The following is a 72,089-nucleotide window of genomic DNA, read 5'->3' as shown; positions in this document are numbered from 1 at the left end:
GATACTATGAACGAAAAATATTGCCTGCTGTATCAGTAAGCAAAGGATGCTGCAGTTATCAAGCCGTCACATTACAGCCACCCAATGGCAAGCCCTGAGGGAACTCAGGATGGAAACATAATGCCCACCATCAAATCATCAGACCCTGCAGCCACCCCTGATGGTGCACCCTGAGGAAACTCAAGATGAGAAAACACAGGATACTGGCCCCAGATAGCTGAGGTGCCTATCAAAGGAATGATTTCAATGAGCCCAGACTCTTGCATCTTCCCAGACATAGAAAAGTGCTAAATTCCTAACTTGAGCTACCTGGTTTTCTTTAATTAACAGTAATCTTTTGATGTTCCGACTACCTGGTCTTTGTTACCAAAACTCCTATATATCCTGGCTCCCCCCTTGCCTCTTCAGAGGAATCTCTCAGAGGTATCTGAGATGCTGTGTCCTGGGCTTAAGTCCTCAGTTTTGCCCGCCGAATACAACATAACTCTCAGCTTCCAGGTTGTGCATTTTTTTCAGTTGAGAATACCATGATTATCTTCATTTTACAGATAAGAAAACTGAAGATGATACTAGAAAATAAACCTAGACAGGCTGGTTTCAAAGCCTACACTCTTGATCCACCATACAAATAGATAGTTAATAAACTTTTTCTGGAATGGATAAAGAAATGAATGAGATTGCATCTCAGTGAAAACATCTTCTTACCTTAAAGACCAAGTTGAAAGAGGATGAGAATCTTTGGACTTTGTATTAGTCAGGGTTCTCCAGAGAAATTGACTTAAAAGGAGGTATGTATAGGGAGAGAGAGATTCAGTTTAAAGAATTGCTCACATGATTTTGGCGGCTGGTAGGTACAAAATTTATAGGCTAGGCCGGCAGGCTGGAGACCCAGGTAAGAGCTGATATTGCAGTTTTGAGTCTGGAGCCAGTCTGGAGGCAAGATTTCTTCTACTCAGGGAACTCTGGCTTTTCTCTTAAGGCCTTCAACAGATTGGATGAGACTCACCCACATTAGAGAGGATAATCTGTTTTACTCAAAGTCCACTGATTTCAATGTTAATCACATCTAAAAAAGACCTTCACAGCAACAGCTAGACTGGTGTTTGACTAAAGAATTGGGTATTATAGTCTAGCCAACTTGACGCCTAAAAATAATCATCACAGGCTCGAAGATGTGCAAATCTGGGGCAAATACAAACTGGTATATTCTACAGCAATCACTACCTCTTCTGCATTCAGTAGTAAAAACTGTCCCATTTGAGACATATTATTCAGTGACTTACTTTATTATTTATCTTTGGTTTCCGTTTGTCTTATCTTCCCAACTAGACTGAAACCTCCTTTGGGCAGTCAGGAACAAGACAGTGCAGGCAGCATGTCTTCTAATTGTTTGTATCTCACAATGCCTTATCCAGACATAAGCACACAGCAGGCGCCCACAATGTGTTAAATAAAGAACTAGTTTAGGAATGATGATAAGAGTAAATAAACTGAGACACTTCTTGGGCTAGATAAATAATGTTACCTCAATGCACTAAGTGAGCAATTAGCAGTTTGACTAACTACCAGAGGACCCTTGTTTTAGACATACAAGTAAACATCTTCATCTTCTGCCCTCCCGAAAATCAGTTTCTACCACCCTAGGACTGCTGAAGGCTGCGAACATTACCAAAGAGACGGTTCTACCTAGAGGATAGAGAGCAGAAGCTTATAGGATGGAACTGAGACCTCCAAAGTGGTTTGGGGACTGTTATGTATCAACAGAAAGGAAGAGTTATGGAGATTATTGTACAGAGAAAACAGCACCTCTAACCACAGGGTTCTCTAGGCAGAAGCAGCTTCCCCGGAATGAGAATATTTTTAGACACGCATCGTTGTTGATAGAACATTTGAGTTAGAGGAATGGCGAGTACCAGCAGAATCCTCCTTTTGGCCCAAGTCCAAGATTGTAAAGGCTTTCTTGACCCTTCATTCACATTTAGTAACCCCCTTCCACTGTGCTTTCTGTCCATTTACATTTGATATGCACCATACATAACAAGTGAATTTAATTTTTAAAATGTTTTAATTTAATTTTTTATTTTATATTCGAGAGATAGATATAATTCGGTTTTTATTGAATTATAAAAATTATACAATTGACATCTAACATTAGGTGTACAACATAACAATGATTTGATATCTGTGTACATTGGAAATGATCATCACAATAGGTCTAGTTAACATCTGTCACCATGAAACAGGCTGGGACCTGGGACCTGGGACCCTTTACTGCAGTGCTTGCACCTGGACAAACATCTCCTCACCTCCTCCAGCCACAGAATACAAAGAAACTATAAGGGACTAAAAATAATCACATGCATGTGCAGTTGGGGCAAGTTATAAACAAGATACAAAAAGGCCAAAACACAACTGCCACTTCTGAGGTGCTGGGAGCGAAAGCAGGGTAGAGCCCAAGGACCCTGATCGGTAACAACTACACATAGTTCCAAAGAATTTCTTTTTCTTGTAATGAGAACTTTTAAGGTCTACCCTCTTAGCAAATTTCAAATAACAATACCATATTAATAACTAGTTGCCATGCTTTACATTACATCCCGTATCTTACTTATTTTACAACTGGAAGTTTGTATCTTTTGACCACCTTCATATGCACCCATCTTCATGCTGTATTGTAATTATTTGTTACTTGTCTGAGTCCCTCACTAAGCTGTAACTTTCTAGAAAACAGAGACTGCCTTGTTCATCTTCATATCTCCTAACACCCTGAACAGTGGCTGACACATACTTGGTATTTAATATTTGCCTTTTGATTCGAAAACACTAACAGAAACGTGGGTGGGGGGATTCTGAATTATTTCTGAAGCTAACATAAGAGTAACAACAAAGCTAAACAAATATGTCATGACATAACTTTACACCAATCTCACTTTTAGTATCAACTCAAAAATCTAAATATAATGAATACAATAGCAAACAAAATCAGGCACCTTATAAAAGAATAATATACCATGACTAAGCTGATTTCAGGAATGCAAAGATATTCTACTATTAGGAAATGTAATATATAATTTACCATGTCTGGGAATGAAAATAGAAAATAGTCATATGGTTATTTCCATGGATACTGAAAAGATATTTCATATTTGATAAAAATGTAATGTCTATTCTTAATAAAATCCTTTACTAGGTAGATACCTTCTTTACTTTAATTCAATTAAATATTTATTGAACACTTGTTATATGCCAGGCACAGTTTTAGGCATTTGGAATATGGCAGTGAATATAATAGGCAAAAATCTCTGCCCTCTTGAGGCTTACATTTTAGTGGTGGAGACAGACAATAAATAATAAGCATAATGATTAATTACCTAGGATGTTAGGAGGTGATAAGTGGTATGGAAAATTAGGAGAGCTGGGAATGTAAGCAACAGCAATTTTAAATAGAGTAGTCAGGGTAGGCTCAATGAGGTGTTGACATTTGCACAAACCCTTGAGGGAAGTGAGTGAGCCATGCAGATATTTGAGCTGAGGGGGTGTTCGGAGCAGAGAGAACATGCCAGTTGAGTTGAAGAAACAGCAAGGAGGTAAGTACGGCTGGAATGTATTTTAGTATAAGAGTGAGGTAAGGTGTGTTGATTGAAGGTGTGACAGACACACCCTCACAGAACCACCTCAAAAGGCAGAAAGGATAGTATTTCCTACCATGTATCTTTTTATCAACGGGAGGAAAGTATGTCCTGAAGCTCTACAGCAGACTTCATAACACTGTCAAATCCCCCTTAAATTAATGTATAAATTTAACATGATCTCATTTTGAAAAAAGCAACTTTTTTTGAATGTGCAAGCTGATTCTCAAATTCATCCAGAAGAAAAAACAAGCAAGAATAAACATGAAAATTCCAAAACAGAAGCATAAATAAGGGAAACACACCTTATCAGCTAGTAAGATAACTGGATCATCATCTGCAAGAAAATTAAGTTAGATCCCTACCTCACACATTATACTAAAATAAACTCCAGATTGATCAAAGAGGGAGGAGACTAAGTGGTTAGAGACAGTAACAGATAGGAGACTAAATTTTCACTGTAAACCCCTTGTGTCTTTTAAATTTTGTAGTGCATGCATTGCATATTAACAAAATGTATTAAAAATATACTCAGGTCTTACAAAAGATTAATTAATCGTATTTAAAATATACTCAGGTTCTTATGTAAGCAATAGATTAGAGTAGAAAGAACACAGACTTGAGAATCTGGTAGTATTTTCAGGTCCTGATTTTACACTACTAACCTGTAACCTTGGGCAAGTCGTTTCATCTTCACTTTATCTCTAAAGTGTTAGCATTAGATTAGATAGATTCCAGTCTCTTTCAATACTAAATTCTGCTACACTTAAGTTTAAGCTTATAAGCTGACCTAAGAGTACTTTGATCTTCTATAACTAGTTTTGCCAGCTGCTCTAATATACACCAGATGGTTCAGTGTGGAATTTAGCATTAAACATTATTCAGAGCCTACTCCATTATTCACGCCATTACAATTGAATGAAAACAGCATGCAAAGCGCACATTAGGGCTCAGCCAGGAGATTCTGGGCTGTTAGGCATGGAGGTAGCTGGTCTTCCCACGCACCAGACAAATAGATGAGAAGAGGATCACCTCATGGGACTGGATGCCTGGGGTGATGAGGCTGATGACTCATAACCAGAGGGCACCAAAAGTCCACAGCCAATCAGCCGTCCACGATCCAAAGGCCATTGTCTGGTGTGGGGCTTAGTTGGATCTTTGATCTTTTCTATGCTCTAACTTTTGGCCATCCTACTAAATACCTCCATCAAAAAAAGAAAAAGGATGAAACATAAATCAGTCTACTCGTAAACAACTTTACTAAGCTAAATGAGCCAGTGGGTAAATCATTTTAGGTTTTTCAAGGAATTTAATAACTAAAGGTATCTTAGCCAGGATCTAGTCTGAACCACAAATTTTACAGATGAGAAAAGTGAGCCTTAGAGGAGTCAAAATGACTTGGTTAACAGACACAGCCAGTCCCTGGCAAATTCAAGGTAAAAATTCCAGCATCCCCGCTCTTGGTCTGTAGCTGTTTCCACCTGTTATCTTTCATCCTTAAATTACCATCCACACTATGCTATCATTTACTGCCTTCCAAAAGTGTGTTTTATTTCTAATAATGGTTTGGTTTCATCTGCTCTTTCTGGACACATATTCTTTGGAACTCTGATTTTAAGAGTAGATAGAGCTTCTGAGAAAGAAACTGAGGGAGCGAACTAAACAGACCATCGAAACTCTAGTTTAGATCTGTCCTTGGGAAACTCTTACCCAATCTTCCCTGCCATCACCCATCTCCAGTCACTTCCCCAGGAACACTTGTGTCTAACACTTTTTTTTAAACCTTCAATCCCTTCTTTTCCACTTTTCCTCAGCCAACATGATTCTTAGAGCTCACAAGCTTCTCTCAGACACAGGCCCAACCTAATTCTACCCAGGAAACAGCTGTCAGCAAATCTCCTTGGGGGTTTGTATTTCCCTTTAACTTAAGTAGGTCATTGCTCTAAAGGAAGTATAAAGATGGAATGAATGAAAATAAGCTGCTGAATTCAGCTTGTGTGAGATCTGTGAAAAATGCAGGGAGAGGGGCAAAGCAGCAGGACTGGGCCAGCAAGGGAAGTCCCCTTACAAGCTTCCGCATGACTCAGAACTTACAACGTTACCAGCCAGACAGGCAGAGTCAACATTCAAGGGACCTTAGTCACAAAGACTGTGACTGTACACATTTCCTCTCAGAGAGAAGAGCTCAACAGAGTACAAGAGATAAGCTACCCGGGAGTATGGCATTTTGCAAGTTGAAAAGAGGTGCTTGGGGCTAAAAAGATGCAGATGTGTGACCTGAAATACAGAGGTCTGATTAACATGGTTGATTTCCTACCAACAAAAATCATATGATCTATTTCTAGCCCCAACCAAGCTGCCCCATCTCCCTTTGAAGAGCCCATTCAGAGAAGCAAAAGGCTACTGGTCCACAAAATAAGCATCCCCAGTTAGATGCAGGGTCTTGGGTAAGATACCCTGTGAGATTAAGCTGGGAGAACCAGAGTAAAGTGATAAGGATGACATCAGTGGGGAAAAGGAGAGGAGAGTCACAAAAAGGTAACATAGCCATTGTAGGGAAGGGAGAATGGCTGGCAAGGAGCAGCCCGGGTTTATTCTTATATATGAGTGCCAGGAGACGTTTTGGTAGAGCTGGCTCTCACCTCTCTCAAAACCACCTCGAAGTTGGTTTCCTACCACATGCAGCAAAGTTTATTCCACCACTACTAACACACATACCAGCCCATCACTAGATAAGGTCTACCTTACAGCAGCTACTATGCCTATCACACTGTAGGCATCTTAACTTCCGGGAGGCAGAAACACGTATAGGTCTATTATTGTTGTCCTTAAAACTTTGACTCTTAAGCTACATAGTGGTGCAGACTAGAAATCTGTTGCTACTCAAGGTGAGGTGCTCCCTAAGACTCTGCTCTTTTGGACTAAACACACTTTTCCATTTGTTCACTCGTGCATTAAATATTTACGGAGCATCTTCTAAGAAGCATCAGGCAGTATGCAAAGGGCAACAAGGGTGACAAAACTGCCCCCTTGAACTTTATACTCTAGTCTGGAGAAGCACTTACCAAGAGAAATAACAATGTGAGTCACATACGGAATTCTAAATTTTTAGTTGCCATGTTTAGAAAAGGTAAAAAGAAACAAGTGACATTGAGAATCATAAGATATTTGATTTGATTCAATAGATCCAAACATTATCACTTCAATATTTAATCAATATTTTTAAATTATTAATGATACATTTTACATTCTTTTTGTACTGTCTTTGAAATCCAGTGTATATTTTATTCTTATAGCCTATCTCTATTCAGACACTAAATTTTCATCAGAAAAATTGTATCTGTATTTAGATTTCATAAATTTTGATAAAGTAGGTCCCCATGCTTAAGCTGTTCCAAATATGCTAAAAGTTTTCTTATAACTTTATTATTCGTTCTTAAATTTAAATTAATCAAAGTTAAACAAAATTTAAAATTCAATTAGTTAAGCTAGCTACTTCCAAGCGCTCCATAGCTACATACAGCTAGTGGCCACCATATAGGATAATGCAGTTTTAAAGGAAAGACAAACAATAATCAAATGAACTCATAAACAACTATAAGTGATAAGGAGGATAGATACACAGTGTTATGAGATTGTACAATACCCGACTTCATCTAGGGGAAGGAAAGGCTTGAGGAAGTTCTGTTTAAGAATCTGAAGATTAATACCGGAAGAGAGCACAGATGGGAAGAAAGGCTTTCCTGGCAAAGGCAGAAGCATGTACCAAGGCCCTGAGGCAGAAGAGAAAATACTGAGGTCTGTATTAGTCAGCATCATGTGGGGAAAGAGATGGCCCCTTTGAACTAGGTAATTCAAGGAGTGTTTTTTATAGACTATTTAATAAGATGAGGCCAGGGTATAGGGAAAACAGTACAGAATGGTGCAGTACCCTAGGCTAGCAACTGCAGGGAACTGTTAATCATTACCACCAGCCCCCCAGCTTAAAGGCACAGGGGAATAAAGCAGTTATTGGAAGCTAGAACAGGTAGATGTGTAATATGGCCATGTGACAGGAGCTGTGGCCTTTGGTAGAGGGGGTGCAGCCAGCCCACAGAGACCCAACAGGTGGTAGGAAGAGATATAAACAGCCCCACTTCACATCCCTTCTCCCCTCCAACCTCCTGGGTGTATCTCCCATTGGTCAAGCCCAAGCAGGGTCAAAAGGTAAGAGATCTCATTGAGGTAGAACATGCAGGTCAGTCTCAAGGCACAGAGCAGCACAAAGGAAGGTGGAGAATAAATCTGGAGGGATAAACCGAAGATATTCAGCTCAGGAGTGTGTGTATTAGTTTATTATTGGTGCTGTAACAAATTATCACAAGTCTAGTGACTTAAAATGAATCAAATTTCTTATTTTACCCTTCTGAAGTCCTAAAACTGAGATGTCAATAGGGTTGTATTCCTTCTGGAAGGAAACTCTAGAGGAGGCTCTGTCTCCTGCCTCTTCCAGTTACCAGAGACCCCTCCTCATATCATTCTGACCTTTGTTTCCACCATCAGATGTTGTTCTCTGCCTTCAATTCTCCTGCTTTGCTCTTATAAAGACCCTTGTGATTATACTGGGACTACCTGGATGATACAGGATAATCTCCCCGTCTCAAGACCCCTAACTTAACCACATCTACAAAGTTCTTTTTGCCACGTAAAGTCACTTTCAGATGTTTTGGTGACAGGATGTGGACATCTCTGGAGGGCCATCATTGTGTCTACCATGGTGTGTCAAGAAAGTAAAAGAAGGCACTGCAGTGCCATGCAAAAGGCAAGAGGGGAGTATGGAGAGTCGTGGTGATGAGGAACTAGGGAGGAGTCGTATTAGCAAAATTTTGTAGCGCAGGGTAGGGATTTTGGTCTGTATCTTAAGACCAATGGAAAGTCATTGAATTTGCGTTTTGAAAAAATGCGCTCTAAGTGGAAAATCAAAAAATAGATTGAAAGAAGGCAGAAACACACTGAAAGTGAGTTGAGAAGATCTCTAGTAATTAGATGATTGAAGATAATGGCTTGGACTAAGGAGGTGACAGTAAATGTGGAGAGAAGAGGAAGGATTTGAGAGATATTGAGGAAGTAAAACTCGTAGGACTTGGTGATAGATCAGCTAAGTAATGGGGAGTGAGGGTGAGAGCTGTGTTAAAGATTTCTGACTTACTGAGTTGGAGAGATTCAATTCACCACAACAGAAAACACTGTGTTCTGAACAAGTTTACTTGGGGGACAGGGGATGCGGTTTTGAACATTTTGGTTTGAAGTGACTTGAAGAGAACCAAATGGAAAAGTCAGTGGGCAGCTGGACATAGAAGGATGGAATGCAAAGTTTCCTCAGGGTTTCAGAGGAAATTTCAAATCCTTGGGTTTTAGGTGGTCATTAAAGCCTTGAGTATGAATGAAATCACCTAGAATAGAGGGAAGAGTGCCTAGGACCTACCCTTGAGAGGTTTGAACATTTAATGGCCAGAGAAAGGAGAGAGTGACAAGATAAAAGAAGGACCAGGAGACTGAAGGATCACAAAAGCCAAGGAAATACATTTAGAGAGGATGTGGTCACCAAGGGTGATGGCTCCTGAGAGTTCAGTAAGTGGGTTTCTACCAAAATTAATGCCAATTCACCTACACTCTCAGTACATCAGATTCTGGCAGAGAAGTTTACACCCTTGAGGCCAGGGGGTGCTTACCATGCCTCCTCATCATGTTCAAGGAAACCAAGGTCATGGTGATTGGTTTATGGGTGGGCACAAAACCACTGAGAGCCAATGAGATCTACTGGCTGGGACCTCTAGGAAAGAGAGAATCACTCGTTCCGCTGTCGTAAAACCTAAGGAGATACAGGGCCTGAGCTGTTGCTAATATCTTGTTACTATGTGAAGCCTAAGACTAAAGGCAACACATGGCAAAAGAGAAAGATGGTGAGAAACAAAACAGTTATGACATCTCTTTGGCTCTTACTTCACTTGTGCCTGAAACTTGATCTAGCCCTACACTTTCAACTTAGATGAGCCAATAAATTCCTTTCTTGCATAAGCCGAGTACAAAATGCCGCTAACAATGGAAAAGATACTACATTTTATGGGAGGATAAATAAAATGGAAATTATGTCTAAGATCTTTAGAAGAAAAATGCCTTAGATATCAAGATTGTCAGGGTATTGACTGAAATTCTCATTATACTTGTAATAAAGCCATGAAGACAGATGAGAGAGAGAATCTTGAAAGCAGAAAAATAAAATATATAGATATACTGGAAGAGTTTCTACACTCATGAACTCTAATTTAAGGTAAAACACTCAAAAATAAATAAGAATATATACAAAGAGAAAAATTATAATCCCAGACTCTTAAAGTAACCTGTTTTGTTTGTTTGTTTTTTTGGGTTTTTTTTTTTTTTTGGCCACACCATGTGCCATGCAGGATCTTAGTTCCCCAACCAGGGATGGAACCTGTGCTCCCTGAAGTGGGAGCGCAGAGTCCTAACCACTGGACTGCCGGGGAATTCCAGTAACTTCTTTATTACGACCAGAAATCTAGTTCTAAAGTTTTCTTGTTCTCCTTTGCCTTGAGCTTGTATCTTTCATGAGTCTTGAAATGGCGATTTTACAGATGTATGAATTATAATATTCATGATTTCCATAGCATTGTAATTGTACTTAGTAATTATAATTTTCATTGACATAAAAGTTACAGACTCCTGGAACTTGCTCAGTAGAACTTAGGACTGTTGCTAGGCACCTCACAAAAGTGATCATCCCCTCTGTGGGAATTGAGGAATTTGACCTCAAATAACTTTTACATTTGGAAATTTAAATTTACTGGTCTTGTCTTCTTTGAACACTTCTATCGAAAATTCACCAAAATGTGGGGCTGTCATAACTCAAGAGGATGGATCCAGTAGAAGGAAATAGACAAACATGTGCTGAGTACCCACCATACACAAGACAATGAGCTAGGTGCACTCAGAGGCTTAAAGCTTGGTCTTTGTCCTCACAGAGCTTAAAATCTTATGACAAGGGCTTCCCTGGTGGCGCAGTGGTTGAGAGTCCGCCTGCCGATGCAGGGGACACGGATTCGTGTCCCGGTCCGGGAAGATCCCATGTGCCGCGGAGCGGCTGGGCCCGTGAGCCATGGCCACTGAGCCTGCGCGTCCGGAGCCTGTGCTCCGCAAAGGGAGAGGCCACAACAGTGAGAGGCCCGTGTACCGCAACAACAACAACAAAAAATCTTATGACAGAGATAGGACATACTCATGAAGAATCAAATATCAATATAAAGCAATATGTGATAAGTGATAAAAACAGTTGTGCAAACAATAAGATGCGATGCTGGAAGAGCAAGAAATCAGTGTGGATTAGAATACCTTGAGGGTAGGTTCAAGTGAATGGACAGAAAAGAAGTGAAGGGCTCTGTAGGCAGAAAGATCTGTGCAAACAAGCCACCATCGGGGAAAGACTTGCAGGTAACTGTATTATGGAACTGTCTGGCTGAAGCAGTGATTCTTCTTATGGAGTTTTAGCTGTGGTGGAAGCGGGAGGGGAAGGGTAGAGTTAAAAAGGTAGGGACGGCAATGAATGACAAATTTCGGCTTCCTCTTGTAGGAAATGAAGTGTTGACAACTATGTTAAAGATTAAATCAATGGAAACGGGCCACCTCTCTTTCTCATTATCAAATCTGTCGTAGCTACTGACACAAGTGCCTGGACTTGGTTTGTGTGTGAAATAATAAGCTTTTGTTGATCAATGCAGGGAGAAATTGGAGAGGATAGGGTCAGGGGACAGCTAGGCATTGTACTAATAAATCTAGGTTTGCGTTTCAGATATCTTATATAGTTGCCACGGGGAGGATGGGTTTACCAAGGATGAAACTAGAAGGAGCCCAAGTAGAAGGCCACTGCAAAACCCCAGGCGAAAGTTCATGAGGGCCTGGACTAAGGTAGTGACAGGAGAAATGGGGGAAAGGAGATGAATTCAAGGGATATTTAGAGGCAACCTCATTAGGTCTTGGTGATTATTATTAACTATCAGGGGTAATGGGAAGGAAGGATTCTGGAATGACTTCCAGAGGTTTCTGACCTGAGGAACAAGACTGTGAGTAGAACTGTTAACCAAGAAACAGGAAGAGACGCAGCTTTGGTAGAGGAAGATGGATGGGTTCAGTGTTGAACATCGTGTAAACCAGGACTGGCTGAAAGTCATGGAAGCCCATGTCAAACTACCCTAGGCAACGGCATAGGTTCATAAAACCAGATGATGAAAAGGTAGGGGTGGCAAAGACCTCACAACTAAATTCTAAAATCATCAGGATTTACTCTCTATCCTGCCCTGTTTCTCTTCCCTCTGTATTGCTCTTCCCCTCATTTGGCTTCTGGCTGTAGTTTGAGCTCATTCTCTCAAGGCCCTCCAAGTGGCAACGGACATGTCTGCCAGCAGTTCTGGAATCTAAGAAGCAAGAGAGCTACTGTTTCCACAACCATTTTGAAAAATTCCAGGAAAGAGACCCCACAGGAATTTTTTTTTTAATTAAAAATTTTAAAAAAATGAATGAGATAGTCTAAGTCCCTGCTCTTGAGGAATTATAGTCATAAAGGCACAGAAACTTGAGGCCATCTCCAGGACTTCCAGAGGGCTGACCAAGGTCTTGGAACATAATATGAGCTCAACAGATGTTTGTTAAATCAAAGGATGATAAATGGCCCTTTTCATGAGTAACAGCATTTGGCATTTATGAAGTACTTTGGTTGCATACATTTTTGTCTATTATAGTCCACCTAGACTAGAGCAAGCTAGTCTGCGGTTTCTGCCCTCCACCGCCAACTCATACACCAAGATGTAACGCGTAGGCTGAATTTTTTGGATAGACGGGCCAATTTCTGCAGCCATACTCCACTCCCAGCACCTGGAACTGCTCCTTCCAGCTACAGGAGTTAATGGCTAGAATACGCATTCCACCTCTCATCAAAAATCCCTTCCTACCCAGCATCACCACCACCACTGCAACCTTCACTATTGAGATTCTGCCATCGATTCGTCCTCCACCTTATTACCCACCACGCACTCAGTTAGGAGAGAAGGCTCAGAGCCCCAGCAGACCACTTTCAAAGACCATAAAACAAATGTTAAACTGTCACAGTAAAGGCTGGTTTCTCTTCCTAATTCTATTCAGTTCCTCTGAAGGCAAAGACTGGATGGGCACACTCAACGGTTATGATAATAAACAACGAAGGCTAAAGTAAGCTTCCAAACCTACACCATGTGTCTTCAGTATTGCAGCAGTAATACTGCTGTATACAGCAGTAATACTTTTGCCTTTTGTCTGAACCTCAAAATATTTAGTTTTATTATATATTAATTCTATTTTATTTAGTTTTGTCTAGGCTGTCAGTAACACTTACTAAGGGCTGCTTTACTATGCATGGCACTCTGCTAAACACCAAGGGGAATATAAAAGCAGCCAGGTTTGCCCAGGACACAATCAAGAGTCACCAGGTCAGTAAGTACTTGCTAAACCTAGATCAGACCCCTCCATCTCAATCCCTGGATCCCAGTGCCCCTGGACCTCTTCCTTCTGATCCTATGGGGCCCCACACAGGTTCATAAATGACCATGATCATTCTTCCTCCTACCTTATGGTGGCTCCAAATCTTTCATCATTTCATAAGGGTTCCTGCTTTCCCTGCTGCTACTGTCACACCTCCTGTCATCACCAGGTTGGGGTGGGCTTGATTGTAGCTACAAATTTATCATGTTCCAACTGAACAGCGGAATGCCACACACACACACACACACACACACGCACCTGTAATATACTGTATTTCTAGGCCTCAAGATAACTCTATCCCAGCCTCCATTTCTTAGACACCTCTAAAGATATAATTCTCTGCTCCACTTGCCTTTTTTTGTTTTTGTTTTTGTTTTTTGCGGTACGCGGGCCTCTCACTGTTGTGGCCTCTCCCGTTGTGGAGCACAGGCTCCGGATGCGCAGGCTCAGCGGCCATGGCTCACGGGCCCAGCCACTCCACGGCATGTGGGATCTTCCCGGACCGGGGCACGAACCCGTGTCCCCTGCATCGGCAGGTGGACTCTCAACCACTGCGCCACCAGGGAAGCCCGCCACTTGCTTTTTTATGACAACCCTCCCACCAGTGACTCTGGCACAAGTCAATAGAAACTAACTTAACAATATAACACTGTTACTGTCTCTAGAGGCTGGTCCAAAAGACCTTGTGGAATCCTTCACCCATACCTTCCCTGAGCTCCTGCCCTTCCTGCCCCAGCTGTGGTCCTTGCACCAAGTTCCTGTGCACCCTCTCCCCACTCAGGTCTGTTGTTTCCCTTTCTGGTGTTCACTCTAAGTTGGCTCCTGGTTCCCCTAGTTGTTCAGAAGTCCTGAGCCTGGAGTTGGGGTAGAGAGGGCTGAGCCCCTCAGAGGGACCCACCCCTGTGTGAATTCACAGAGGGCAAACAACTTAAGCCTCTGCCCCTGAGGCTGCCTCTACACACAAACAGTTTATGGTCAATTGTTTGGAACTCAAAGCCATTTTCCTAAGGAAACAACCTTAAAGTAGTAGGCAGATGCCCAGAAGAATTCACACAAGTCCATTTGACTCACAGACCTCATCTGGAGTTCTAAGTGTACTCTAGAACACACCTAACAGTACACCTCGGTTTCTATGGCTTCTGCGGTTAAACGAGTTCTGAGTTCCAGCCACGAACATACCTCTGCCTCTGCCATCAGCAGGAACAACCCGGCTTTCACCTTCTGCAGCCTGCCAACCCTAAGGTAGGGAAATGCCAGAAGTCTAGAGAGCTTTAGTTTCAAGAAAGTGGAGTAGGAAGGGTGTGACTCTGGGAGGTGAAACCAGGCTGTATAGGGAGGAGAGTTCAGAGGGGCTGGGGTACAAGAGCCAAGCTGCCTCCGGGTTTCGGGGTCCTCCAGAGATCAGGCTGCTCCCCTGAACTTCAACTCAGCAGACAGGCCTGGTCTACAGCATTGCTGCTGCTGAGGGCAACGGAGTTGGGGGTTCTAGTAGAAGGGGGGTGGGGTCTAAAGAAAATGTGTCATGGGTTTCAATTTGGGGTCCAATATGGAGTTACAAAAAAAAAACAACTTTAAAAAACGAAAGTAGATCAGTATTGTGATCAGTGCTACGTTTGTTAATGAGGTCAAATCAAATTTAATACTCTATATCATGGCTTCTGAAATACTCAGCCCACAGAAACATTGTGTGTGTCAGTCCCACTGGACATAGCCGTTTGGTAGATTTGAGAGAAAACTTGACCTTAGTCTATGTCCAATCTCCCTCTCTTTTTTGCACTTTAATTAACCCTTGGCTTGTGTTGAGTCAAGGTAAATTTACCTACAAATAAAATATGTGTGGAGAAAACAAGTAGGAACCTCTATTTTTTTTCCCTTGGATCTGTTCAAAAAGGTCAAGAGAATAGTGTTTTCCTAGGTGGTCAAGTAGGGAAACAGGGAGAAAAGTTTTCTGTATTTTTAGTAACTATTGTTAGGAGGCTCAAAAAAGTAATTTTAAAATGACAACAGTAATATGAAAGTACGAATTCATTTTAAGTTTCAAATACAAGTACAAATGGATTTAAATAAGGGTTGTTTTATCTAAGTTCACTCTCTTACTCTACATTTTAGATATTAGATGCCAAATTACTTTCACATGACCACATACCACAAATGAAAAGAAAGAAAGATTTAGAAAGTTTACATCATTCGGGAAAGAAACGAATGGGCTATTTTAAATACCAGAATCATAGTAGTTCTGGTAATGAATTAACAGATTAGTTTTGTGATAACTACTTAAATTCAATCAATTCCACAATATTTTCTGAGATGATTATGTGCTAAACAATGCAGTATGTGATATGGGATATACACACAAAAGTATACTGCATGGTCCCATCACTTGTAGAATTTGTAAGTCTTTGGGTAAATTCAATTTATATGTTCAGCAAAGTAAAGAATTCTGTTTAACTTGTAACCAACCTCGAAACCAAGTGCCTCTTGCCTCCTGAAATGAATGAAAGGGTGGGAACTGAGGTGAGCTCCAGGAAACAGTTATAATCTGAATACACTGAAAGGTCAGTTTGGATGTTGGAAATTGACTAGAGCCCAAGAAGGGTTCAGCTTAGCCTACTGTAAAGAAACTGCCCTACTGTAAAGAGACTGTAAAGAAATTGTCCTTGATTGAAGCTGGGGGTTGTTTTGGAACAGTCAGGAAGCAATGGAAGAATCCAAAGAGGAGAACATGTTTAGAGATGATGGTTCCATCAGTGGTGTGGATGTTGACAGGAGGAAAATACATCAATTATGAGGTCACTGCAGTCTTCTAAGGTGGAGGAGGAAGGCTCAGCACTAGCTGGTGGCATGAAAATGAAAAGAGGGAGAGATATAAAGGCATTTCAACAGAAATACAGTTATAACGTGCTCATTAGACTAAGTAGGAGATAATTCATTTCCCTTTTAAAATTTTGATCTTGGTTCTTCTCTTTTCTCTTGAGCCATTTCCTCTCCATCTTTCTTTTATTGATATATGTCTTTTATTATTCTTATAAAAGTGTACATGTTTTATTTTGGAAAATTTGAAAAATATAGAAACAAATATAAAGAAAGCATTAAAAAGCACCTGTACTCTCACCACTCGGAGATGATTTCAGATAACATTTTGGTGTGTTTTTTTTCCAACATTGATGGATGCGTTTAGGAGTGATGAGTAAACAGGACGGGCAAGACGGAGCACAAAGATGAAGGGGCTTGACTTTTTTTTCTGACCATTGCCATCCAGTTTGCTTCATCAGTTCTCCATTCTCTTCCCTTAGCCATGATCCAGAAGGAGCCCATAGCTTTCCTTTCACCTTCAGAGAGTGAAACTGTTTTGTGTGCAGGAAGGAAAAAGTCCCATTCGATCTAGATCAAGTCAATGCTTCTCTCTTCCCTGAGCCCAGGCCTTTCTGTACTTTGGGGACTTGGAGCACAAAAGGTGGCAATGAATGATCTGGTATTTCATTCTCCTTGTCCCATCCCACTCACCACATGGAAAAATCCACATACCCTTACCCCAACGGTGAAAGGAAGGCCTGTGTCCCACTGCTACCCCTTCTCTTAGCCTACTATTGCAGACTGCTCCAGCCAACTTCTCACCTTTGGATACCTCCACGGCAGTATCAGGCACAAGGGTCTATGCTGAAAAGCACATTCTGTCCCCCAAAATTCACCTCAAATAATCCTTTCTGAGAAATCTCATAGACTGTGCCTGGTAGGAACAGCGACGACTACACTTTTTCCTTTTTGCTTTTGTTTTTTAATTTAAATACTGTGGGACTGTGTCTAACTCCTTTCTTGAGAATGTAAGGATACTTATCAATTACTCAGCTTTGGGCTTTGGCCAAAAGTTCCAGACAATAGAAAAAGTCCCATTTCACATCCTAAAATATAAATACATATACACATACATAGAATAATAATAATTGGGACCATATCACATTATTTTACATCCTACTTGATTTCCATTAACATTATACAGTGAGCATTTCCCATGTCAAGGAGTATTTTCCAAAAATGGGATTTATATTGACTCATAAGTTTTCATCATATGACTACCCATTCCTCATTATTTATTCAACCATCATGCAATTAGACACTTACAATTAGGCTAATATAAATATCACTGCAATAAACAACCCTGGATATATATCTTTGTGCACATCTTTGATTATATCCTTAGGATCATTCCTAGAGGAATATTTCAAGGGTTATGAACATTTTTAAGGCTCTTGATACATAAGCAGAAGAGCCCTTAAGAAAACTAGAATGATACAAACACCCACATTGTATCCAAGCATTTTTACCATATTTTTCACCTTGAAATTTGATTGGTGAAGTTGCATACTCTCCTGTTTTGATTTATATTTCTGTGATTGTTTTTTAGGCAGACTCTTTTTTTATTATTATTTTTGGCTGCGTTGGGTCTTCGTTGCTGCTCACGGGCCTTCTCTAGCTGCGGCGAGCGGGGGCTACTCTTTGTGTGGTGCACGGGGTTCTCATGTTGCGGAGCATGGGCTCTAGGCACACCGGCTTCAGTAGTTGTGGCTCGCAGGCTGTAGAGTGCAGGCTCAGTAGTTGCGGAGCACAGGCTTAGTTGCTCTGCAACATGTGGGATCTTCTCCGACCAGGGCTCAAACGCATGTCCCTTGCACTGGCAGGTGGATTCTTAACCACTGTGCCAACCAGGGAAGCCAGAGGTAGATTCTTACTTGTTGACTGTATTTCTTCTTCTGCAAATGGTTTGTTCATGGCCTCTGCTCATTTTTTTCTTGGAATGATAATATTTTCTTATTGATATATAAACTCTCTCCGTGCAATAAGAATAGTTACGTTTTCTGATGTATTGTATCTGTTGCAAATGTTTCCTAGTTTATTTGACTTGATTTTGTTTATAATATTTTGTCTTGCAGAAACTTTATCATCTATCATTGTTTCTTTTGCATAACCTAGCTTAAACAGAAAGGGATTTGTTAGAAGGACCGTAGTTCACAGAAATTTAAAAAGAGATCCTACAGAAATCAGGGCAACTCTGTGGATCTTGGGAAATGAAACTAATATCAACATCACCAAACCTCCAAATCCCGACTTCTGCTTCTCCTCTAATCTCCTGTGCTCTCCATTTGACTTCATATACTCCTACCATCAGCTCTCTCTAGATACCCTTCTAGCTTCTGCACCCAGAGAGGTCAAGAGTCTTTATCTTCACGTAGAAAACTCCTGGGGAAGGACTCTGACTGGCCCAGCCTTATGACATGCTCACCTCCAGACCAATCACTGTGCCAAGACAATAAATGGCTCTGATTTGCCAGATAAAGACATGTGTTCAAAGGCAGAAGAGAGCAGCTAACCAAAAGGAAAGAGTAGGATAAGGTACTGGGCAGACAAAGCAAAACAAAGCAGAAACAAACCAAATACAAACATCCATTAGAAGTTTTCAAACCTTGATACTTTCTTCTACTAGTTTGATATCTTTGTTTTCATCCCCAAATCAATTTTTCTTCTGGATTTCAGTTTTACATTTGGCTCTATTTTCACCAAATCCTTTCATTTCTCCCTTCTGACAATCACTTCATCATTTCTACCGGCTTTTCCATAGCCAGTATGTCTAGTTAGGACCTTGTGTCTTTGTGTTCGATCTACTAAGCTTGATTTCCTGGCTCCCCTCATCTCCAACACACACATGCTCCCCTTCTTCAGTTCACCGTGCACACCATCACAAAACCAGTATTTCCCAAACGCCACATTCAACCCTTTAATGATGTCATTTTCCTCTTCACAAGCACTTACTGTAGCCTCCCCGCCCTGCCCATTTACTAGGGAGAAGATAACAGCTAATGTGACAATGAAATGTTTTATTTCACACAGCCCTCCCAACTCTGCTTGGTAGACATAATCTCCATTGGATAGAGGGCAAATTGAGGTTCAGAGAAGTTAAATCACTAAGTAACATGTTGTTCATATGTGGTGGAGCTGGGACTTAATCTCTATTCTGCCTGAATCCTTACACAAGTAACCAACCTCCCCACAGCAGATGGGCCTCAGAGTAGAGTCTAAATGCCTTTGCCTTTTTCATATTACCAAGTTTTGCTTCCTCTCATTGCCAAAGATCTATCCCTCACTTTAATCAAACTTGTCTACTCACCTCCCAATCCTACCACCACTACTCCCAAGCCTGCAAGCTTCTCTTTTGACTTCATGTGGAGTATTTCTCACCAATACGCTGCCACACCCTCCTTTTCACCTCTTGAGAATTCACCTCCCCTGAATCTCTGGCTAATTCCACTTCTTCCATAAAGTCTCTTTTGATTAGCTCACAAAAATATTTCCTTTCAAAATGCCTAAAATATGCTTCTCTGATATCCATTTAATTTTTAGATTGTCTTCTCTGCCCATGTACGTTTTAACTTTTGACCACCCTGCCAACTAGATTATGAGCCTCTTGAGGTCAAGTCCATGATTTATGTTTCTTTGTATTTCCCCATGCTTAGTCTAAGGCCTTGTATGAAGAAATTAGTCGGGACTTCCCTGGAGGTCCAGTGGTTAGGACTCTGCGCTTCCACTGCAGGAGGTGCAGGTTCCATCCCTGGCTGGGGAACTAAGATCCCACAAGCTGTGCAGCAGCCAATAAAAATTTTTTTAAATAAGTTTTTAAAAAAGAAGAAATTAGTCAATACTTGTTGATCCATGTCTGTCTCCTCCAACCTGCTGTGTTAGGACATTTAAATAATGATTCTTAAAGAGTTTCCCCCTCTTGTCAAAATACCCATTTGACTTTAAAACTTTCAAATCTTTGGACTTTCCTGTTAGGATCAGTGATTTTCAGGAGTGAAGATAATAGCAATTGTAAAATTCTGAGATAAATAGATAAATATATTGGGTAATTTTCACTAGCATACATGTAGTTTACCTCCTAATAAACATGCAGAGGGAACTTATTATTACATTCCAGCATATGGAAGGTGTTATTGATATAATAATAGCTTATAGCATCTAGAGAGACAGGAAATCAATTTTAGAGGACATTACATTAAACTTTTTATCCATTACTCATCACTTTCTAGTAGATTTGACAATAGTATTTGATATAATAAATAGAAGTTACAGAGAGCAAAATGTTTTTGGAGACTATGCAGAAATCATCTAAAGATTGTTTTATTTTGGGGGTTTAGAGCATCTGTTTCAACTGACACTGCTTTGAAAACTGTATGAAACTTTGAGATGATAAATGTTTATAATTTGCATCTACATTGTTACTAACACAATAGCCTGTTAAATCCCTTGCCATGAATATGAACAGACTGTAGGCCATCCACATTATTTATCAAGGGGGAAACAGACATTAGTCACAAATTTTAATTGCTCCTTTGGCACCAACAGGCTGAAAATGAAACATAAAAATGTAGCCTTGGGGAGGTTTTGCTGTGCAATGACTTTAGTGCAAACTTGACCATGGGGACCAATGACTCTATCACAATTACACAGGGACCTGACTAAAATAAGTTCATGGTTTCAACCCAGGTCCTAGTGGACAGCTGGCATATTTCAAAATTCATTCTGTCCACTGTAAACTCAACAACTCCTACACATGACCTACAATAAAGAGGTCAGGGATTCGATTGATAGAGAAAGCATATATTTTGTGCTCATCCTTAAGAGGAATATTTCCTGGTCACGGTTCAAATATTCTGCTAAAAACTGGAAGAAGAAATGCTTCCATATTCTCCTTACCTACAGAAATTAACCCTCTAGTACTGCAAAATGAGCATCAAATTCCCTTCTAAAAGTTAAAGTATTGTAAAATATAATTTTAAGAAAAAACATTTTTTTAATTAATCTTATGAAAAAAATTTACGGAAAAAATTGAAAGTATTAGTAGGGCTTGTTTGCTTTTTGTTTTTTTTCCCCCAGCTAGGAGTCATTCACATCCCCTCTAGGACCAGTGTCCGGAGGGAGGATGTTTAGCAGAGAGATTTACAATTAAGCACTAAAGGAAGAGGAACCAGCCAATAGGCTGCCTGGAAAACTAGGCTGTTCCTCCTCCTTAAAGCTAAGACTTCGAAGGTTGCAAAGCTGAAGAGGAGAACTGGCAGTAAGGATCATGAGAAACATCAAAACATAGAACAGGCCTTTGGACTCAAGCCACAACGGAGGCCACCAAGGTCGGTCAAGATCTCGGAGTCAGCTGGCACCATCTTCAAAAATATGTCCTGAATCCTACAGTTCCTCATGACTCCACTCCTATTCATGCCTCCTACAGTAAAGATTCTCCACACCTTTGAAAATATCACTTCTTTGCTGAAAATTCACCAATGGCTTCGCATTTCACATAGAGTAAAACTAAAGCCTATTATATAAAACAGCCTACAAAGCCCTGCATGATCTGCTCCCAACTTAGACCTCTGCTCTAGATGTGACACTCTTCCTAGAAGGCACTGCTCCCAGATTTCCAATTGGCTAACTGCTTAACCTCTAAGTCTTTGCTCAGACATCACCTTCTCAACTGACCTACCCTGACCACCTTATTTAAAACTGCACTGTGCCCCAGTGGGTTAGAACTTAGTGGTAGAGATGCTGAATTCTGAACTGATGAACCTTGGAAGTTAGAAAAACCACCATTTCAGAATGATTAAATTTTGAAAACAGGTAGATAATCAGAAGCAGAGACTGCAGGAGAGTAAAGAATCCTAAGTTATGTTGATGTCATCCAAAATAAGGGCAGAAATTTAAGAAAAAAGAATGTAATTACTTATGTGTTTATTAATCAAATTTCTTTCTTTCTTGTTTTTTTTTTGTGTGTGTGGTACGCGGGCCTCTCACTGTTGTGGCCTCTCCCGTTGCGGAGCACAGGCTCTGGACGCGCAGGCTCAGCGGCCATGGCTCACGGGCCCAGCCGCTCCGTGGCACGTGGGATCATCCCGGACCAGGGCACAAACCCGTGTCCCCTGCATCGGCAGGTGGACTCTCAACCACTGTGCCACCAGGGAAGCCCTAATCAAATTTCTTTACAGTTTATTATTTATTAAACATAAACTTAAGATGTATTCAAATCATCTTGTTTATTTGCAATTTATTATCAGATTTCCTTTTTAATCTTATAAAGAGATTTTCCTTGGCTTCTCTATCAGCTTTTATTTACTGATTCCAGATTCATTTCATTATTTTTCTCTTTCCCTGTTTTCTACAACTTGTATTTCATTTTCTTCTTTAGTTTTTCTAGTTTTACTTTTTTAATCAATTATTACTGTTTTACATATTTTGTGTGGTATATGCCATAGCTTATCTTTCTGTTTCAGTGGGCTTAACTCTTTATTTAGCCAATTAGATTTTTTTCTACCTTTCTCAACTTTTTGGTGCCTATATGTTGCTTTTCTTTTTCTTTCTTTTTTTCAGTTCTCTTTTTTTATGTTGCTTTTCTTGACTGTACTTTTTTGTGATAACTACTCCTTTACACTGAGCTTTTTAGAATCAGTTCCATATAATTTGGGGGTCAATTCTGGTGATCTTTCTCCTTTTATTTTGAAACTTGAAAATTTTCACTGAAATTGCCTTCCAGTGGGGAAGATGGCAGAAGAGTAAGACGTGGAGATCACCTTCCTCCCCACAGATACACCAGAAATACATCGACACGTGGAACAACTCCTACAGAACACCTACTGAACGCTGGAAGAAGACCTCAGACCTCCCAAAAGGCAAGAAAGTCCCCACGTACCTGGGTAGGACAAAAGAAAAAAGAATAAACACAGACAAAAGGATAGGGACGGGACCTGCACCAGTGGGAGGGAGCCATGAAGGAGGAAAGGTTTCCACACACTAGAAGCCCCTTCGCGAGCGAAGACTAGGGGTGGCGGAGGGGGAAAGCTTCAGAGCCGCAGAGGAGAGCACAGCAACAGGGGTGCGAGGGGCAAAGCGGAGAGATTCCCGCACAGAGGATCGGTGCCAACCGGCATTCACCAGCCTGAGAGGCTTGTCTGCTCACCCGCCGGGGTGGGCGGGGCTGGGAGCTGAGACTCGGGTTTCGGTCGGACCGCAGGAAGAGGACTGGGGTTGGTGGCATGAACACAGTCTGCAGGGGGTTAGTGCACCACGGCTAGCCGGGAGGGAGTCCGGGGAAAAGTCTGGACCTGCCAAAGAGGCAAGAGACTTTTTCTTCCCTCTTTGTTTCCTGGTGCGCGAGGAGAGGGGATTAAGAGCGCTGCTTAAAGGAGCTCCAGAGACGGGCGCGAGCCGCGGCTAAAAGCGCGGACCCCGCAGACGGGCATGAGACGCTAAGGTTGCTGCTGCCGCCACCAAGAAGTCTGTGTGCGAGCACACGTCACTATCCACATCCCCTTCCGGGGCGCCTGTGCAGCCCGCCGCTGCCGGGGTCCCGTGATCCAGGGACAACTTCCCCGGGACACGGCGTGCCTCAGTCTGGTGCAACGTCACGCCGGCCACTGTCGCCGCAGGCTCGCCCCGCGCTCTGTACCCCTCCCTCCCCTCAGCCTGAGTGAGCCAGAGCCCCCGAATCAGCTGCTTCTTTAACCCCGTGCTGTCTGAGCAAAGAACAGACGCCCTCAGGCGAATTACATGCAGAGGCGGGGCCAAATGCAAGGCTGAACCCCAGGAACTGTGTGAACAAAGAAGAGAAAGGGAAATCTCTCCCAGCAGCCTCAGAAGCAGCGGATTAAAGCGCCACAATCAACTTGATGTACCTGCATCTGTGGAATACCTGAACAGACAACGAATCATCCCAAATTGAGGAGGTGGACTTTGAGAGCAAGATTTATTATTTTTTCCCCTTTTCCTCTTTTTGTGAGTGTGTATGTGATGCTTCTGTGTGAGATTTTGTCTGTATAGCTTTGCTTCCACCATTTGTCCTAGGGTTCTATCCATCTGGCTTTTTTTTTTTTTTCCTTTAAAATTTTTTTTTCTTAATAATTATTTTTTATTTTAATAACTTCATTTTATTTTATCTTCTTTCTTTCTTTATTTCCTTCCTTCCCTCCTTCCTTCCTCCCTCCCTCCCTTCTTCCTTTCTTTCTTTCATTCTTTCTTTCTTTCCTTCTACTTTTTCTCCCTTTTATTCTGAGCCGTGTGGATGAAAGGCTCTTGGTGCTGCAGCCAGGAGTCAGTGCTGTGCCTCTGAGGTGGGAGAGCCAACTTCAGGACACTGGTCCACAAGAGACCTCCCAGCTCCACATAATATCAAATGGCAAAAATCTCCCAGAGATCTCCATCTCAACACCAGCAGCCAGCTTCACTCAACGACCAGGAAGCTACAGTGCTGGACACCCTATGCCAAACAACTAGTAAGACAGGAACACAACCCCACCCATTACCAGAGAGGCTGCCTAAAATCATAATAAGTCCACAGACACCCCAAAACACACCACCAGACGTGGACCTGCCCACCAGAAAGACAAGATCCAGCCTCATCCACCAGAACACAGGCACTAGTCCCCTCCACCAGGAAACCTACACAACCCACTGAATCAACTTTAGCCACTGGGAACAGACACCAAAAACAACGGGAACTATGAACCTGCAGCCTGCAAAAAGGAGACCCCAAATACAGTAAGATAAGCAAAATGAGAAGACAGAAAAACACACAGCAGATAAAGGAACAAGATAAAAACCCACCAGACCTAACAAACAAAGAGGAAATAGGCAGTCTACCTGAAAAAATATTCAGAATAATGATAGTAAAGATGATCCAAAATCTTGGAAATAGAATAGACAAAATGCAAGAAACATTTAACAAGGACCTAGAAGAACTAAAGATGAAACAAGCAATGACGAACAACACAATAAATGAAATTAAAAATACTCTAGATGGGATCAATAGCAGAATAACTGAGGCAGAAGAACGGATAAGTGACCTGGAAGATAAAATAGTGGAAATAACTACTGCAGAGCAGAATAAAGAAAAAAGAATGAAAAGAACTGAGAACAATCTCAGAGACCTCTGGGACAACATTAAACGCACCAACGTTCGAATTATAGGGGTTCCAGAAGAAGAAGAGAAAAAGAAAGGGACTGAGAAAATATTTGAAGAGATTATAGATGAAAACTTCCCTAATAAGGAAAAGGAAAGAGTTAATCAAGTCCAGGAAGCACAGAGAGTCCCATACAGGATAAATCCAAGGAGAAATATGCCGAGACACATATTAATCAAACTGTCAAAAATTAAACATAATGAAAATATTAAAGAAACACAAAGAAAATATATTAAAAGCAGCAAGGGAAAACAAACAAATAACACACAAGGGAATCCCCATAAGGTTAACAGCTGATCTTTCAGCAGAAACTCTGAAAGCCAGAAGGAACTGGCAGGACATATTTAAAGTGATGAAGGAAAAAAACCTGCAACCAAGATTACTCTACCCAGCAAGGATCTCATTCAGATTTGATGGAGAAATTAAAACCTTTACAGACAAGCAAAAGCTGAGAGAGTTCAGCACCACCAAACCAGCTTTATAACAAATGCTAAAGGAACTTCTCTAGGCAAGCAACACAAGAGAAGGAAAAGACCTACAATAACGAACACAAAACAATTAAGAAAATGGGAATAGGAACATACATATCGATAATTACCTTAAATGTAAATGGACTAAATGCTCCCAGCAAAAGACACAGATAGGCTGAATGGATACAAAAACGAGACCCATATGTATGCTGTCTACAAGAGACCCATTTCAGACCTAGAGACACATACAGACTGAAAGTAAGGGGTTGGAAAAAGACATTTCATGCAAATGGAAACCAAAAGAAAGCTGGAGTAGCAATTCTCATATCAAACAAAATAGACGTTAAAATAAACACTATTAGAAGAGACAAAGAAGGACACTACATAATGATCAAGGGATCGATCCAAGAAAAAGATATAACAATTGTAAATATTTATGCACCCAACATAGGAGCACCTCAATACATAAGGCAAATACTAACAGCCATAAAAGGGGAAATCGACAGTAACACATTCATAGTTGAGGACTTTAACACTCCACTTTCACCAATGGACAGATCATCCAAAATGAAAATAAATAAGGAAACACAAGCTTTAAATGATACATTAAACAAGATGGACTTAATTGATATTTATAGGACACTCCATCCAAAAACAACAGAATACACATTTTTCTCAAGTGCTCATGGAACATTCTCCAGGATAGATCATATCCTGGGTCACAAATCAAGCCCTGGTAAATTTAAGAAAATTGAAATTTTTTCAACTATCTTTCCTGACAACAACGCTATGAGACTAGATATCAATTACAGAAAAAGATCTGTAAAAAATACAAACACATGGAGGCTAAACAATACACTACTTAATAACGAAGTGATCACTGAAGAAATCAAAGAGGAACTCAAAAAATACCTAGAAACAAATGACAATGGAGACACGACGACCCAAAACCTATGGGATGCAGCAAAAGCAGTTCTAAGAGGGAAGTTTATAGCAATACAATCCTACCTTAAGAAACAGGAAACATCTCGAATAAACAACCTAACCTTGCACCTAAAGTAATTAGAAGAACAAAAAACCGCCAAAGTTAGCAGAAGGACGGAAATCATAAAAATCAGATCAGAAATGAAGGAAACGATAGCAAAGATCAATAACACTAAAAGCTGGTTCTTTGAGAAGATAAACAAAATTGATAAACCATTAGCCAGACTCATCAAGAAAAAAAGGGAGAAGACTCAAATCAATAGAATTAGAAATGAAAAAGGAGAAGTAACAACTGACACTGCAGAAATACAAAAGATCATGAGAGATTACTGCAAGCAACTCTATGCCACTAAAATGGACAACCTGGAAGAAATGGACAAATTCTTAGAAATGCACAACCTGCCAAGACTGAATCAGGAAGAAATAGAAAATATGAACAGACCAATCACAAGCACTGAAATTGAAACTGTGATTAAAAATCTTCCAACAAACAAAAGCCCAGTACCAGATGGCTTCACAGGCGAATTCTATCAAACATTTAGAGAAGAATTAATACCTATCCTTCTCAAACTCTTCCAAAATATAGCAGAGGAAGGAACACTCCCAAACTCATTCTACAAGGCCACCATCACTCTGATACCAAAACCAGACAAGGATGTCACAAAGAAAGAAAACTATAGGCCAATATCACTGCTGAACATAGATGCAAAAATCCTCATCAAAATACTAGCAAACAGAATCCAACAGCACATTAAAAGGATCATACACCATGATCAAGTGGGGTTTATTCCAGGAATGCAAGGATTCTTCAATATACACAAATCAATCAACATAATACACCATATTAACAAACTGAAGGAGAAAAACAATATGATCATCTCAATAGATGCAGTGAAAGCTTTTGACAAAATTCAACACCCATTTATGATAACAACCCTGCAGAAAGTAGGCATAGAGGGAACTTTCCTCAACATAATAAAGGCCATATATGACAAACCCACAGCCAACATCGTCCTCAATGGTGAAAAACTGAAAGCATTTCCACTAAGATCAGGAACAAGACAAGGTTGCCCACTCTCACCACTCTTATTCAACATAGTTTTGGAAGTTTTAGCCACAGAAATCAGAGAAGAAAAGGAAATAAAAGGAATCCAAATCAGAAAAGAAGAAGTAAAGCTGTCACTGTTTGCAGATGACATGATACTATACATAGAGAATCCTAAAGATGCTACCAGAAAACTACTAGAGCTAATCAATGAATTTGGTAAAGTAGCAGGATACAAAATTAATGCACAGAAATCTCTGGCATTCCTATACACTAATGATGAAAAATCTGAAAGTGAAATCAAGAAAACACTCCCATTTACCATTGCAACAAAAAGAATAAAATATCTAGGAATAAACCTACCTAAGGAGACAAAAGACCTGTATGCAGAAAATTATAAGACATGGATGAAAGAAATTAAAGATGATACAAATAGATGGAGAGATATACCATGTTCTTGGATTGGAAAAATCAACATTGTGAAAATGACTCTACTACTAAAAGCAATCTACAGATTCAATGCAATCCCTATCAAACTACCACTGGCATTTTTCACAGGACTATAACAAAAAATTTCACAATTTGTATGGAAACACAAAAGACCCCGAATAGCCAAAGCAATCTTGAGAACGAAAAACGGAGCTGGAGGAATCAGGCTCCCTGACTTCAGACTATACTATAAAGCTACAGTAATCAAGACAGTATGGTACTGGCACAAACACAGAAAGATAGATCAATGGAACAGGATAGAAAGCCCAGAGATAAACCCAACGCACATATGGTCACCTTATGTTTGATAAAGGAAGCAGGAGTGTACAGTGGAGAAAAGACAGCCTCTTCAATAAGTGGTGCTGGGAAAACTGGACAGGTACATATAGAAGTATGAGATTAGATCACTCCCTAACACCATACACAAAAATAAGCTCAAAATGGATTAAAGACCTAAACGTAAGGCCAGAAACTTTCAAACTCTTAGGAAAACATAGGCAGAACACTCTATGGCATAAATCACAGCAAGATCCTTTTTGACCCACCTCCTAGAGAAATGGAAACAAAAATAAACAAATGGGACCTAATGAATCTTCAAAGCTTTTGCACAGCAAAGGAAACCATAAATAAGACCAAAAGACAACCCTCAGAATGGAAGAAAATATTTGCAAGTGAAGCAACTGACAAAGGATTAATCTCCAAAATTTACAAGCAGCTCATGCAACTCAATAACAAAAAAACAAACAACCCAATCCAAAAATGGGCAGAAGACCTAAATAGACATTTCTCCAAAGAAGATATACAGACTGCCAACAAACACATGAAAGAATGCTCAACATCATTAATCATTAGAAAAATGCAAATCAAAACTACAGTGAGGTATCACCTCACACCAGACAGAATGGCCATCATCAAAAAATCTAGAAACAATAAATGCTGGAGAGGGTGTGGAGAAAAGGGAACACTCTTGCACTGCTGGTGGGAATGTGAACTGGTACAGCCACTATGGAGAACAGTATGGAGGTTCCTTAAAAAACTACAAATAGAACTACCATATGACCCAGCAATCCCACTACTGGGCATATACCCTGAGAAAACCATAATTCAAAAAGAGTCATGTACCAAAACGTTCATTGCAGCTCTATTTACAATAGCCCGGAGATGGAAACAATCTAAATGTCTATCATCAGATGAATGGATAAAGAAGATGTGGCACATATATACAATGGAATATTACTCAGCCATAAAAAGAAACGAAATTGAGTTATTTGTAGTGAGGTGGAGGGACCTAGAGTCTGTCATACAGAGTGAAGTAAGTCAGAAAGAGAAAGACAAATACCATATGCTAACACATATATATGGAATTTAAGAAAAAAAAATGTCATGAAGAACCTAGGGGTAAGAGAGGAATAAAGACAGAGACCTACTAGAGAATGGACTTGAGGATATGGGGAGAGGGAAGGGTAAGCTGTGACAAAGCGAGAGAGATGCATGGACATATATACACTACCAAACGTAAGGTAGATAGCTAGTGGGAAGCAGCTCCATAGCACAGGGAGATTAGCTCAGTGCTTTGTGACCGCCTGGAGGGGTGGGATAGGGAGGGTGGGAGGGAGGGAGACGCAAGAGGGAAGAGATATGTGAACATATGTATATGTATAACTGATTCACTTTGTTATAAAGCAGAAACTAACACACCATTGTAAAGCAATTATACTCCAATAAAGATGTAAAAAAAAAAAAAAGAAATTGCCTTCCACTGTTTGTTTATATTTGATAATTCAAATATGTAAGTAAATATTATTTCCTTTCCAATCTGTGTATCTTTTATCTCTTCTTCTTGCTTTATTCCTCTAGTTAAAACTCCTAGTACTATTGTCAAATAAGAGTGGTAAGAGTGAACATCTTTGCCTTGTTCTTGATTTTAGGGGAAAAGTATTCAGTCTTTTACTATTAATTATGATAGTAAAGGCTTTTTGTAGATTTTATCAAGGTGAGGAAGTTCCCTTTTATTCTTCATTTTCTGAGAGTTTTTATCATGAATGGGTATGGGATTTTGTGACATGTTTTGTGCCACATGTTTCTGAGAGTTTTTATCATGAATGGGTATGGGATTTTGTGACATGTTTCTCTGCATCAATTGATAGGATAATATTATTTTTCTTTAGACTGTTGATATGGTAGATTATATTGATTGGCTTTTTAAGATATAATTAGCATACAATATAATTTACACATTTAAAGTATATAATTCCATGGTTTGTAATACATTTACAAAGTTTCAAACCATCACCATTAATCCCAGAACATTTTAATTACTCCAAAAATAATTCCATACTCTTCAACACTCACTCCCTTTCTCCTCACTCCCTAGTCCCTGGCAGCCACTAATCTGCTTTGTGATTTTTTGTATTTGCCTATTCTGAATATTTATATAAATAGAATTATACAATATGTGTCCTTTTGTGACTTACTTCTTTAAATTAACATAACGTTTTCAAGGTTCATCTGTGTTGTAGCATATCTCAGTACTTCATTCTTTTTATGGCTGAATAATATTCCATTATATGGATATACCACATTTTGTTTATCCATCCATCAGTTGAGAATATTTGGGTTGTCTCCACTATTTGGCCATTGTAAATAATGCTGCAATGAAGATTCCTGTCCAAGGTTTTGTGTGAACATATGTTTACCACTGATGGACTATTAAATACTAGAACAGCCTTAAATATATAAAAGAAATGCCACTTGGTGGTGGTGTATGATTCTTATTATGTGTTGCTAGATTTGATTTGATTATATTTTGTTGAGATTTTTGTGTCTATGTTCATGAGAGATTTTGTCTGTAGGTTTGTTTTCTTTGTATTGTCTTTGTCTGGTTTTAGCATCTTTACTGACCTCATAAAATGATTGCAAAGTATTCCCTCCTCTTCTATTTTCTGGAGGACACTGTATAACACTGGTCTTAAACTCCTCTTTAAATATTTAGTAGAATTCACCAGTGAATCCATCAGGTCCTGGAGATTTCCTTTTCAGGAGCTTTTCCTTATCTTTTCACGAGTTCAATTTTCTTAATCATTATGGGACTATTCAGATTGTCTTGGTTGAATTTTGATAGTTTGTGGGTTTTGAGGAATTGGCCCACTTCTTCCAAGTTGTCAAATTTATGAATGTAAAATTGTTTGTAGTATTCTCCTTTTATCCTTTTAATTGTTGCAGGATCTGTAGTGCTATACTCTCTGTTTCATTGCTGATATTGGTGATTTGTGTCTTCTCTCATATTTGTCACTCTTGTTAAAGATTTATCAATGTTATTGATTTGTTTTAGAAGAATCAGTTTCTTGCATTGATTTTCTCTACTGTTTTCCTATTTTCAATGTAACTGATTTCTGCTATTTATTAGTTCCTTCCTTCTGCTTTTTTTGGGTTTATTTTGCACTTCTTCTTTTTTTTCTTTAAGATAGGAACTTAGATTATTGATTTGAGACCTTTCCTCTTTTCTCTCTCTTTTTTTTTTTTAACATTTTTATAATGTTTTTATTTATTTATTTATTTTTATTTATTTGGTCATGCCGGGTCTTAGTTGCAGCAGTTGGGCTCCTTAGTTGCAGCTCGTGGGCTCCTTAGATGCAGCTTTTCAGCTCCTTAGTTGAGGCTTTTGGGCTCCTTTTAGTTGCAGCAGTCAGGCTCCTTAGTTGTGGCTTATGGGTTCCTTAGTTGTGACTCACAGGCTCCTTAGTTGCAGCTCGGCAGCTTCTTAGTTGAGGCTTGGAGGCTCCTTAGTTGCGGCTCGCTGGCTCCTCAGTTGTGGCATGCGAACTCTTAGTTGTGGCATGCATGTGGGATCTAGTTCCAAGGCCAGGGATCGAAACTGGGCCCCCTGCATTGGGAGCGCAGAGTCTTAACCACTGCACCACCTCTTTTCTAATATAAACATTTAGTGCCATAAATTACTCTGTCAGCTTTGCTTTAGCTGTGTCCCACAAATTTTGGTATGTTGTATTTTCATTTTCATTCAGTTCAATGTATTTTTTTATTTCCCTTGAGACTTCCTCATTGACCTCATGAATTTTTTTCTTTCCTTTTTTTTGGCCATGCCCCACAGCATGTGAGATCTTAGTTCCCTGATCAGGGATCAAACCAACACCCCCCACATTAGAAGCGCAGAGTCTTAACCACTGGACCACCAGGGAAGTCCCAACCCATGAATTATTTAGAAGTGTATAATTTCCAGGTATTTAGATACTTTCTTGTTTTATTTCTGCTATTGATTTCTAGTTTGATTCTATTATTGTCAGAGAGCATACTGTATATGATTTCAATTCTTCTAGATCTACTTACAGCCTAGGTGTACGTATGTGAATGCTGCATGGGCACTGGAAAACAATATGTATTGTGCTGTTGTATGCAGCAATCTATAAATATCAATTAGATCCTGTTGGCTGACGCTGTTACTCTGTCCCTCTATGTTTTTGCTGATTTTCTAACAGCTAACAGCTCCATCAATTGCTGGAAAGGGATGTTGAAGGCCCCAACTACAATTGCGAATTTGTCTATTTCTCCTTTCAGCTTTATCAGGTTTTTTGGTTTTGTTTATTCATTTGTTTTCCATGTACTTTGAAGCTGTGCTGTTTAGTACACACACATTTAGGATTGCTATGTCACCTTGGTGGATTGACAATAAATACTATCAGGCTCTACGCTACAAATTGGGAGAGTCCCAGGCAGTCTGTGATCAGAGCAAATAAGTAGTACAAACTACATATCATAAATGTGTAAAACATTTATATGTTTTTGTGTATTTTTTTTCCTAAGTTAGAATTAGTTTTAGGGTCACAGCAAAACTGAGCAAAAAGTACAAAGAGTTCCATACATGCCCTGGCTTCAAATGACATAGCCTCCCCACCATCCACAACCTGTACCAGAATGTACATTTGTTACAATCCACAGCCTACATTGATACACATTAACACCCAAAGCCAACAGTTCATGATAGTCTTCTTTCTTGGTACTGGGTATTTTATGAGTTTTGCCGAAAGTATTATGACATGTATCCATCATTATAATTGCATACAGAATAGTTTCACTGCCTTGAAAATCCTCAGTGCACCACCTATTTATCCCCCCTTCCCCCTTAACCACTGATCATTTTACTTTTTCTTTACAAACCAGAGGTTTGTTTTTGGTTTTTTTTTTGCAGTACGCGGGCCTCTCACTGTTGTGGCCTCTCCCATTGCGGAGCACAGGCTCCGGACGCACAGCCTCAACGGCCATGGCTCACGGGCCCAGCTGCTCCGCGGCATGTGGGATCTTCCCGGACCGGGGCACGAACCCGTGTCCCGTGCATCGGCAGGTGGACCCTCAACCACTGCGCCACCAGGGAAGCCCCAAACCAGAGGTTTTTAACCCAGCATTTTTTTTTAATTTTTATTTTATATTGGAGTACAGTTGATTAACAATGGTGTGTTAGTTACAGGTGTATACCAAAGTGATTCAGTTATACCCATACAAGTAGCCATTCTTTTTCAGATTCTTTTCCCATTTAGGTTATTACAGAATATTGAGCCAAATTCCCTGTTAACCCAGCATTTTATATTAGTTAAGATATGTTAACTGCTGTAACAAATGTACACAAAAATATATAGTACTTCAAACTCAATAAAAATATGTTTTTCTTTCACATAAAGTCTGATAAAACACCTATATCTAATTGGAGGGCACCTTTCTTCCATGTGGTGATGCACCTTTCATCTTGTGGCTCTGCCGTTTTTAACATGTGGTCATCATACTCATCTACATCACAGATGGGAAAAGAATGTGGAAGATAATGTGTGAGGGATTTTTCAGGTCTAGATCTGTAATTGGTATACACTTGGTAAAACTCAGTCTATGGCTGCTCGCAACTGCAATAGTGGCCAGGAAATATAGTCTGGCTGTGTGCTCAGGAAGAAGAGGAAGTGAGTTAGTGAACATCTAGCCAGTCTGAGTCAGAGGTTTATGGAACCCAAAAAGATCCGTGGATAGACTTCTAAAGGGAGCTGTTTAAGCATTCAGAAGATATATACAAAATGTTGCCTTCGTGTGCATTTTCCTGGGGAGAGGGAGGGAAGGACTAGCCCTGATTGTACTGATTAGGAAAATATGTTGAAAGAAGTCAACTTTTTAAGCTGGGGCCTTAAAACAGGTAGAGATGGGGAGGGTAGGGATAAAAGGTGAGAGCAACCTGGGCAGAAAAATAGCACAAGAAAAGGCCCAAATATGGGAGACTACAATGCATGTTTGAAAAATGGTCAAAAGCTCAGACCAGCTGAAGTATTAAGTTTATTTGGAAGAATATTGAATTAGTCAGTAAGTACATACTGGCCTCTCTTAACCTGCCAGGGACTATGTAGGTACTGTCTTCATTGGAATGAAAATAGAAGAGAGACAATTAAACAAGGTATGTAGCTTGTGGCTAGGGACATGCAGGATGCAATTGGCTCCTACTACAAGGCCACATAACCTTACCTAGAAGGTTAGGGAGGACATCCTAGAGGAAGTGATACATAAACTGAGCTCTGAAAGACAAGTAGGAGTTAGCTTAGCTAAGCTAAGAGTGGGCAAAGGAGAGCCATATTCCAAGCCTAGAGGCAGAATAGGAGTATGTAGAATACATGAATGGCTCCTAGAATGTCTCTATGGCTGAGGCCAAGAATGCAAGAGGAAGAATGGCATGAAATGAGGTTAAAGAGGTAAACGGCCCAGATGTAGAAGACCTTCTAAGTGATGTTAAGAAACTGGGATGTTACCCTAAGGACAACAACAAAGGTTTCAAGCAGGGAAGTGGGTGGAGTAAATTTGAATTAAAATCATTCCAGCTGCAGCATGGAAAATGAATTGGAGGAAAGCAAGGCTGGATGTAAGAATATTGTTTGGGGGACTACTGTAATAGATCATGGTCTAAATGATAGTGGCCTAGACCATGGTAATAGTGGTAAAAATGGACAAAGACAGATGGATTTGACAGTTGAGAGGTATGAGTCACAGGATTTGGCCTTGACTGGCTATGGAGGTTGAAGGAAAAGTCAAGAATGGCCACCAGGCTCAAGGCCAGAGGAACTGAATAGATAGTGGTGCTATCTAATACTAAGCTAAAAAGCATTTTAACTGAGATTTCGGTTTGGGAAGTTGAGGTTGAATTTTAATTGCCAAGTGGAGACATCCGTAGAACAGTGGATTTCTGGGTCTGGCACTCATTGGAGAGATCAGGAATGACAATATAGGTCTGGAACTTGTCAACAAGGTAGCAGAAATCTTAGGAAAGGATAGGATGTTTAGGTGGAGAGTACAGAGTAAGCAGAAAGCAGACCCAAGACAAATCCTAGATAAATAACCCAAGAGTGATAGGAACACTAAGCGGGCGAAGGAGACTGAGGCAGGACTATGGAATAGGAAAGAAAGCAGAAGGAAGGCAAAGGAAGACAGTGCTCTGAGGAGCAGTCATTAGTGTCAGTCCTGCCATGGAAAGGCTAAGCGGAATAAGTATAAAAAGTGCTCATTGGATACAAGGACGAGATGAAGATAATTTCAGTGACGCGGCAAGAGCCCGCAGGCGCTCTGCAGTGTGCAGCAAAGGAGAGCAGGCAGCTGTTGGAGAAGTTGATTTGGCGTAGAGAAGAGTGGCCCCAAGAGGTGGATGTAGCATCAAGGAAGAGTTCCTATTTGTTAATATAGGAGAGATTTGAGTGTGTTTATGTAACAGTTTCGAGCACTTGGAAGAATGTCCCAGAGTGTGGAAGGCCTGGAATTCCAGGTAGGAAACTTTATTCCTAGACAACTGGGAGCCATTGCAAGCAGGAGGATGACATGTTCATTGAGGAAGACTTATGGAGCTGGGTATTGCTGTTCCCAAGGGACATTCTACCATAAAGAAACCCATCCTGCCTTAAAACAAAGCAGATGTTTCTTTTGGGGTTCTAGGTGAGGGTGTCAGCCAAATCTTTCACCATGCTTTTGTGGCTGTCTTTACAGCATTGCTTCAAAGTTAGTATCTAATTTTCTCGGTTTTCTTACTAGGACAAACATCTTTGTTAATGTCCGTTTAGGTTGCAAGTGGTCCAACCTTAATATCATTACAGTTCCAGTTTTAAACTAGCCTTAAGGCTAGTTTAGCAGTCAGCCTGCTAGTTGTTAAAATGTAGCCACTTCCGTAGTTTCCTTTTTGTCCTAAGATCTTCAAAGCAACTGTTCTACAGCAGTGTTATCAACCTATGTCATAACAGCATAGGAATGAAAGAGAAAACTAATTCAGGTGCAAATTAATATGCTGTGTGGTTGGGGGAGGGTGAAGGGGATTACTGTGTTTAATGGATTTAAATGAAAGAATCCCAGTCATATATTTAGAGCAAAAGAAAATCTTAAATTTGCTTCATAAGCAAGATTTAATACAAGATAATAAATTTAGACCCAAACGGGAAGGTCTTCAAGCTTCAATAACTCCTAGGTTGTTCATAAATCACAGTATTGATCAAATCTAAATTAATGCATGAATGTATACATTTGTGTATGGGAACTTATGAAACCTCATTTACTATATGAGAATGAAGCAGAAAGCAATTTTTATATTATGAACACATAAATTAAACCACTTGGCATTTTAAAAAATCTTAGCCAAATGGACCTTATCTACAGGAATCTATTCTTTACATCTCTCCCTCTCAAAAGGAAAATGTATGGGGAACTATCACTCCTGCTACAGCTTTTGCTTTGAGTCCTTGGGAAGAGAACATAAGACCGGGGTGAGCATTAAATGACAACTCATGAAAAGAGGTAGAGAAAGGAACATCTGAGTTTCATTTGTAATTCTGCTATGCATTTCCTCCTGACAAAAATATCCTGGGAGTGCCGCTTTGTGTTTTAGTTTACTTTCTCCCTTGAAATGAGATTTGCTTTGCTAGAGAAATCTACCCTTCAAATAATGATTATTGTTTAAACAGAAATATCAGACGGCAAGCATATTTGCATATTATATAAGTAAATGTCTAGTTATACAAGCTATTCACTGGTAAATATAAAAAAAAATCAGTACCTTTATTAAGCTGCCATGAAACATTATGTCCTTGGGGTATATCACGAAAGGGATGTAGATATAGTAAATCAGTGAAAATTGTACCTAATTGGGAAGGTAGGGGAAAAAAAGATCACTTTTCAGTAAATAGCAAGATTACTCCTGTAAACCCCAAAACTCACACCCTGGATCAGTGTTCTCAACTCTGGGTGAGCTTCAGAACAGCCTGTGTAGTTCTCTAAAAACATGTCCAGGTTCCCACTCTAGATCCAGTTAATCCCAACATCCAGGGTTTGCTTCTTCCTGCTCTGCATTTACCATTTTTAAAAGCTCTTCTTGACTTTGTTGTACAGCCAGGGTTGAAATCACTGCTCCAGAGGCTACTGCTACAAATGAGTTGTTAGAGAAGCAACATACAGGGTTATAGAAGGACTAGGGAAACAGTGGAGTAACAGGAAAGGTTAATGTTAGCTAAAATTCTCTATGCCTTTGGAGGGGTGGATAAACTGAAGTAGAATTGTGCACATGGCCATAAGGGCACAAAACTGAGAAATAGAAGGCATAGTTTCAGCCTTCTCTTGGACTCTCTCAGGGTGTCTTTGTAACACCCTAGACAATTTAGAAAAGTCGGTGCTCATTCAAGCTCACACATAAGAAACGATTTTGAGGGAGAAAGATATAATAAATCCAAAATAGAAAGGATCTCAATTTATAATTCAAAAATCAAGGTCTAGAGCTACTAGTACTCAGTACTTGAAACATGGCTAGTGTGAGGCGAACATACATTGAGATATCCTAGTGTAAAATACACACCATTTTCAAAGACTTAGCGCGAAAAAACTATAAAATATATCAATAATTTTATATCGATTGCATGTTGAAATGATAATGTTTAATATACAGAGCTCAGTATATTTATTAAAACTGTTTCCTCTTACTTTTTATAATGGGGACACTAGAAACCTTAAAATTACATTATGTTGTTCACATTCTACCTCTGTAAGACAACGCAGGTGATTAAGACTAACCTGGGGAGACCACCTGGTACTAAAGGGGCGGAGGTAAAGGGGAGCGGGGTGGGGCGGGCGGACGGTCAGAGCCTAAGGTGAAGTAAGGTAATAAGATTTGTTTTTAACACGCCATTTAAAAATAAACCCCTATAAAAGGTAGCCACTGTGTGGGATCACCCGGACAATACTGTGGGAAGAACGTCTTGGAGGAGGAAAAGATTATTTAATTTCCTTGAAAAGCCCCGAAGAACTCAAGTCCAGCATTTAAGGTTCCTGATGTAACCAACCGGCCTCGTATTGGAAGCCGGGCCAGCTGGGCGTGGGAGGGCCCTGCCCGGCGGGAGGAGCATTCCGGAGTGGTGCAGGGAAGGCCCAGGAGCCACGCGGCTCAGGAAACCACCCCCGCGGCTGGATAGGAGAACACTTCACTGGCCCCTCCTTTGATGACTCTCCCTAGGCCCTTACCCTGCAAGTGGGAAATCACTTCTTCAACAACGCCCTCTGGGCCCATGCCTACGCCACGCTCCAAGGCCGCTCTCACTGTGGGCTAAAAGACCCCACCCAGGTGGGCCAGAGGGATGCGGGGAACCGAGAAAACCCAGATGCCTGCTTCGACTGCACGCGCCTGCGCGAAAACCCCTACTGGCTCCTAGTTTCAGCCTCTGCTGCCTTGCCTTCGTCCCGCCTCCCTTTCCCCGCCTCCACCTGGTACGTCACAAAGAGTGACGTGTAAAGCGAACAACCACAGTCCCTCTCCTCGACAGCCAGTAGGGAAAGGGGAGGGAGGAGTGGGGGGAGGGCAGAGGACGGAAGGAGAAGGCTTGGCGGGGCTGGCTCATCTCGGTCACCCAATCAGAGCTCTGGGGAGGGGCGGGGCGGGGCACGAGAAGAGGGTGGGGGTGGGGCTAGGGCTAGGAGTTAGAAAGCTGCGGGGAGGAGAGGGCGGGCTCCCAGCAATTAAAAGCGGCCAATCAGGGCGTGCCGGCTTCATTCGGAGAGCGGCGTGGGGCGTCGCTGCCGCCGCCGCGCGCGCCGGGGGCTGGCTGAGGCCATGAAACAAAAGAAACCCTGAGAGGGGAGCCGCTGCCACCTCCACCAGCCCGCCCCGCTGCCGTCCCCACCCACCCACCTAGTTACCTACCTCTGCCACCTTCCCCTGCTCCTCCACCCCGCCCTCTCCGGTCTCCGGGCGGCCCTGGCGCTGCTCGGCCCGGGTCGCCAGCCCCGCCGCCTCCCCAGAGGAAAGGTGTTTGCGCGCTGAGCAGGGCCGGAGCCCTGTCCGCCATGGGGCTCGCCGCCTGCCGCGCCTGACCCGGCCGCCGCCGCCGCCGCCGCCGCCGCCGCCGCCATTGACAGCGCGCCGCCGCGATGCCGAGCGGCAGCTCCGCGGCCCTGGCCCTGGCGGCGGCCCCGGCCCCCCTGCCGCAGCCGCCCCCGCCGCCCCCGCCGCCGCCGCTGCCACCGCCCGCGGGTGGCCCGGAGCTCGAGGGGGACGGGCTCCTGCTGAGGGAGCGCCTGGCCGCGCTAGGCCTCGACGACCCCAGCCCGGCAGAGTCCGGCGCCCCGGCGCTCCGGGCTGCGGCGGCGCAGGGCCAGGCCCGGCGGGCGGCGGGGCTGTCTCCGGAGGAGCGGACTCCTTCTGGCCGGCCCGGGGTCTCGGAGGCGGCCGAGCTGGAGCTGGAGGAGGACGAGGAGGAGGGGGAGGAAGCGGAGCTGGACGGAGACCTGCTGGAGGAGGAGGAGCTGGAGGAGGCAGAGGAAGAGGACCGGCCGTCTCTGCTGCTGCTGTCGCCGCCAGCGGCCGCCGCCTCTCAGACCCAGCCGATCCCGGGCGGGTCCCTGGGGTCGGTCCTGCTGCCCGCCGCCGGCTTCGATGCCCGGGAGGCGGCCGCGGCGGCGGGGGTGCTATACGGAGGGGACGATGCCCAGGGCATGATGGCGGCGATGCTGTCCCACGCCTACGGCCCAGGCGGCTGCGGGGCGGCGGCGGCCGCCCTGAACGGGGAGCAGGCGGCCTTGCTCCGGAGGAAGAGCGTCAACACCACCGAGTGCGTCCCGGTGCCCAGCTCCGAGCATGTCGCCGAGATTGTCGGTCGCCAGGGTGAGTGCGGGTGTGGGGGGTGTCCAGCTGGGCTTGGCCCCCGGGCGTGGGTGGGGAGACGAAAGAAAGGAGCTTGGGGCAGAAAAGGCGAACCCGGAGAGTCCTCCAGGTCCACCGGGAAGGGGTCTGGGAGGAGCTGAGGGTCGACGAGATGAGAAGATGGGTCACCTTGCGAATACCCCACGGTGTTCCTCTCATCTTGCGTGATAAAAGGAGCTAAGTTTCTCGGGCCACCCTATCCGGCGGTGTTCACTTTACTCGGGCTGTATTCCTGGAACACCCAGCTGGCGTGGCACCAAAAACCTCAGAGAGGTGGTAAAAGGTCGGGTCGGTTGTGGATTCGGTGTTGTGCATGGAAAGCTTTGAGATTGCAAGTTTGCGCAGCCGACCGTCTTTGTAAAAGCGCTCAGCTTGCCTTAGGACGGCTTGTTGGGAAGAAGAAATGGAGGCTTGTAGAAAGAGCTCGTTCGAGAGGGACGGGGATGTTCAAGTGGTCGTTCTTACCGCCCGCCCCTTCGCTGTTCAAAAACTTAGGTTTTTTGCTAACTCTCTGTTGATCTTACTGTATTCGTTTCGATACATTTTAACTCTCGAAAAGGCACATTGGGTACCTTTTAGAGCACTTTAGGGTGCACGATGAAGAAAAATTGGACAGTAAAGTAATTGAGTTAAGGAACTTCATGCGTTTATACAGTTTTCAGTAAATTCTCTTCACTTGCCAGCACACCAGTACTGCAGACAGACTCCTCCCACATTGCTCAGACAAAGGACCTAGGTCTCAGATTCCAGGAGTAGATTTGTGGAGGTGGGGGAAGGGATGCCCAGAGTACCTCTGTATCCGACATTTTTAGGGAAGGTCTTATGCTCTTTAGCGTAGCTCTTTTCCCCTTTATTGAAGGAGTAAATACTACCTGCCGCTGCCTTATTACAGTATGATTTAACCTGGTTGATGCATGTCTTTCTCCTGTTAGGTTGAGAGCATTGTCGGGGTCAAATAAAGAGAAGTGATGGCGCTGCTGCTTAAATGATCTCATCTTTCCCAAGTGGTCTAGAGTACATAAATAAGAGGTCTGTCGAAATGGTGGTTTCAAGTATCAGAGTTGGCTCATCTCTTACCTCTAGGATTTTAATAAGAAAAATCCATCTGAAGTCTGGTTAGAGGAAATAGCGTATTTCAGACTGCCTGGTGACTGGTACTTAAAGGCAGTGTTCAAAGCTGATGCCCTTCAATTAAGAGTTTTATTTCCGTAGTTTGGTAGATAAATTTTGCATGCCTTTTTTTGTTTTTTGCTTTGTTTGTGTTGTTTCGTTTTTGCAATACTGAAGATACTAATGCAGGAAAGAACTGTTTCACCTCACATAGAATAAAATTATAACATCTCAAATTATAGACTCAGAATGAGTTGGTTATTCGGATAACAACATCGGGGAATTGCTATGTATCAGGTTTGTATTTTGCCAGGCCTTGAGTTTATGGCAGTTGGGAATGTGAGGTTAATTCAGACTAACTCGCTGCCCTTAAGAAGCTAACAGTCTAATAAACAGTGGAATGGCGCTAATCTAATCTGTAGTTAATGGCATTAACTATAGTGTGTGACAAAGTGATACGTATAAGAACATCAACCCTGGAGGGCCTTGGAGAACGGATAGGACTTTAACAAATGGAGATGGAAGAAAGAATGAGGGACAGTGTGAGGAAAGGTGTGGAGAAATAATCTCTAGGTATGGTTGGAAAGTTGCTGCTGGGGGGGAGGGGAAGTTTTTTTTTTGATACTTAGGGTCTGATACTTAGGAGAGTGGTGAAAAGGGGCTGGGAAGGTGTCTGTTCAGGCCCTACTACAGTGACACTTCCTCAGCACAAGTTGCTTCAGTGTGCTTATAGTGACAGTTTAGGATAATGAAGGAAAAGAACACTTACAGGACAGTTTTACTAGGGGACAAGATACTGATACCTTTTGTATATTTAGTTTAATACAAATTTTTGTCTTCTGTATTATACCCTTTAAAGCATGATTAAATGTTCCTTAATTATGCAGACTGTTACCTTTATGCAGATCCATTATTTAAAAGTAAACTGAATTCATCCCAAGTTTGTATTTTGTACCAAGTTATAGCAATGAAATGGTCTTTAGTTTTTCTTTTTTAGGGCCGAGCTTACTGGTTAATAAGGAAATGTGAATCTATTTATGTCTTAGAGCATGGAGACAAATTGCTGACTATTCCTTTTACGCTTAATATTTTCCCAGAGTTGACAGCACTGTTAAAAGTATGTCATCATCCTCTATCTTATCTTAAGAACAAAAAGTCTTATCCTTTTCCTGTTCTGAACCATTCAACTAGTGGATCATTGACTCCCTTTGCCACGAACACCTCTCAGCAGCACCATGATAAAACCTGTAAAGTTATTGTCGCACTCCTGCAGGCAACTTCTAATGTTTGCGTCCTTTTACAGTGTGATAATTTCCCCTTTCCTTAAGTGAATAAACAGGGCAAATCATTTAGTTTACTTTTTGCTTTGAATGAACAAAATTTTCCTCCTTAAGAATTATTCCTTCCTGCCATTTTATTCATTACCTGAAGTCATAATTTTCTGTTTGACATCTCTTAATTGGTTTTGGAAATAATTATGTCACAGATGGAGACATCTGTGACCAGCTCTGAAGCAAAGAGTAGGACAAATTGAATTCTGAGTCATATAGACTAGCAACTCATGTAGATGGCCTCTGGCTCCATTGTCTTTCAGAAAAACAAACCACTGCTTTTGATTGTGATGAAAGTTTGCAGAGCGTTGACCTCATGTTTATACTCCCCAGCAGCATATGGTCATTTGTGAATGTTCAATTGGCCCCCTTTTTTAAGTGTGCATCTCATTTTGAAACCAACAACACTGTACAACAAAGCCAGGAACTGAAAAGAGGCTAAAGACTTGTAATCCAAGGTTTTATATTACTGTTTAAGATTAATGTACTTCTTCAACTATTTTCATTAGTTATTTACTTGATGGTCTATGTGTGTTCTCTAGCCTCCTAGTCAAGAAGGGCTATTTCTGGCTTTTTTTAATTGTATACTGTCAAAAAACATTTAAACTAATACTCTCAGTATCTGGATATTTATGAATAATACATATGCTGATATACTGTACATTATAAAACATGTAAACAATTTTAAAAGGATGAGGTAAAGATGGAAATTGGAGTGTTTTGATTTTTTTTTTTTCTGCACTCCAGTGAATTTTCTTGCACCCTACTTTGGCTATCACTGAGCTAGACCTTCTTAGAAATTTTTTTCTTCTTTATTGAGCTGCTCTCTCTCCACTGATCCCCAGTGATTGTGTATATTGTCACTTTTTAAACAGTTAATATGTTACATTGCTTGAAGTTGTCTTAAATACACCCTTGTGAAAAAATTTTCCCAGTTTCCTAGGGTGGAACCACTCTTCCAAGTTCTAAAAAGAGAAAGCTTGGTCTTGTACATAAATTCCCTGTTTAAGAAAAAATATACATTTCATGAGGAGAAATAGTTTCAGAATAATGCTAAAGCCCGGTGTCTCTTTTGTGGAAGAGGGGGGATTGTTGGCATTCTCTCTGCCAGTTCCTATATTACATGCCATTTAACTCTGCTAGGTGTTTATCCCCATTTTAGACATAGAAACTGAGGTGCTGATAGGTATCTTGCTCAGATAGTGGAACTTGGGGTTAGACCAGTTTGTTTGCTAGTAAAGATAAAGTTCTCATTCTACATTGCTGCCTCAGTATTGAAGCATCTTGCTCAGAAAGGCTAGTAATATTTTGGGTTAATTTCTGCCCTAATCATGGGTTGGGGTACTGTATTTCTAATATGCACAACTTAAAATATCACTGTCCAAATTAATTTACTTAATAAAATTTTGGTGTCTACTACACAGAAGGCACAGGTCATTCTAACATTCTAGTTCTAATGTGTCTAACTAGAAATTCACTCTCATTTATAATTCAGAAAGTTAATTTGTGTGTATATATATGCTAGCTTTAAAAATTAAATGTTGTCATTATTCTAGGCTTTAAAATCTAAATAATAGTTTGTATTAGCTCTGGGACCATTGGGGAAGGTTCGATTATTATAATTGTTTTGCAAATGGGTGGGGAATCTACTGCCTTTTCTTCCTGCCTTACTCAGCTAATGAACTATTTGATTCACTAGGGAGGAAATGGAATATAAAGTGGTAATTCAAGGGTGTATTTTCTGCCCCCTGTTAGAAATGCCAGTGGCCAAAATGATCCAGGGAATCAAGTATTTGAGAACTATTAATCTGTTAGAGATTTCCATTGAGGAAAATTTCCAACAATGTCTGTGGGTTGGAATTCTAGATAGTTCTTACATTTTAAGTTTTCAAGGAAAGGTGGAATTTAGTTATAAGACAGTGCTTAATATTTTATGGATTTGGTTTTGAATGAATTTAATATTTGTACAGATTGAAGAATTTATTGCTTTTGTCTTAAACTGAATACAAAAATGTTTTAGAATGTATGTTTTAATATAAAAATATTTGTTGCAAATTGTCCCAATTTGCCTTTAACAGTCTCTGCTCAGCTGTGATATATTGGAAAGAGCCAGCAATCAGAAATTAAAATTCCTAAATTCTGATTACTCTGTGCCAGTAACTCACTTTGTGGTCTTGGACAAATCACTTAAACTTCCTAGGCTTCAGATTCTTCTTCAGCTGGGTATAATCATATCTACGACACCTCTGGGGACTATGAATTGTACACAAATAAATTGACATATATGAAACTGTAAGTGATAAGCACATACTACTTGTGTTAAGTTAAATCTGAAATTAATTCGAACCACTCTGTTAATCTCGTTCACCTTTCCTCAGCTTGAGCAGACAGTTTTCACACATTACTATATTCGTCTAAGGTGATAGAACTAGAATGAACTGATGTCTAAATGCCTGTTAGGCAAATGGCACCTCTATCCAGATAGGCTTAAATGATGCTGTGATAACAAAGAACCCCAGCATCTCAGTATTGAAACAACAGTGGTTTATTTCTTATTCACAGGGACTGTGCTCATTTTAGTCATTCAGAGTCTTAGACCAGTGAAGCAGCCACCATCTCAAGTGTTAGCTGGTCTTCCCCTGTGCCAGAAGGATGAGAGACAGTGGCACAGCACACCCTGGTCTTTAAATGTTAAACCCAGAAGTACTAATGATCACATCCACTCATATTTCATTAATCAGAGCAAGTCATCTGGACACACCTAACTTCAAGTGGGCGAGTAATTACATTACAATCATGTGCCTACAGGAGAGAGCCAAAATATTCATGATGTTTACCACAGTATTATTTTAAAATCTATGGGATTGTGACAATTTTTTAAATGTAATTTATGCCCTATAGGATTTGTAATTTAAACTCAAAATGAAAAAATTATAGATAAAAGTGGTCATAACGGGAATAAAGACACAGACCTACTAGAGAATGAACTTGAGGATATGGGGAGGGGGAAGGGTAAGCTGTGACAAAGTGAGAGAGTGGCATGGACATATATACACTACCAAACGTAAAATAGATAGCTAGTGGGAAGCAGCCGCATAGCACAGGGAGATCAGCTCGGTGCTTTGTGACCACCTAGAGGGGTGGGAGGGAGAGAGATGCAAGAGGGAAGAGATATGGGAACATATGTATATGTATAACTGATTCACTGTTACAAAGCAGAAACTAACACACCATTGTAAAGCAATTATACTCCAATAAAGATGTTAAAAAAAAAAAGTGGCCATAAGATACTAAATAGGAAAGTGTATTCGCAGTTTAAAAACTCCTTTAGGGACTTTTCCTGGCAGTCCAGTGGTTAAGACTGCAGGGGGCAAGATTCGATCCCTGGTCGATCAGGGAGCTAAGATCCCACATGCTGCGCAGCGCAGGCAAAAAGAAAAAAAAAACTCCTTTAGGAAACTCCAAACAGATTATGGATAATCTGTTTTAAAATCCCATTGATCTTCAGGTGATTCTAAAGTGATATATTTATTAAACTGCATCTTAATCCTTCTCAAATGACTTATATACCATAATGCATGTTTACTTTTAACTTTTTCCCCGTACTACCATTAGGTACCATATAGACATTTATAAGGATTACATCTGATATTTAAGCTTTTAAAATAATATTCTAATACTAGTGATACCAAGCCAAACTATGCTAAATTGAATATGCACAGCATAATGTTATTTGAATACTTTGAGGCTTTATTCCATGACTGATTTTGAGAATTTTAAGTTACGCTGCATAATTATAGCACCTCTTTCATGCCAGTGTTCGAGATTTAAGAACAATTCGTGTGGGCATGGTTTGTTGCCTGTGTCCAGTAAGCAAAAACTGCAGTTCATTGTGTGCAGGGGAGCCTGATTTGACCACAAGTAAAGTGGTATCCTGAAATAATGAGACTAGGCCTTAAAATAATAACATTTTTTCATGAGCTGCAGATGTAGTTGAAGGTAAGCATAAAGTAGTTTCATCTTAAACGTAGTTAGAGGAGAGTGGGGAGGTAATAGTTCCAAACTACTAGAAGGTTACCAGTGTAAAATGTTTGCCCTTTGGGCTGACCTTTTTATTACTGTCCCCCTTTCTATACCACTCTCCCCTCCCCTTTGGCTTATCTTCTACCTTTCCAGCAGTACCTGCAGGAAAGGACATTGAACTTGGAGTTAGGAGACTTGTTAGAGAGCTGGCTTTACCATGGACAAATCGCTTAACCTCACTGAGTCTCGGTTTCCTCTGCTGGGGGGAAGCTAGTCCATCCAGCTGTTCTTCCCAGCCCTCCCCCACCCGCTCTCCGTTGTGAGGATCAGGTATGAGAAGATGTCATTAGTACAGATTCACTGTACAGTGGAAAGTATAAAGGTAATAAATTATATATGAGGCAGGGTAAAGTTTATAATTTTTTTTACTGCTAGATTTGTACGCTGAGCAAATGCTAGTTGAAACCAAAAATTGTCATTTTAGTAAGTTTTTCATAGGACATATATACCACTAGTTAGTGATATATATTATATTTTTTAAAGTTTACAGTGTCTTAAAATTTTATTTAAAATCAGCACTTTTGAAATGTATTTTCTGGTAAAGACCTAAGCTAGTCTATAGTCTGGAAGAGAATCATTTACGAATGAATCTGATTCCATTATATGATTCCCATACAGAGGTAATTCTCAGCTTTCTATTAACATCCTCCAAAGGGCATGAATGTAATTTTAAAATCCCCAGTTAGGAAAAGTGTTCTGCCTTTCATCTCTAATTTACACCCTCTTCTGGGTGTCACAGCTTTTGTGAAAGGCCAAATATGAGCCCTTCTTTTGTTAAGTATGTCGATCCTCTTGTCTAAACTACGTGAAAAAGGAGGGGGTTTTTAAATTTAGTTTAACCTCTGTTTTTAAAAATACCTTTATGTATGCAGGGAATTCTCCACTTCTAAGAATCAAGTAGGAAAATAAGTCAGGTTGAGAGAATGGTGTATTTAGGGAATTGGGAATTTTAGGAATCATTAGTTTATAACTTTGGGCAATTCTCAGCTTCAGTTTTCTTCACATATGAGATTGAACTAGATTATCTCTTGTAGCTCTTATATTCTTATTTTTTTCCAAAAAGAGTTCCTAAAATCATGTAAAAGTAAACCAGGTTTCAAATTACCGATTAGATTGACTTCAACATATCTCCTCCCAGTTTTGTAAAGTTTATAATACCTTAACATGCTTTTCACAATCTAAATATAAAGTTTTATCTTCAGGATTTAAATTTTTTTAATGTTTTTAAACTTTCAATAGAAAATTGATTCATCTGATTTAAAAAAAATAATAACAAACATTTAAATGTGTCAGGTAGTATATCATCTCATTTGATCCATTCTTATTTCCACCATACAGATAAGGAAACAGATCTATGGGGATACAAATAACTTACTCAGGGTCTCAAGCTAATAGAATTAGAGACTTGAACACTCCAACTCAGTAAGTGGTAGAACAAGCAGACAAAGCAGCGAGGATATAAAAGGCTTGAACACCACCAGTAGCCAACAGTATAAGAAAAGAAAATGACAGATCAATATCTGTACTTGAACACATGTAGACACCAAATCCTTTTGGTGCTTGAAGTTTGGTACAAGTCAGTGAGGGCAGAACTGAATCTCAGTCATCTTAATGTCAGTTAAAGTACCTGAAACATAGCAGATACTTGCTGTTTATTTTATTGAACTGAATAGTTGGATTAGAAACTTGCCATTTTATTATTTATCATTTTAGTTTTCATGTTGTGGCGTTTTCTTCCCTCTTACCTTTACTTGAGGAGCCAGTCAACCTAAAGTTGTTTGGATCTGTTTGTTTTAGATGCTACTTGATTTAGGGCATTAGATGTCCATATGAATACTGGTAATCAAAACTAAGATCACATAAATGAAGCCGTTTGAAGTGTTGACATAGTGATGTCTAAAGTGAAACAGTATTCTTAAGAGAAAATTTTGACTAGAGCTACAAGAAGGGCCCGTGAACCCAGGAAAGGAAAGCTGTTTCTATATTGTGCGTTTAGGAATCCATTGCATTGCTAATCTAAACAATTTATTTAAATGTTGGATTAAGTTGTGTGCATAAGAAACACTCTCTTACTGGGATTTAGCTGATGTTCATCAGTCTGTGAAGCTCTTAATACTGAAAAATTGAGTCCTTGTAAAATTATAGGTGTTTTGAATAGTCTTGTCTAGACTCTTCCAAGAGGAAAGGGATCTTATTTATATATAAAATCATTAAAGAATATGATCCCCTCATTAATTCTAATATATCATGAAATGTACATATAAAATAACATGTTTCTCTAATGCTTTTAGAGAAAAATAGTATGGAGTAGTGAGAGGTGTATGGAATTATTAAGGCAACTTGTGTTTGAGATCTGACTTTCCAGCTGGGAGATGTCTCTAAGCTCTTTCAGTTTAGTTCTTTCCTATCCCTATCCTTCCTAAAGCTATTAAGCCAATCATTACTCTGTTATGATTAAATGAAAATATAGGAGAGTTTGGAAAACTGAAAAGTGCTACGAATTTTACTATTTCAAAGCCAAGCCTATTGGCTCAGTTTACTCATGAAATACTTGAAATGGTGGGGGGGAGGGGGGTTAGGTAGCCTAAAAAAGCTGTCCTTTACTGAACACAGGCATTGTAATAAGTATTTTTAATACATTATTTCATTTAGTCCTTGCAACAACCAAATGAGAGAAGTAACTTTAATTATAGTTCCTCACCCATGAAGGGAGAGATAGAGGTTTGGTGGCCTGTTAGAGCTCCCAAAGATGGTTTGTGATGGTCTGTTCAAAGTCTTATGTTCCCAGGTATAATTCAACCTACTTTTCTTGAGGAAAGGAAGAATAGATGTACGCATGTGGGATATGGTAGTATCTGATTTCCCAAGTGCTTTTTAGACTTCAGAAGTGATTTTGTATTTCCTAGGAGAAAAGGGACTAGGTCAAAAGATAAAAGCATTGGAAAGGAGCTAGAGGTTGAATGACCTAACATTAAAACCGCAAGCAAACTCTGGTGGTAGATTAGAACCCAGTCCTGCAGATAATCAGGTTTTTTTCCTTACATTATTTCCTTTAAACTAGACCTCGGAATAGTATTAGTAAGTGGTAGCTGTGATAAAGTCATATCTATATTTGTATTATTCTTGAGTTCGTAGAGCCTTTCACACACACAGTCTTCATCTTTTCCAAATGACTGTGTTTATTACTCAGAAGAGTTTGTTACTCAGAATATTTGGGGGGGGGCGGGGAGGGGAAGTACTAGGAGGGTTTTCCAGGTTATTTAGGGAAATATCTGGGTAGAGATAAGGAAGAATAAGGCATGTTTAGGAGATGATAAAATCTGGGAGAAGGTAAGTCATGGCCACTTAATTAGGAGATGGATGGGGTGGGAGCTGGGGGTAATTTAAATATCAAGCCCAGAGTTCTAATTTTCTTGAAGGTAAAAAGAACTACTCAAGGAGTTTCACTCCCTCTCTTCATTGTTATTAAAGTGTGTTTCTGTATGTGTGTGTATACTGATTTCCCTTTTAAAATAAAACCTCTTGGAGAGAATTTCTGAAGAAAGATATACCCCAAGGATGACCCAAAGTGAAAATACTCGCAGTTTTGGTGTGTGTTTATAAGGGTTTTAGCTTTCTTAATCACCTTATATTTGTAGCTGATTGATGAAATGAATGGGAAATACAGTGAATTTAATTTCTGGAAAACAAAATCCTCTGTCGAAAATCTGCAACACTTCACATAACCTTTGGGACTTCTTTAAAAAAAAAACAAAAGTTCTTTGCACCTACAAGATAGACTTTAAACTCCCTTGCCTCATGTTAAAGACTGAATCATCCCCCATCTGACCTGCTCTCCTGCCATTCTACCCTCCAGTCACTTAAAGCTCCCACAACACTGAGCCAGGTGTGGCCATCTTGTGCTCTTGATTCCTGCTTTGGCACTTGCAGTTCCCTCTACTTTGCTTCCCACCTGGCAGAACTACTTTCTTCAAGCTTAAGTTCAAATGCCTTTGAAGTCTTCTTTCATTTTCTGTAAGCAACAAAGCCCTCTCCTTTTCTGTGCTCCCACTGCTTTGTATGCCTGTTTTCATTAAAGCAGTTATCTTATATCAGTATTATCTTATATATCAGTATTATATCCATATTGTTCTCATTACTGAGCTCCTTTCCTTTCTATACTGTGAGCTCCTTGAGAGCAGAAATTATGGTAGTTCCTGTATATCACCTGGAATTAGCACCAGCACCTTTATAGGGAACTTAATATTTGAATGGGTAAGTTTAAGCATCAGGCTTGTGAATGTTTTGGGCCAAAGAAGGAGTGGTTTAGCTAGGAACACCTAGCTAAATCCCTTAGGACAAGTGGAGGCCAGGTTTTACTTGTGCATCTCTTACCAAATCACTTATGTCTCAACATAAACACCCTGTCTTTGTCAGCACCCTGGCTTATCTATTTCTTTTCTACCTATTTTGATTTTTATCAATAGTTTATCCCTTCACACTACTCCAGTGCCTGTGATCCCCAGACTTTTCTTGTATTTATATCTAGCTACTTATATCTGGCGACTGCCCTGGACATTGGGTCTCTCTTCTTGGGTTAGGGTTTAAATTTTTTCTGAACCAAATACTTTCCTTTGTTCAAAAGCCAGGGACCTGGAAGAATGGAGGAAATAATTGGAGAAAGGGAAAAATGGTAATGCAGTAGGCAGAATAAACCCTCTTTCCCTGAAGATGCCTACACCCTACATCCCTGGAAACTCTGAATATGTATATGGAGTATGTGGACCTTGAGATGGAGAGGTTGTCTGAGATCATCTGGGTGGGCCCAGTGTAAACACAGGAGTCCTTAAAAGCAGAAGAACTTTCCCATCTGGGTCAGATACAAGAAGAGGAGAGATCTTAAATATGAGAAGGATTCAACCTCCATTGCTGGTTCTGAAGATGGAGAGACAGGGCCACAAGCCATGTCGGTGGCCTCTAGAAGCTGGGAATGGCCTTCAGCAGACAGTCGGCAAGAAAGCAGGGAGCTCAGTCCTATGATGGTAAGCAACTAAATTCTGCCAATAACCTGAATGAGCAAGGAAATAGATTCTTCCCTGGAGCTTCCAGAAACACAGCCCTGCAAACACGTTGATTTTAGCCCTGTTGAGACCCATGTCAGACTTCTGACCTACAGAATTGTAAACTAAAAAATTTGTGACATTGAAGCCACTATGTGGGGTAACACTAAAAAACTAAAGCAGGTAATAAGCAAAATTAAAGGACAGGGCTTCCCGGTGGCGCAGTGGTTGGGAGTCCGCCTGCCGATGCAGGGGACACGGGTTTGTGCCCCGGTCGGGAAAGATCCCACATGCCGCGGAGCAGCTGGGCCCGTGAGCCATGGCCGCTGAGCCTGCGCGTCCGGGTGCTCCGCAACGGGAGAGGCCACAACAGTGAGAGGCCCGCATACCACAAAAAAAAAAAAAAAAAATTAAAGGACAGAACAAGATTTCTGGATTGAGGCCTCCATTTTCCTTCTAGCTCTCAGCTCCTACAGGCCACCTGTAGTTCCTTGCCACGAGGTCTCCATGGGCAGATCAAGCACAGATAGTCTGCTTGCTTCCGGGCTAGCCAGAGCACAGCTGACTACTTCTGAAGCCAGCTGGAGAAAACTCTTTTAAAGGACTCGTGATTAGGTCAGGGCCACCCATGTAATCTGGATAATCTTCCTATTTTAAGGTGAATTAATTTGGACTGGAATCATATCTACATTACAGACTGTAATTCTACATCTGGTTCTTCTAAGTATGTCATTCCACGTGTTTCATGGAATTAAAAAGTGGCCTTAAAGATCTAGTCTAGTGCTTTTAAGCTTTTCTGACTGTGACCCGTCCCCCCACACCCCCCCCACCCCTTGCAAAGGAACATTTTATGTTGCAGCCCATTGTACACATATTTACTGAAACATTTGGAACCTATTCAATTGATATGGCAAACCATGGTTTCATCAACACTGAAGATATCATTTCAATTCCATTTCTTCAACTCCTCTCCCAGCAACAGAGGACCTCTCCCTCTTAACTGCTCAGGCAGCTGGTGGAAGAGGCTCTCTTTACCCTGGAGAAGCAAGACCCAATCTTTGCTACTCTACCAGGGAGTGAGAGGACCAGAATTCTGGCTGCAGCTGAAGAGTTTTAAGGTGAAGCACAGTCCCAGCCACAGTGATAGAGAAAGGGGAAATGGGTTCCTACAGGAGGGAGGTAAGTTGGAGACTTTCTCTTGGGAGAATTTACTTCCAAATCAAAATAAAATTGCAGCTATGCAAGTCATTAGTGCTATTCTAGTTCTTAATCTCTACACAGTCTGGTATAGAGCTTGCCATATGTCGGATTTTATTTGTAGCTGTAAGAAAACAATTATTAGTCCTTACTTCTTGGACTTATTCAGCTTCGAGGTTATGAAATCGTTTACTCTGCTGTTCATAAATTTTTTTTAAATCTCAGAACTAGCCAAAAGTCTGATTGATATGCTTAGTGTAATAAAACGTATCATTTCTTCATAACTAATTTAAATTTTTTTCTAATTTAATATTTCTTTGGAAAAAAAACTAATGCATTTGTATGGTTCAAATTTTGTAAGAAATAAAAGTGTACAAGGAAAATTGTCACCCTCCTACCCTGTCTGCCTAAGTCAACCAGTTTTATGACAGCAGAGTATTCCCTTATATAGCTATACCAGCCTCACACTAATACAAACAGTAATATAATGCAAAGGTCATTTGCTCCTGTGCAAGTATTCCTACAGACTCAATTCTATGAGTGGGATTGTAGGGGCAAAAGGATACTTGACTTGTAATATTGATGGATATTGCAAACTGCCCTTGAGGAGTTTATACTCTCAGCAGCTAAATATGAGGGGTTTTTTTTCCCATTCTTACTAGCACTGTTTATTTGTTTTTGATATTTGACAGTCTTATAGATGGAAAATGATACCTCAGTTCACATGAAAATGGGAATTTTCATGTTTGGAGCCATTTATATATTTCCTTTTCTGTGAGCTATTTCTTTCACCTATTTTTTCTGTTGGGTTTTGGTGTTTTGATATATAAGGGTAGGTATATGGGTACCTGTGTAAGAGAGAAATTAGCCATTTGTGATGTGAGTTGTAAATAATTTTTTTACGTTGTATTTGGTGAGTTTTGCCATGCAGCAATTTTTTTTAAAGTGCAGTCTAATTTTTCAGTACCTTTATGGCTTATGAGTTTTGTGACACTCTGAGATTATAAACTTTTCAATGGTTTTTAAAAATATCATTGCACTTTCAAATAGAAACTCAATCTAAAATACTCCAAAAAGCTTTTTTACCATCTCTACCTGCGAAATAGTAAAACAAATTGGTTTTTTCTCCTTAGTCTGTGCCATCTGTTTAGAGCTCTGCCTATTCAAATTGTCCCAAACTTTATAACGTGTATATATATTCTAGAAACCATGTGGTGGTTGTTGGGAGCTCAGAATATGCATGTTCTCATAGAAACAATAATGTGATTGATGAGGTTTCCTATGGGTTTCCTGATCTGAGTTAAGGCTACTGTGTTAAAACTGTCTTATAAAATTTAGGAGCGAAAAGAAATACTTCTGTTTCTCTTGGCAGTGGCGTATAAGGGATTGGCTTTGCTATCTTTCTGTTCCCTCTTTCCCCTGATGTGCAAAACCTAAGCACATGACCCTTTTGGGCAGGGTAGGCCTATCTTACGGCCCTATCTGAGAGATGGTCCACACTCCAACCATCTGTCTTCTCTGTCTTCCTAATGAGCCATGTATTAAACATCTATTTATTTGTACCATCCATAGGCCCAATAGTGTCTGTGTACCTTTAGGCATATTTTCTTAGTTAATATACCTACTAGGTATTAAAGTATTCTACTAAGGTGCACCTGACAGTTGCTTATAGTCTCAGAAGCATTTAGAGAAGTTTCTTAATGCAGCTTTCTAATGTTCACTACAGTAAGGGTTGAGAGGGGCCAACCCTAGACTCTCAAGCTAACTCTCCCTTTGTCCTTAATAGAAGTGTCCCAGTGTTTTTCTGCAAGATGATCAGGACCCTCTTTGTTAGAAATGTGTGATTCTAGCAGACTGCCTTCTTGTTGAGTTGTAGCTCAGAGAAGAAACTCATGTGTCCAGGTAATGATATTAACTCCCGTGCGTGTGTAGTATGAAGAATTAGGCGTTCATTCCACCCTTTCAGACTTTCTTAGGCATCTCTCCATCAGTCACGTATTGGCCAATGGAAAATGATTGCAGTTCTCAACCTCAAGCAGCACCTACTGTGCTGACTGAGGGAGTTTCCTAGAGATTTAGCCTGTATAAATGATAAGTAGACGTAGAAGTTTTATTGTTCTGATCTTCCAGTTCACTTTCTTTTGTGGAGCAAAAGCAGATATATTTTCCTATGCTCAGAAGTTACACTATCAAATTAACCTTGTAGTTCATTGTCGATATAAACTTACAGCAGCACTCTATAATAAAAACTTTCATGTTTTACAGTAGTGTAAATTAGACTGATTGCACTCGGCCCTTCTTACCTCCTCCAGTTAATGCACTAAGTGCTTTCTTTGCAATTTTGCTTTTAGCTACACCACCCATCCACCCCCACCCCCTAGTCTTGAATATAACCTTCAGGTTAGAGAAAACCTGACTCTGAAAGTGTTTTCATGATAGGTACCTAAGATCCAGCAGTGAGAAAGTGGCGGTTTCTAAGTTCTACAATTTGTTGGAAGGAGAAACAGGATCTTCATTTGTGGTTCAGATCCAAAAGTTCAGTGCTAGGTTGAGTGAAGTTGTTATTGAATAACATATTCAGTAGCTTCATAGCATAAAGTTAGCATAATCAACTCCCTTCAACAGGGTTGGACTAGCATTATGGGGCCAGAATATGAAAGGCCGGGAAAGCGCAACAAAAATGCTTAGATGCAAAGCAATGTGTATAAGAAGGGCCCAGTGTTCTTATATAGAAAAATGATCTTTGTTTCAACAAATGTTATATGGCCACCCTGTGGCATATACTTATAGCCAACCACCCAGTGCTTTGAGAATGCTTAGGGAGCGCACACAAACCAGTCCTGAGGGAGAGGAAGCTCCATAGAGGATGAGGCATCTAAACTAAAATCTGAAGGGCTACCAGGAGTTAGGCAGAGCTGGTAGTAAAGGGGCAAGAATAAAGGAACATTCTGATCATGGAAGCAAGGGAGCATGCATAGGAGCTTAATATGGTGGAAGCACACCCACAGAGTTTAAGAAGTGAGGAGGGGGAAAGGAGAGGGGTACAGAGATAAGGCTAGAGAGAAGTAATCAGGTACCAGGTACAGAGGAACTTTGTGTGTGCCATACTATTGACTTTATCCTTATGGTAAACAGAAGCCATTAAAGCACTTTATGCAAAGAAGTGAGCATGTGATAGGTGCTTTGTTTAGAAGGCATCATCTGCCTAAAGTGACTATAGAGAATGGATGGGAGTGAGGCAAGAATGGAGGCAAGGAGATCTATTTGGTCGGGGGTGGAGGGTACTTCTGGCAAGCTTCACGTTAAGACCTTTGAAAAGTATAACCCCAGAGTTTTATGCCTTAGTTGTATATTTGACATCTTTGTTACCGTTCGAAACCCTCTAATCTTATGCAGTTGGCACTGGTAATGGGTGATTACTCCAAAAAGTAATCATGGGTAGTTATGCATAGGTGTCTTAGATATTTTACTTATTTAACTTAAACATACTCAGGATTTAGGGCCAAAGCCTTTTATTTGAGAATGGGGCTGCCAACCAGCATAGTCCTTTGATAAAACCACATTCAATGACCATATTCCATACAATTTCCAATATGTTTCTTTTGAATTTAGCAAAGTTATTCTGTGTTAGTTTTTTTACCCCAGGATTTTACAGTTGTCTCACCCATAGTTCAACAACATCTTTTTTTTTTTCTTTAAGGTACTCGTCTTTATTGAAATTTTAAAAAATAATCAATTTTCATACAAGTTCAGCATCTTCTCACATTTATATGTTACTGCTTTATGTAATTGTTAATTTAGTTAATGCATGAGTGCAGCTAGTGTAAACAGATTGGAATCAAAACAACTGATTCTTAGTGAAGCCTGAAATCCAACTGATGGAACAGAAAAGAGATGATGTACTAGCCTTGAGCATTTTGCCATTGTCATCAGTTGAGTTTTACAGAGGAAAGAGTAATGTTAAGGTAAAATAATAAGACAGTTAAATGGATGTCAGTTGAAGAGTTTTTATCGCAGTATAGTTGTGTGGAATTTGAAGTTCTGGGAAGAGCAAAAAGACTATATAGATTATGAAGTCAGACTAGGTTTAACTCTGGCTCTGCCTCTTACTTGCTGTGTGAACTTGGACATGTTATACAATTTTTCTGTGGTTTATATTCCTTAGGAATAAAAGGAGTATAATAGTCTCATCCTTAGGGTTGTTATGTAGATTAAATAAGATGATAGATGTTAAATGTCTCACATGAACATTAATGGTTTTTCTTTGCCACCAACACCCTGCACGGTAGTAAACTATTAGTGTTCTGAAAGTCAGACCCATTTATAGTGTAGCTGGCCTATTTCATGCATCATTTGCAATGACTGATAACAAGAGGAAGAGACGATAAGCCTGACCTCTGAGTTAAAGACCTCCAATAGAGGTGTCACCTCCTCCCTGAGAATGAGAGATCACCAGGAAAGTATGCCTCAGGATCTAGGAATTAGGAAAGCTTTATCATCATCTAGTGATAAGTTTTTGTGATAAAGAAAAAACTCTAAAACTTAAAGAGGGAAGAAAAACTGCCCAGACGCAGACTTTTAGCTTGAAAGGAGCTTTCTGTGATTTGTCTTTATCAATATTATTGAAGCAGATGTTGATACTTACGAAATATTTCTTTCTAACAGGTTGTAAAATTAAAGCGCTGAGAGCCAAGACGAACACGTATATCAAGACACCTGTTCGTGGTGAAGAGCCCATTTTTGTTGTCACTGGACGGAAAGAAGATGTTGCCATGGCCAAAAGAGAAATCCTCTCAGCTGCAGAGCACTTCTCCATGATTCGTGCATCTCGAAACAAAAATGGCCCTGCCCTGGGAGGGTTGTCGTGCAGTCCTAATCTGCCTGGTCAGACCACCGTTCAAGTCAGGGTCCCCTATCGTGTGGTAGGATTAGTTGTTGGACCCAAAGGAGCAACAATTAAAAGAATTCAGCAGCAGACCCACACATACATAGTAACTCCAAGCAGAGATAAGGAGCCCGTCTTTGAAGTGACAGGGATGCCCGAGAATGTTGACCGAGCACGAGAAGAAATAGAAATGCATATTGCCATGCGTACAGGAAACTACATTGAGCTCAATGAAGAGAATGATTTCCATTACAACGGTACTGATGTAAGCTTTGAAGGTGGCACGCTCGGCTCTGCGTGGCTCTCCTCCAATCCAGTTCCTCCTAGCCGTGCCAGAATGATCTCCAATTATCGAAATGATAGTTCCAGTTCTCTGGGAAGTGGTTCCACAGATTCCTACTTTGGAAGCAATAGGCTGGCAGACTTCAGTCCAACAAGCCCTTTTAGCACAGGAAACTTTTGGTTTGGAGATACACTACCTTCTGTAGGCTCAGAAGATCTTGCGGTTGATTCTCCTGCCTTTGACTCTTTACCAACATCCGCTCAAACTATCTGGACTCCGTTTGAACCAGTTAACCCGCTCTCTGGCTTTGGGAGTGATCCTCCTGCTAACATGAAGACTCAGCGCAGAGGAAGTCAGCCGTCTACTCCTCGTCTGTCTCCTACATTTCCGGAGAGCATTGAACACCCACTTGCTCGGAGGGTTAGGAGCGACCCACCTAGTACAGGCAGCCATGTTGGCCTTCCAATATACATCCCTGCTTTTTCTAATGGTACCAATAGTTACTCCTCTTCCAATGGTGGTTCCACCTCTAGCTCACCACCAGAATCAAGACGAAAGCACGACTGTGTGATTTGCTTTGAGAATGAAGTTATTGCTGCCCTAGTTCCATGTGGACACAACCTCTTCTGCATGGAATGTGCCAACAAGATCTGTGAAAAGAGAACGCCATCATGTCCAGTTTGCCAGACAGCTGTTACTCAGGCAATCCAAATTCACTCTTAACTATATATATATATATACATAAATACTATATCTCTATATGGACTCATAAAGGCATGGGTATAATGGTACCCCCAGTAAACTTCCTAATGAATTCTTATGACTGTTATCAGGCTTTATTGGGATTAGGCTAAAGTTGTTAGTAAACTTATAAAAGGCTGCTGTGGTAACACTAAACCTAAGTGGTCTCTTGTCTATTAGTTTGGTTTGAATTATTAATACTATCCTGTAGACTCAGAGACATAGCTTGTGTAAGAATTGCTAAAGCTGACGTTCAACTCGGCTGAGTGAAGATAATCATAGGTTGTGTGAACCTATGAGAAAAGCGTATACATCTAAGATTTCAAAACGATGGGTCCCAAAGCCTAACCACATTAAGAGTTTATGGAGGGTACTTGGCATTACAGATGATTCAGACACTTCCAGTGCTGCCTTCTTTACACTGCCAGTTTTCACAAAATAGGTTTGTTTGTTTTTTATTTCACAACAACTTATGCCTAATTCTGCAGGATTGCAAGTAACTTTCTAATGCATTGTGATGACTTACTGGTAATGATAGGGGCTGATGGCGCTTTACTCGATCACTGGTTATAATTTGGGACAAAAACTGCTACATTGACCTTCATCTCGCCCAGAGTGCTCACGGCTGGTATGATCAGTGGATCAGGAATGCATTTGTGTCGATTGTGAATTCATACCCATTGCCTCCCTTGGTGAGTGTGGAAACGGCCACCTGGGTTTTTCCATTTCAGGAAGGGCTTTGGGATGCACCTATATTGGCTAATAATTGAGGATACGAACATTCCATTCATTAGTCTGATCAAGCTATTGATTAATTTTTAGACTATAGATCAAAATGTGAAACATTTTATGTTCAATCCATATTCGTCTTGCACATTATAAATATATTTTTATTTTTTAGTAATTTAGGGGAGGGGGGAGGGAGAGAGGGATAATAACACCCTTAGCATAATTCACAAAAGCAGCTGTGATGACCTCCAATCAGTTTACTTCATTTCAAAACTTATTTCCAATCAAAAGGAAAGATTTCTTTAAGATACACTTTTTACATTTCACCTGTGGATGTCTGTGACTTCATCCTCAGTATGTTCCCAAACCTGTGCTGGCATTGAACGGACAGAACATTATACTGGTGGGGTTTTCTACTAATTATTTTTTGAAGCGTTATTTTCCCAACACAAAGAGCTTTTTTTCTCAGTATAACAAAAATTGAAATCCTATGTGTATTGAATAGTAAATAGACAAAATTTTATTTTTTATTTCCACTTGAAGAGTTACATTTCGTATAAAAGTTTACAAATAACGGTTTTTATTTTGATTTTTTCAGTATAAAAAATTGCCTTGATGGCATATTATGATGTAATGCTGATTGCTTGTAGGATAGTTATATGTCAGTATTGAAACCTAATCTTTAGCTGCCGTCTTGTAGATACAAACGAATGTTCACCAAGCATGTATTTTGTATTTTGTTGCATTGTACACTGCAACTAATAAGCCAAGGAATCGACATATATTAGGTGCGTGTACTGTTTCTAAAAACCACAAACTAAGAATGATAAATTATCAATATAGTTTAGTATTTGCTAATTTTACTACACTCTTTTGTTATGTATATGTAGGGAAGTCATAGGGATTATAAATTCAATTTGAGTAAAGTTTAAAACCATATATTTTATGATAAAGGGCCTTTAACTTAAGATGGCCAAAGCACTGATATTATATATTTGCTGTAAAGAGAATTATAAGAGTTTTATTTTTCTGATATTAAAAGTTACTTAATAAAGACTTGTTTCCATTAACTTGAATGTATTCTCCTTGGTGTTTTTCATGTGATCATTAGTTTAGACTGGGAGACTGCTGTTTGCCAGAATTGAAAATTTCCTTTTACAGTGTTTCCCCTCCTCAGCCAGTGACCCTGTTGCTTATGCTCCTATCCGAATTTAGCTTTTTTCTTTAAATAAGTGTCACATTAGGTAAAACTAGAGATTTGGCTAGTGTCAGATTGTATAGTTAGTTGCATGTTTATATAGTTGACCACAAATAACCACTATTAACCTAATTGTAAATAAAATAGTGAATGATTTATACATATTAATGTTAACTAAAATCCTGAACCCAACTTAGACTTTACTGTTTCAATCCTTTGTTACAGATTTTTGTCTATCACTAAAACTATAAAACTAATGTTTTTCTAATATGAAGGTACAAGTTTTTAATTTTTAGTTCCTAAGTACCTTTGGAAAGGTTTTGCGGTTGATAAAAATATTACTCCGTTAATGAAATTGACTTGATGCTGACTGGAATAAATTGTTGCCGTTTGTTAAAAAGCAAGAATAAAGGCAGTTCTAGATTATTTTAATAAAACCAAAATTCTGTTCTTAATACTTAGAGGTGTTAGCCACAGGAAGTCTTTTCATCATAAGTTTTGGACAAATTCTCAGGCTGTGCTAGACGACTCTGGAATATATAGATTTGATGGGCAGGATCGTTGCCCTGTAGAATCATTTTACTAGTTTTAGGATTAGCCTTCAGAAGTTTGAAAGTTAAATTATTTGAGTGTGTTTTAGTATTTATACAATTCCAGCATAGATTGAATGAACGGTGAATATGAATTTAACCTTTACCTAATATAAGGTCAGAATCTTTGAGGGGACCTTGAAAAACAATCTACTTTGGAGGCTTTCCTTGCCAGAAGAAGCCAAAACTTTGTCTGAAAGTAATGTTAGCAAAACTGATAAGCACTTATCCAAGGTCTCCGTCTGAATCTGCCTTTCCTCACATGCCCACATTCATTTTCTTGTTTAAGGACATACTGTGGGAGAGGCTCCAGGAACCCCATGGACCTGTGTTACCAGGGAATTGCTGCACCACACTGGATAATCTGCAGTGTGGATAATCCAGAATTGGACAGACCTATTGAGAAGAACTTGACATTCCATTCACACAAACTTGGAGGCTAGATGCTAAACTGAAAACATTTGGATCAGCTAGCAGCTTAGTTACTATAATGATACGTGATTCTTTCTGTAAAGGATTTTATCAAAAGAATCCCCTTGCAAAGTAGGTTTTTAGCAAGAGTGAAAAAGGCTAGAATAATTAGGTTTAGAAAATAGATACAGAATATTGCTCAGCCATAAAAAGGAACAAAATGGTGCCATTTGCAGAGACGTGGATGGACCTAGAGACTGTCATACAGAATGAAGTAAAGTCAGAAAAAGAAAAATATCATATTAATGCCTATATGTGGAATCTAGAACAATGGTATAGATGAACTTACTTGCAAAGGAGAAATAGAGACAGACATAGAGAACAAACGTATGGATACCAAGGGGTGAAGGGGGGGTGGGATAGATTGGGATTGACATATATACACTACTGTGTATAAAACAGATAACTAATGAGAACCGACTGTATAGCACAGGGAACTCTACTCACTGCTCTGTAGCGACCTAAATGGAAAGGAAATCCAAGGAAGAGGGAACGTATGTATACGTGTAGCTGATTCACTTTGCTGTACAGCAGAAACTAACACGTTATAAAGCAACTATCCTCCGATGTAAAAAAAAAAAAAAAAGGTACAGGAATGTTATTATACTTCAGATTATTCTTACCAGTGGATGTGTTAGCATAAAAACAAGACACTGGTTCTCACTCTGCTACCAACCTCCCCTCCCTTAAATTTCTGCTTTTCTCATTCCAAAACTTTTTATAAATAATGCAGGTTAGGAATATTTATAATACAGGCATACCTCGGAAATGTGAGTTCAGTTCAAGACCACCACATATAAGTTATGCTTACACTGTACTGTTGTCTGTTAAGTGTGCAATAGCATTGTGTCAAAGAAACAATGTACATACCTTAATTTTAAAATACTTCATTGCTAAAAAATGCTAATCATCATCTGAGCCTTCAGTGGGTCCTAATCTTTTTGCTGGTGCTGGAGGGTCTTGCCTCTATGTTGATGGCTGCTGACTGATCAAGGTGGTGGTTACTGAAGATTGGGGCAGCTGTGGCAATTTCTTAAAATAACAGAGTTTGCCACATCAATTGACTCTTCCTTTCAGGCAAGATTTCTCTGTAGCGTGCAATGCTGTATGATAGCATTTTACCCACAGTAGGACTTCATTCAGATTTGGAGTCAGTCCTCTCAAACCCCATGCTGCTTTATCGACTAAGTTTATGTCATATTCTAAATCCTTTGTTGTCATTTCAGCAGTCTTCACAACATCTTCACCAGGAGTAGATTCCATCTCAAGAGACCTTTTTATTTGCTCATCCGTAAGAAGCAACTGCAACATTACAGTTTTATCATGAGATGGCAGCCATTCAGTCACATCTTCAGGCTCCACTTCTAATTCTACCTCTCTTGCTCTTTCCACCACGTCTGCAGGTACTTCCTCCGCTAAAGTCTTGAACCCCTCAGAGTCATCCGTGAGGGTTGGAATCAACTTCTTCCAGACTCTTGTTAATGTTGGTATTTTGACCTCTTCCCATGAATCGTGAATGTTTTTAATGGCATCTAGAACCCTTTCCAGGTTTTCAATCGACTTTGCCCAGATCCATCAGAGGAACCACTATCCATGGCAGCTATAGCCTTAACAAAATGTTTATTAAAACATAAGACTTGAAAGTTGAAACTACTTGATCCATGGGCTGCAGAAAGAATGTTGTGTTAAACTCATTATACATCTCCATCAGAGCTCCTGGGTGACCAAGTGCATTGTCAATGAGCAGTAATATTTTGAAAGGAATCTTTTTTTTTTTTTTTTTCCTGAGCTGTAGATCTCAATGGTGGGCTTAAAATATTCAGTAAACCATGCTGTAAATAGATGTGCTACCATCCAAGCTCTGTTCTGTTTAAAGAGCACAGGCAGAATAGATTTAGCATAATTCTTAAGGGCCCTAGGATTTTTGGAATGGTAAATGAGCATTGCTTTCAACTTAAGGTCACTGGCTGCCATTAGCCCCTAGCAAGAGAGTCAGCTTGTCCTTTGAAACTTTGAGGCCAGGCATTGACTTCTCTTTAGCTATGAAAGTCCTAGATGACATCTTCCAATATAGGGCTGTTTCATCTACATTGAAAATCTGTGTTTAGTATAGCCACCCACATTCGTTACCTTAGCTAGATCTTCTGGATAATCTGCTGCAGCCTCTGTATCAGCACTTGCTGCTTCACCTTGCACTTTGATGTTATGGAGACAGCTTCTTCCCTTAAACCTCATGGACCAACCTCTGCTAGCTTCAAACTTTTCTTCTGCTGCTTCCTCGCCTCTCTCAGCCTTCATAGAATTGAAGAGAGTTAGGGCCTTGCTCTGGATTAGGCTTTGGCTTAAGGGAATGTTGTGGCTGGTTGGATTTCCTTCAAGAACTCTTCCCTCGAATTCACAACTTGGCTAACTGGCACAAGAGAACCAGCTTTCGGCCTGTTTCTGCTTTTGACATGCCTTCCTCACTAAATGGCATTTCTAGCTTTTGATTTCAAGTGAGAGACATGTGACTTCCTTTCACTTGAACACTTAGAGGTTATTAATTGGTCCAATTTCAAAATTGTTGTGTCTCAGGGAATAGGGAGGCCCAAGGAGTGGGAGAGATGGGAGAACAGCCCATTGGTGGAGCGGTCAGAACACACAACATTTATGAATTTAAGTTTGCCATCATATATGGGCGTGGCTCATGGCACCCCAAAACAATTACAACAGTAACATCAAGGATCACAGATCACTATAACAAAATAATGAAAAAGTTACAAGTACTGCGAGAACTACCAAAATGTGACACACAAAGTAAGCAAATTCTATTGGAAAAATTGCACTGATAGACTTGTTCCATGCAGGGTTGCCACCAACCCTGAATTTGTAAAAGTGTGCAATAAAGCAAAGCGCAGTAAAACAAGGTATGCCTGGTATATTGTGAGCATCTTTTCCAGGTCAGTATACTTCCACAGTATGATTTAGTGGTTGCAGTAATAATCTGCTTTATGGCTCTTCCATACCTTAGCCATTTTCTATTAGTGGTTAAGTAACTGTAGGCAGTGGAGCATTGATGGAATAGGGAAGGACATTGAGAAACGTAATAAGGAGATTCCATTTAATAAAGATTAAGAAGAGCTGTTCTCTTTAAGCTGCCATACCTTCCGACTTGAGTGTCTGAGTAATTATTCCTAGTGTCTTCAGCTGACCATGTGAAATAATTGAAAGTTATGAATGTTAAATTTTCTTGCCATTTGGGGATTTTCTATGCTGTATCCATATTCATGTTTATCTGGTTTTATAAGTATCATTTGTACAGCAGTGCAAGAGAGCTTCCACAGGGAGAAGTGGTTAGATATCTTAAACAGAAAATAGAGTTCAGTGATCAGAGATGGGGATTGGAAGGCAAAAGAGGAAAACAGCTGAAGAGAAACCACATTTCTAGGCCCTCGGGGTGTTTTTTAGAGGGCTTGTGGGAAATGGCGATGTTTGTCACCTGACACCTAAATGAGTTCCTGCTGCCTTTGTGTTTAAAATGATAAATCTTCAATCTGTGTAAGAGCGTATGGAAAAATACCCTTTTAAGTGTGAAAGTCTTAGGAAGGAGCTACAACATTCAACTGAATGCACAACAATAAAAAACTGAAAAGAATTAGCTTAGTAATAAGAAGCTTGCTCATTTAAGAAGAAAGTAAATTAACATAATAAATCAAGTATACTTCAATAAAATAAATTTTTAAAAAAAGAACAGTCAATGAAGGCCAAGATTATATAAATCTGTTTAATGCCTACCAGCAACATCTCAATGTTCACCTAAAGCGTCTAGCAGTGTCATGCATAATTTACTGCATATATTAATTTTGAACACCAAGATGGGAAAAATCAGTCCCACCAACTTAAAGCCTGTATAAAACCTCAAAATATAGAGATGACCTATGCCAGAGACAGTCAGATGGAGTTCTGTTAAAGTGGAATGTTCTTGGATAAGTCAACAATAGTTAGCCTCTATTCAAAATGAAAATTGGAGGGGTTTTTTAAAATGTGATCCTGGAACTATAAGAATGTAATGATTATTTAAAATGAAATTAATTATACGTATTTCTCTATTTTAAAGCACCGAGGTTCATATCTATTCCGTGACATTACAGTGGAATTTTTTACACGATCTGGTGCTGCAAATTCAAGGAAATTACCAAGGCATTTTAACAAGAGACTTGAATGGGGTAGTGGTTTCAAGTCTACTTGAGTCATAGGTGTGAAATGCTAAACTATGGAAATTAGGCATTGTACTTTAAAGATAAATCTAAAACTAGAAAGATAAGATTTCCACAAGGAATGCGGGAATACTTGATAGCTTATGGATTTCGCTAATGCTAAATATTTGTAAGTTACCTAGATTGAAAGTCTCTGACGTTCACTATTAGATGACAATTTTTTTTTTTTTTTGCGGTACGCGGGCCTCTCACTGCTGTGGCCTCTCCCGTTGCGGAGCACAGGCTCCGGACGCACAGGCTCAGCGGCCATGGCTCACGGGCCCAGCCGCTCCGCGTCATGTGGGATCTTCCCGAACCGGGGCACGAACCCGTGTCCCCTGCATTGGCAGGCGGACTCCCAACCACTACGCCACCAGGGAAGCCCTAGGTGACAATTTTTAAAACATTGATGTGTTAATAAGAAATAGCCAAACCTACTACTATTAAGAAATTGTTATTGGAATTTTTCGTAAAGTAAGATTTTCTGAAAGTAAGACCACAGAAGAAAACTGGAGAGATGGGCTAGTGCATTTCTTCCACATTGGTGGAGGCTACAACAAGAACTTGTTGGACATTTTAAGAATTGTACATGTGTAAAAGTAATTGCGTGGGTTTCTCTTAAAGCTACTTTCTTAAAACAGTCTGTGCTACCTCCGTTAAGGACGTTTTTTTCCCCTCTATCGATAAGAACCAAGAATGGACTGTGAATTAGTCCTTGGTTGTCTTTGGACTAAGTAGCAACCTTCCTTTGTTTTCTGTACATTGCTGAATTTGAACTTCTTGGAAACTGCATATTTATTGTCACCCAATGATATTGTTGAGGATGTTTCTTTTTAATTCTGGTAGTTCCAGTTATCTAGAGGCTGGACATATCTTCCTAAGTTTGTCTTTTCATTGCACAGATGAAGGTTCTCAGAATTCATATTCTGAGAGCCACCATCTCATTGGAAATTAAAAGAACAAACTCTAAACATGTCTAATTTTCCTGGCCTGTTCCCAGTGGCTTTTCTTGAGCAACATGAAAACCACTGAGATCTTATTCTCATGTGCTTGTGGTGAGGACTCTTGCCTCAGGATCATACTTTATGATTTTTTCTCTTCCCAAGCAAGTGATGCCTAGTACTTTTTGGAAAATATACCCTCATATCAAAGATTCTATTTGTGGTCAAGGATTACAGAAATGGTTCCTTTACTTTTACCTTCTTTACTAGTAGACAAGTCTTTCTAAATGTTCTATTCCATTTCCTCAACCTTTTCAGTAACCTCCCTTCAACTCCCGCCCCTAGCTTTTTTAACTTTCCCCAGGAATAGCAGCATTCTCTGTGATCCCTTCCACCGTACCACCATTTGGGCACCTGTAGGTAAACCCTTCCAGGTAAATCATGGACTCAGCTGGACTCCAAGTCTCTCTCTGAGGTCTTTAAACCCACTTAAAGCACTGAAGGGAATTGGGTGCCACCTTTTAGAGCACATCTGATTTTCAGTCGTTTCCCATGCTTTCCTGGTCATTTGGAAACTGCTCCTGGGCTAGGCCGACAAAAGCTTATTTTCTAGCTTTGGACTCTATTTCAGTTCAAGTTCCCTTATTTTCTGGTTTCAGCAAAGGGCATCTAATGCCATGCTTTGCAGATTATGTTCTTTGAATATCATTTTCCTTATCTGTAAATGGAAATGATTACCTACATGAAATTCAAGTAAGAAACTAAGACCTAGAGACACTGTGAAATAATTTGCCCTCCTTGGCAGCCTCCCTCTTGTTCTGACTTTTTGTAAAACCCAGCATGACCCTGAAAGAAAATGTTGAGGTGCTGCTGAGAGCAATGTGAAGTAAAAGTAAAAAGCCTTCGGATTTTAGAGCTCTACCTTTAGTCGGGTGACCCAGTTTGTACAAAGTGAACTCAGGTAAGTAAGCTTATTTAATCTTTACCACAGCCCTACAGGTGTAGGGACTATTACCTCCATTTTGCAGAGAAAAAAAAAAAAAAGCTGAGGCTTAAGAGTCCAAGTAGCTGGCTTAAGGTAAAGATAAAAATCCCCAAATCTGAAGCATTTTCAGGAGGATTTCGTGCAAAATGTTTCATGAGTCGCTGACAACTGTGGTGTGAGCATTTTTCATTTAACGCAGTGGTCCTCTAATTCCTGGGCATGCCAATCAAAAGATTTCAGCAGCATTTCCTAATATAATAGTTCATTTTTATTCTCGAACTGTCATGACCATGAAGGAATTGGGCTAGATTAAGGCACCATGTCTTCTTTCAAAATTGATTTGTGGACTCAAATTGGGCACCAAAGTGCTCTGACCAGCAAATGGAACGTCAGAGTTGGCTGAAACTGTGGTTGAACCAGGAGTTTTACTTAGGTTTTTAATTTCTTCTTTGAGACCAAGCATGAGCAGATATTGGCCCAGCCAGACTACCGTTGACTTTTTGAGGAATTAGTCTTTCCAGAATCATGGAAACTTTCCTCTACTTGTAGTCTCTTAGTATGTAATTTGCTTTATCCTAGAAAGAAAATAAAAAATGGGAGACAGGCCTCATCTATTTTATTACTATGTGATGCCCTTTCTTTTTCCTGGACCACATTTCAGCCCCCAGCTGCTTTCCCGTTCTGACCCTCTAATTTCTATTGCTTTTTCGCATCTTACCAAAAAAACTATTTAAATCAGTCCACTGACCTTATGAGTCTTAACTCTGAATCCAGTTTCTGTAACTTAACCCTGTGAGTGATAACTGCTAAAGGTATCCTAATTGAGAAGAGGGTTGCTCTTCCAGGGATGTGTGCAGGAAATTTCATTTGCTGCCAGATCCCAGACCTGGGGATCCCATTTGCGTCTCCACCTCCCCTCGTCTGAGTGGGCTCACCTCAGCTTCTCCCTTTACATCAGGGACTTTCAGCCTCAGCACTGTTGACATTTGGGGCTGAATAACCGGCGGGGGCGGGGGGCACTGTCCTGTGCATTGTCTCTGTGCTCCGCCTACCAGACACAGTTGTACACATACACACACACACACATATTTGTGACAATCCAAAATGCCTTGACACATTGCCAATTGTACCCTGGGGGGCAAAATTGCCTGTGATTGAGAACCACTGCTTTTTTTTTAATAACATTTTTTTTATTCAAAGTCACAAAAATTATAATCATCCTCATCAGTTCACTCAGTCCCATGTAATTAATTTTTTTGTCATCTTGATCTTTTGTTAGCACTTTTATGAATTCATCAGTTTTCCATTAGAGTTCTGAAAATGCTTATTCATTCAGTTCAGCGGTATAGTCAGTTACCAGAAACCTGTACTTGTCAGAGTCTTTTCCATGAATTCCTTGAAGATGAAACCCTTTTACAGGAACATTTTTGCAAAAGCATCAGAGTACACCCAGAACTGTCTGTAAAGGACAAAAGACTTAAAAATGACCACGGTTAAAGATTTGATGAATGTTCATAATAATGCAATTGACAAGGAAATTTAGTTATTTCTGAGATATACATTTTAAAGTAATAACTAGAATTATGACTTATAACATTATACCAGAACATATAAGATTTTTAGGAATTTCATGTAATGTCTGAAACATTTATATTAACTTATTTCCATACAAATAACCCAAAGAAACTTTAGTATTAGTTTTTTGGAGAACCACTGCTTTTGTAAAAATATTTTAATTTTACTGTAGTATAGTTGATTTACAATGTGTTAGTTTCAGGTGTACAACAAAGTGAGAACCACCGCTTTAGAAGAACATTTGAGTTTATTAGATAAACATTAGACCAAGCCCTCACTTAGCCAGTCGACTTGAGCAAGTTGGACATACTAGACATTCTATGGGCAAGTGACAGAAAAACACTTTTAAATGGCTGAAATAACCGTCTATGAGTACTCGAGTTAAGCATGCTACTAAATGTTTTACCTACAGTCGCATTTAACACTTAAACCTCTGTGGGAGAAGTAGCACCCCGTCTCACAGGTAAGAAGCCCACCTCGGATGAATGAACTTGCCGAGGTCACACAGTGAGGGGCAGAACTGGCATTCAGCCCAGTTGGTGGGATTCTGACACCTACGTTCTTCACCCCTGCTCTGTACTGATTCCTTGCCCACTGGTAGCTTACATTCTAACTGAGACGCCACAGTCAGTATTCCTGAGCCTCAGGCCTCCTTCTTAAAAAGCTGTCTCTCGGGGCTTCCCTGGTGGCGCAGTGGTTGAGAGTCCGCCTGTCGATGCAGGGGACACGGGTTCGTGCCCCAGTCCGGGAGGATCCCACATGCCGCGGAGCGGCTGGGCCCGTGAGCCATGGCCGCTGAGCCTGCGCGTCCAGAGCCTGTGCTCTGCGGCAGGAGAGGCCACAACAGTGAGAGGCCCGCATACCACGGGGAAAAAAAAAAAAAAAAAAAGCTGTATCTCACACTTTCCAGGTCCTCTAGAGGTCTCTCTGCTGCCAGGCCCCAGAACACTCTTCTCCAAGGACAGGCTTTATAGCTATCCAGGCCCTCCCTCTACTGCACTTGCCACCAAGGACACACTGTCCATAAACCTGGCAGCTCCATCAAGTTGCCTCAGAATCTATCTGGTGAAAGATACTATGTTGTTTGTGGAACAAGCAATGAAGAAGTAAGCTGCCTAAGAATCCATGTTCCGGGTGCCAAGAATTTCTCTGAAGACTTAGGACATCTGCAGCCCTCTGGGAAGTGTCATTTTTCTGTGGTTTTCCCATCTGACCCCGGTTCCATGAAGGAAGCCTCACGTGCAGGCCTCAGGAGGGGTTGGAGGATGCTGTCTTACCTTTACAGGGCTTTGAGAGACATCCTTAGATGCATTTGCTCCCCATCATCAAAAGATGGAAAAAGCCACCTAAGTGTGAGACCTTGTTCCTCTGGCAGATCTGCACCCAGCCTCTTGGGCGCGCTGTGCAGTGCCGAGGTCATCTGGAGCTAACGCTGAGACATCTTCATGCTCTAGGGCATGATATTAACACTGGTTTGATCCAGCAAAGAAAGCTCCCCAATAGATTTGTTACTGTATCACTTAGACCTTGAAGAAATCACTAGCTCATCTACGAAGAGACCAGAAATCATCGATGAGGGAGTGCCTTCCAGACCTTTCCACCTAAGAGCGAACACCCTTGAGCTGGCGCTGCTAATTCTACCTGAACATGAGAGTTGCCTGGGAGCCTTTTTAGACGCACTGGTCCTGGGCCTCACCCTTGAGGTCCTGATTCAGCTGGTGAGGATGGGCCAGGCGAGGCTGTGTGGAGGAGGTGAGGATGAGGGCATTACACTCTCCCAAGCTGGCCTTGTTAAGCCGCAATCCCGAAATTTCTTTGAAGCCTTGTGGTTAATCTTTTTTTAAAAAAAAAAAAATTTGTTTATTTGGCTGTGCCGGGTCTTAGTTGCGGCATGTGGGATCTAGCTCCCTGACCAGGGATCAGACCCAGGCCCCCGGCACTGGGAGCGCGGCGTCTTACCCACTGGACCCCCAGGGAAGTCCCTTTGTGTTTACTCTTGATCCATGAAAAATCTGCATTTTCCAAACATCCATATAGGATATTAAAATACCTTAAATTAGGGCTTCCCTGGTGGCGCAGTGGTTGAGAGTCCGCCTGCTGATGCAGGGGACACGGGTTCGTGCCCCGGTTCGGGAAGATCCCACATGCCGCGGAGCGGCTGGGCCCGTGAGCCATGGCCGCTGAGCCTGCACGTCCGGAGCCTGTGCTCCGCAACGGGAGAGGCCACAACAGTGAGAGCCCCGTGTACCGCAAAAAAAAAAAAAAAACCTTAAATTACTAAACTTCCCCCATACACTTCCAAGAGTAAAATCGATGAGCCTGG

At 40.6% G+C, this 72,089-nt stretch overlaps 1 protein-coding gene across 1 annotated transcript; it reads left to right on the top strand.

Annotated features, from left to right (window-relative positions):
• The first annotated feature begins 39,601 nt into the window (after positions 1–39,601).
• MEX3C (mex-3 RNA binding family member C) lies at positions 39,602–60,984 on the top strand. The gene is made up of 2 exons (XM_030867952.3): positions 39,602–40,334; positions 57,799–60,984. The coding sequence occupies exons 1-2, from the start codon at positions 39,602–39,604 to the stop codon at positions 59,022–59,024; spliced, it is 1,959 nt and encodes a 652-aa protein (XP_030723812.1). The 3' UTR covers positions 59,025–60,984.
• Positions 60,985–72,089: the final 11,105 nt, after the last annotated feature.

The sequence above is a fragment of the Globicephala melas genome, chromosome 13, assembly GCF_963455315.2.
Source record: "Globicephala melas chromosome 13, mGloMel1.2, whole genome shotgun sequence".
Lineage (NCBI taxonomy): Eukaryota > Metazoa > Chordata > Mammalia > Artiodactyla > Delphinidae > Globicephala > Globicephala melas.
The sequence above is the reverse complement of the archived record's forward strand: the minus strand, read 5'-3'. Positions and strand labels throughout refer to the sequence as shown.

Excerpts from the sequence above, each read along its gene's own strand:
- MEX3C (XM_030867952.3), top strand. The coding sequence starts at position 39,602 with ATGCCGAGCGGCAGCTCCGCGGCCCTGGCCCTGGCGGCGGCCCCGGCC. Across the intron at positions 40,335-57,798 it reads CGAGATTGTCGGTCGCCAGG|GTTGTAAAATTAAAGCGCTG; the intron begins GTGAGTGCGGGT and ends TCTTTCTAACAG.